Here is a 72,089-nt window from a genome sequence, read left to right as displayed (position 1 = left end):
AATACACACCAAGTGCGGTCTGACCAATGCCTTATAAAGCCTCAGCATAACCTCCCTGCTTTTGTACTCTAGTTCTCTCAACATGAATTTGTCTTTACCTTCTTCACCACAAGGTACCTACAAGGTAACCTTTAGGGAATCCTGTATGAGGACCCCCAAGCCCTGTTGCATCTCTGCATTTTGAATTTCCTCCCCATTCAGAAAATAATCTATGCCTTTATTCCTACAGCCAAAGTGTATGACCATATATTTCCCTACACCAAGTTCCATCTGTCACTGTTTTTGCCCATTCTCCCAATCTGTCAAGTCCTTCTGCAGACACCCTGTTTCCTCAACTCTACCTGCCCCCACACCTTATCTTCATATTGTCCACAAACATGGCTACAAAGCCATCAATCCCATCATCTAAATCATTAACACATAACATGAAAAGAAGCAGCCTCAACGCTGACCCCTGGGGACACTGCTAATCACTGGCAGCCAACCAGAAAAGGCCCCCTTCATTCCCACCCTTTGCCTCCAGCCACTCAGCCAGTCTTCTATCCATGCCAGACTCTCCTTTGTCTATCTTGCCTGTTACTTCCTCAAAGAATTCCAACAGAGTTGTCAGACCAGCCCCCATTGCCCAATCTTGTATCTATTTAATTACAAAGCATATGCAATATGTCATTTCATGGTGCTTTTCCCTGGATATCGTGGACCACACAGAGGTTCTGGGACATGCTCTGAGAAAGTTGCTGTAACAAGGCTTTATGTCACAGGTCACCAGATATACTTCATTAGCAGTTTGAGGAGTTTTGATCTGCCACCAAAGGGAAGGAGGGAACGTCGACTCAGACCACGAGAGGCCTGCGTCGGGCATTTTCATGCCTTACAAGGCGCAGATTGGACGTCTGTGTGGAGCGCCACTCCTCGCACAGACACTAGAGCAACGTGTGGTGAAGTGCCTTGCTCAAGGGCACAAACACGCTGCCATAGCTGAGGCTCGAACTAGCGACCTTCAGATCACTAGACGAATGCCTTAACCACTTGGCCACGTGTCACCAAGGACTCCAGCACATTTCCGCAGGTGTACGCAGGAGAACATTTTAATTGTTTATATCACTAGAAGGGCCACAGCACAGGATAAAAAAAAACTGTGGGAAGTGTAGACAGCCAGTTCCAACATGGGCACAGGCCTCCCTGCCATCGAGGAGATCTTCAAAAGGCGGTGGCTCAGGAAGATGGCATCCAGCAGGAAGGGCCCTCACCATCCAGGACATGCCGCCTTCTCATTGCTACCGTCAGACAGGAAGTACAAGCACCTGAAGACACACATTCAACATTTAGGAACAACTTCTTCTCATTTTTTGCACAGTACTGTATTTATTTTTGTATTTCTTATTGCTTTCTTCTGGACAGTGTCTTTACAAGACAGGTGACCCCAGCCATTATCAATACTCTTCAGAGATTGTCTGTCTGGCATCAGTGGCTGCACAACCAGGATATGTGATCTGCACCGGCTGCTCGTACGACCGTCCACCACCTGCTCCCATGGCTTCACGTGACCCTGATCGGGGGCTAAGCAGGTGCTACACCTTGCCCAAGGGTAACTTGCAGGCATAGCGGAGAGAAAGAGCTTCTTACACCTCCTGTGGTAAAGACGAACTTCCACCCTGCCACCCCATTTCTTGTTGTAACCTTTAGTAATTTTTTCTCTATATTTTGCACTGTACTGTTGTGCAAAGCTCCAAACTTCATGACATTTTTTAGGGATAATGAACCTGATTCTGATTGAGACCGCACCTTCCAGGAATGTTATCCTCTCTGATGTATGAAAACTGAGAGTGTGGTGCGAATGTAGAACGAGCTGCCAGAGGGCGTTGTGGATGCGGGTTCGATCAGAATAGTTAATAAAACTAAGCAAACGTACACAGATGGGAGGGGTATGGAGGGCATTGGACCAGGTGTGAGCCAATCAGTCGAGGTAGAAAAATAGTTTGGCTCAGGCTAGAAGGGTGAGAAGGCCTGTTTCAGAGCTGTAGTGCTCTATGACTTTTTGAGATGAGAATGGTTACCAGGTTTAAGGTGAACCTATATTTGCATCAAGTAGTAATGTAAAAGATTATTTCCACAGTGGCATGTTTTTTATATGACATTGGCATTGTTCCTCTATAAAATGATTTTAATTCACAAACAGGATTGTGGGGGGTGCAGTAAAATAGTGGTTGGACTAACGTCATCACAGCGCTGATGATCCGGGTTCAGTTCCGTCGCTGATTATAAGGAATTTGTACTTTCTCCCTGTGACCGTGTGCGTTTCCTCCTACGTTCCAAAAACGTACAGGTCAGTAGGTTAAGTGGGTTGTGTGGCTCATTGGTTCAGATGGTCTGTTACCAGACTGTGTCTCTAAAAATATTTTTACTTTATTTTATTTAGAGATAACAGTGCAGAACAGGCTATTCCAGCGCAATGAGCCACACTGCCCAGCACCCCGCCTATTTAAGCTCAGCCTAAATCACAGAACAATTAATCATGCCCATTTAACCTCCTAACCTGTACATCTTTGTACTTTCACAGGACAACTTGAGGAAACCGACATGGTCACGGGAAGAACGCATGGCCTCCCTACAGACAGCACCAGAATTGAACTCTGAACTCCGGAGCCCCAAACTATAATAGCATCATTCTAATCGCTATGTTGCCATGGTGTTCAATAAATAAAAAATACAGGGTTCATTCCTTAAGGCTGTTGTAGCCCGGGGTGGTAATGGGAACAAGCTCCCACTACCTATTAAATGCACCAATGGCGTGCACCTCAAATAACCTCTGACAACCAAGCAACACACATCAAAGTTGCTGGTGAACGCAACAGGCCAGGCAGCATCTCTAGGATGAGGTACAGTTGACATTTCAGGCCGAGACTCAGCCCGAAACGTCGACTGTACCTCTTCCTAGAGATGCTGCCTGGCCTGCTGCGTTCACCAGCAACTTTGATGTGTATTGCTTGAATTTCCAGCATCTGCAGAATTCCTTGTGTTTACGTCTGACAACCAAGTCCAGTTCCTGGCCTTCACATATAACTTTGGTACTAAGCCCAGCGGAACCATTTCTACTGACAGGAGATGGAGCAAAGGCAAGTTATTGGTGCCTTAAACCAGTCACTTTGGGCAGATGAGGCTCATCAGCCGTGGTTGGCAGCTCATCGAGGAGAAGGAAAACTCTGATCTCAAACCTCTGCTACCTTGCAGCTGTACCCACTCATGGGGAAGGCTTCAGGAGTAAACCATGAGGGAAAAATCTGGAGCTGGAGTCAACAAGGCAGTCCTACATTGAGTTCAATGCTGACTGGCAACTCTGGCAATGCTGTTGGTACCAAACTGTATCGGTCTCTGCCGTTCCTTTGGGTTCATCAGATGCGTGGAGAGGGGGAGCTTGCTACATGGGCAACAGCTTGCTCATACTACCCTGGCTTGCATATCTAGACAGCAAAGATGCAACATCAGTTGTCCACTGACTGATGGAGGCCTCACTCACAAATCACATAGTGGTTATAATGTGCATTGAGCTTAAACATAGAACATAAAAGTCATCTACCTACAGGAAAGATGAAACAAGGTTGAGAGTACAGAGACAGTTGGTAAGGATGTTGCTGGTTCTGGAGGATCTGAGTTATAAGGAAAGATTGAATAGACTAGGACTGTATTCTTTAGAACACAGAAAATTGATAGGAGTTATACAAAATTGTGAGGAGTATAGATAGGATAAATGTAGGCAAAGTTTTTCTCTGAGATTGGGTGGGACTACAACCTAGAGGTCATGGGTTAGGGGTGAAAGGTGAAAAGTTTAAGGGGACATGGGAGGGAAACCTCTTCACTCCGAGGGTCATAAGAGAGTGGAATTAAATGCCAGCACAAGTGGTGCATGCGAACTCAATTTCGATGCTTAAGCCAGGTTTGGATGGATACATAGATGGTAGGGGTATGAAGGGCTATGGTCTGGATGCAGATCGATGAGAGTAGGCAGTTTAAATGGTTTTGGAATGGACTAGATGGGCTGAACGTCTTGTCTCTGTGCTGTACTTTTCTATGACTCTATGACATTGTATAATAAATAAAAGAGTCTTTATAATGTGCATTGAGCTTAAGCATCGATACAGGAGTGTACAGAGCTGGAATAGGACCTTTGGCCTATGACGTTATGACAAAATAATTAAGCTAATGATTCCTAATTAAAGAAATCCATTCTGCCTGCCCATGGTGCATAAATTCCATTAACTGGATATTCAAGCAAAAAGATTTTTGCACATTCTTGCTGGGAGATTCATTCATGGCGTCCCATCTGTTCCTTATGCGCATTGTAAGCACTCGAGATTGAATCAATCATTGTTCAGTGCATATTTCATGCCTGTCCAGCTAAATTCTTTTACTCCATCATAATTAATGCACAAGGCATCAACATAAAGAAGCCACGTATACCTATGGTAATTAAAAGCAATGCCAATCACTTGCAGGTTTGTTGAGCATTCTATCAAAGGCGGTTCACTGCATCAGAAATATGAGCTGCAGAACAACAGGTGATATTTCTAGTCATTTGTAAGGTGAAGATGTTGCTAGTATGGTCCCATTGAGCCTAAGGTTGGTTGAACAGGTGGAGAAGGAATACGATCACGATAGTTCGCATTGTTCAGATTGCACTTTAAAGGTTCAAGGGTCAAATTTAATGTCAGAGAAATGTATACAATATACATCACAGATGGAGGGGAGAAGAAGATGGCGACGCGACACAGCGCGCGCGGCCGCTCCGAAATGATATTGTATTTGTGAAGTAGGTACCGTGCACAATCCTGATTTGATGGAGGCAGCTGTGAGAAGCATGGAGGAACATCTGGAGAAACTTCTGAAATGCCAACTTCGCTGCCGCTGCTACTGTGCAATCAAGAATCTCCGGAGGGGAAGGCCCCAAATCCTCTGTTTTGCCTATTACCTGTTGCCGGGGCCGGGGTCAAAGCGCTCGGCAGAGATGGTGCTTGGTGCTCAGCGTCGGAGGGCTGGTCGGAAGTTCGAAGTTTTCGGATGGACTCAAGAGTCGCCTGTGGTTGGGTGCTTCCAGGATGCTGCATTGGCAAGTTTGCAGTGCTGGAAGCTCATGGCAGGAAGAGTTTTTCTTCCTTCTACTGTCTGCGTGAGATGATGCGACTTTCGAGAGACTGAGACTTTTTTTTACCGTGCCCATGGTCTGTTCTTTATCAAATTACGGTATTGCTTTGCACTGTTGTAACTATATGTTATAATTATGTGGTTTTTGTCAGTTTTTCAGTCTTGGTTTGTCTTGTGTTTCTGTGATATCATACTGGAGGAACATTGTATCATTTCTTAATGCATGCATTACTAAATGACAATGAAAGAGGACTGTGTGTCCTCATAATCTAATCTAATCCTGAAATGCTTTTTCTTCGCAGCCATCCATGAAAACAGAGAAGTGCCCCAAAGAATGAATGACAGTTAAACGTGAGAACCCAGAAGTCCCTCCCCAGTTCCCCCCTCCTGCATGTAAGCGGCGGCAAGTAATGATGCCCCTCCCCCCACCGGCAAAAAGAAGCGCATCAGTACCGTCATCGAGCCCAAGTATGAGCAAAGCAATAGCAAAGGTACAGACCAAATTTACCCCAAATGCTTCGCAATTCATCTGACATTCGACAAACCACAGGCTCTCTCTCTCCCTAATAAGGGAGAGGGAGGTGTCCCCCATTTCCACAGCGAGCAGGAGACATAACCACAACCCGTTGGTTTACAATGTTAAAAGTCCGTTCCATCGCTTTTTTCGAGCTCTGTGTCTGAAGATCGCCAAGACCTCGGGTCTTTGGGCTCACAGCGAAAGATTTTCCAGCCTCCCCAACGACACACGAGTCTCCTGCTGTGAGACCAACCCTCGATCTTCGATCTGCCCGTCTCCAGATCCCCGAGATCTTAGGCTTCCAAACACAAGCAAGACTCTCATGCCAAACACTTGGCATGTCTAGATGCACATAATACTTGGAATATTATGAGCAGTTTTGATGCGCTGGAATTGGAATAGGTCTAGGGGAGGTTCATGAGATTGATCCCGGGAATGGAAGGGTTAACGCATGAGGAAAGTTTACAGGCTGTGGGCCTGAACTCGCTGGAGTTTAGAAGAATGCGGTTGGTGGGATCTCAATGAAACCTATTGAATATTGAAAGGCCTCAATAGAGTAAACATGGAGAGAATGTTTCCTATAGTGAGGGAGACTAGGACCAGAGGGCACAGCCTCAGAATAGAAGGTTGTCCCTTTAGAACAGGGATGTGGAAGAATTTTTTTTAGCCAGAGGGTGGTGAATTGGAATTCATTGCCACAGACGGCTGTGGAGGCCAAGTCATTGGGTACATTTAAAGTGGAGGCTGATAGTTTCTTGATTTGTAAGGGCATCAAAGGCTATGGGGAGAGGGCAAGAGAATGGGGTTGAGAGGAATAATATATCAGCCATGTTGAATGGCAGAGCCAACTGATGGGCCATATGGCTTAACTCTGCTCCTATGTCTTATGGTCTTATTGAAGGAGGAGAAAGACCTTGGGCAAGAAAACTTGTTTCTTGAGAATCTTTCAGGAGCATGCTCCTTTCTGCATCTATCTGAGGGGCACTACACAGTGAAACTGAGATTTTCTATTACAGAGCCTTGGGTGTTTCTTTAAGTCAAATTCCAGCAACACAGCTGTACCTTGTCCAACCTGCCAGTGGAATGGAAGGTCACTGTCACCTCTTAGCCTCTCAATCATTTGAGATGATGATATTTGGCATGTGTCATGCTTTTGAACTTAATACTGGAGAATTCAGAACTATGGACTCTATAACTCATGTTCTCAATGTGGCCTGCTGCGTTCCACCAGCATTTTGTGTGTATTGCTTGAATTTCTAGCATCTGCAGATTTTCTCGTGTTTGCATTCTTAATATTTATTACCTATTTATTATTATTTAGTTTTTTTCATTTTTGTATTTACACAATTTGTTGTCTTTTGCACATTGGTTGTTTGTTTCGTGCAAATACTTCATTGATCTTATTGTGTTTCTTTCCAATTACTGTGAATGCCCACAAGAACATGAATCTCAGGGTGGTGTATGGTGACATATACTGTATATGGTGGTTGTCCATCAGGTCTGACAATGACAGGCGAGTTTTTAAAGTGGAAGAGCTGCTGCACTGGGGCAGTTCCAACTCAGAAGTCCAGGTCCAGTGGTACAAACATGCATCACAAACTGGAGTCTTCCTGGGTTGCAGTGGATGATCATGACATCTTCCGTGCCTTGTCGTGGCCCTTGCTTTCCATGGAGTGTTGCAGTAACACCTCCCTGACCATTGGATTTCACTCTAAGTCTCATCCACCCAGTCTGCTGGAGTTGACTTCACCTGCTAGGACAGGTACGTCCCTATATCACTGGAGTGTGAGGCTGCCGGCTACCCTCACCTGTCCAAGTGCTGTAGCAGGGTAAGGCAGCTATCACATGCAAACAGCGACTTGGAGCCACAGGTGAGAGCCGACTATCCATTTAAGAGAAGTTTGGATAACTAAATGGATAGTAGGGGTATGGAAGGCGATGGTCCTGATGCAGGTCTGTGGTAAACCATGTATATATGTTGTAACTCGGTTACCTGTCTGGACACACCCCTCTGCTGACTGCCCCTGTGGCTCCTCCCACAGAGTCCTGTATAAAGGTGTTCGCCTTGCCCCTCCCCCTCAGTCCAGGGGCAGACACTCACTGTGGAGGTCGTATTGTACAACGAATAAAAGCCTTTCAGTATTTTACCAAACCTCAGTCTTTTGGAGTAATTGAAGGTGCTTCAAGGTCATTAGAGGTAAGCAATTTAAGTGGTTCGGCACAGACCAGATAGGCCAAAGATGCCTGCTTCTGTGCTGTAGTGTTCTATGACTCTATGACACTATGACTGAAGGTGATTACTCGGTGGCATTGAAGAATCCCAAGAGGAGATGATCCCTCTGGTTAAATTCCAAGTAACTTCAGCAATACAGCCCTGGCGGGAAGAGAAGATGGCAGCGCGACGCAGCGCGCTCAGCTCACCAGTGAAATGATAGCGTATCTGTCAAATAGGGGCTGTGGACAATTCTGATTTGATGAAGACAGACATAAGAAGCAGAGGAACATCTGGAGAAATTTCTGGAATGCCTGGTTTGCTGCTGTTGTTAATGTGCGATCAAGAATCTCCGAAGGGTAGGACCCAAAATCCCCGGCTTTGCCTGCTGCTGGCGACCGAGGCTGAGGTCGAAATGTTCGGATAGAGATGGTGCTTGGTACTCGGTGTCGGAGGGCTGATCAGAACTCGAAGTTTTCGGATGACTCAGAGTCGGACTGTGGTCGGGCATGGCAGGGAGAGTTTTCTTCCTTCTCCTGTCTGCGTGAGATGTGGGACTTCCGAGAAACTTTTGAACTTTTTTACTGTGCCATGGCCTGTTCTTCATCAAGTTATGGTATTGTTGCACTGTTGTAACTATATGTTATAATTATGTGGTTTTGTTAGTTTTTCAGTCTTGGTCTGTCCTGTGTTTTTGTGATATCACACTAAAGGAATATTATATCATTTCTTAATGCATGCATTACTAAATGACAATAAAAGGGGACTGCATGTCCTCATAATCTATATGTGATTTGATTTCTGAGTTGGTTTAAGTCCGTCTGCATGTCCTGGACTTACTGACAAAGAAAATATTAATATGCTCCCTGGGCAACATGTTATTGCAGTGGTTAACATAATACTCTTACAGCGGCAGTTTCCCCCATGTGCTCCATTTCCTTCCACTGTCCAAAGACCCTAGGTTAGTAGATTAATTAGTAACATGGGTTTAAATGGGTGGTGTGGGCTCGATGGCCAGAAAGGCCATACCTTCAAATCAGGTGTTCCTAACTTTTTTTACGCCATCAACCAATACTATTAACCTGCCCTAAAAAACCAGTAAACAAACAAACAAATAGATAAACAGACAGACAGACGGATTGGTGTTCACGTTTGAACACCACTAGTTTCTTTTGGAGATGGTCAGCCCGTAGAATTAGTCACTAGTAGTCAACTGAAGGCACTTTTACTTGCTATCGTACTGTGATTGTCCCATTTACTGCTATCTAACAAATAGTCACTCTAAAGACAACATATTTCCTCAGGGATTTAATCAGCTCTTTGAGAAGTATACACTGGGGCCTGATGGCATCAGCAAATTTACAGCCAACACTGCAGCATCAATAGTGTCCCCATAGATTTCTCCCCACTCACATCCAGCGAGAACAACAACCATTTGATGCTAATTTCCTTTTGTGATCTATGAGCAAAATATCCAGTGTCAGATTGGAATTTGGGTCAATAAAATTTCTCTGCCCTTTTAGCAAGTTGCAATATTCAGCAGCTTGGCCAATTAAAAAAAGTGAAGTGCGTCAAATACACAATTACTTGCTCTGTCTACTTATTCCGGAATGCCTTGGGAATATCCACTCTGATAAGGGATGGCTACTTGCATAGATAATTGGAGGAAATTGAAATGGCTGCTAAGATCAGTCACCTCAGCCTCTGAGTTGTACTGAGGATCTCCTTAGGACAATGCCCTAGACACGGCCATTTCCTCAGCCCCTGGTTATACCGAGGATCTCCTGGGGTTTTCATGCAGAGTTTACAGAGAATGGTGCAAGAAACAAAGCCAACATCCAGCAACACACATAAAAATTGCTGGTGGAACGTAGCAGGCCAGGCAGCATCTATAGGAAGAGGTACAGTCGAAGTTTCGGGCCAAGACCCTTCATCAGGACGAACTGAAAGAAGAGCTAGTAAGAAATTTGGAAGTGGGAGAGGGAGGGGGAGATCCGAAATGATAGGAGAAGACAGGAAGGGGAGGGATGGAGCCACGAGCTGGACAGGTGATTGGCAAAAGGGATATGAGAGGATCATGGGACAGGAGGCCTAGGGAGAAAGAAAGGGGGAGGGGGGAAGCCTAGAGGATGGGCAAGGAGTATAGTGAGAGGGACAGAGGGGTGGAGGGTGAAAAAGGAGAGAGAGAGAAAAAAAAATAATAATAATAATAAATAAATAACAAATGGGGTACGAAGGGGAGGTGGGGCATTAAAGGAAGTTAGAGAAGTCAATGTTCATGCCATCAGGTTGGAGGCTACCCAGACGGAATATAAGGTGTTGTTCCTCCAACCTGAGTGTGGCTTCAACTAGACCGTACAGGAGGACGTGGATAGCCATATCAGAAGCAAACATCCAGCGAGCGGCAGTTCTGTGCGTGAAAAAGCCTTGTTAATGAGAGAGATCAGAGGAGAATGGCCAGATGGGTTCAAGCTGACAGGAAAGCAACAGTAACTCAAATAACCACACGTTACAATAGTGGCGTACAGAAGATCCACCTTTGTACAGACAACACATTGAACCTTGATGTAGATGGGCTGCAGCAGCAGAAGACCAGGACATTAACAGAGTGGCCACCTTATTAGGTACAGGACATACTTTTATGACTTTTTATGTGTAATTTTATGACTTAAAAACAGGAACCTCCTTCCTTTTTCCCAAGTGTCCTTTTAGACTTCTTGTGATGTAGGAAGCCCATAGGAGTTGTACCTTTCAATGTTTAAATGTTATCTTAAATGTGTCATAACTTTTATTCTCTCTGAACTAACACAACTTCATCAGTAATTACCATATTTTTGTTCCTTGAAACAATTAGTTGTTTTGCTGCTGATAGAACTATTAATTTCTCCTGTTATTTCTGGTCGATCAGACTAGCTGTTTCCATTAATTTTTACTTAACTTCTATGCTAATAGTACACGCGTCTGTTCTGGGTGTTGACTATTTCATTCATTCTCCCCCCTTCCTTTCCAGACTTGGTGAAGGGTGTCAGCCCGAAACATCTGCTGTTTATTCCCCTCCATAAAAGCTGTCTGGCTCACTGAGTTCCTCCAGTATTTTGTGTGTATTGCTCAATTTATTTTGATGGCTTCTAGCGTGCTTGATCAAAATTCACTTTTACCTGAGACCTGCCTGACCTCCCGAGTTTCTGCAGCTCTTTGTGTGTGCTGCTCTGGATTTCCAGCATCTCATGTTTATAGGTTGAATCGAAAGCACCTAACATGTGGTATGTTAGGGTGAAGTTCAAAACAATAAAAATACTTTAAATAGAAAACCTGTTTCTCTGAACAAAAAAAACGTTGAACTCAGGGGATCGAGGAACCACCTGGCCGATGATGTATCTTCTTGGGTTGATAGAGGAGCAGTCCAAACAGAACTGTGTGACCTGCATCCCAATGAAAAGATATCAGGAATTCAGTGTACTTCCAGACCACTTTCGTGTTTCCTCAACCCAGCTTATCGATTTTTCAGCTTACAATGGCTTACTGTTGCATTGTGAAGCATGCCTGGCTTTGCCTGCACTTGTAAATTTCAGTTTTTCTCTCAAAGAATTTATATACATATAAAAAAATCACAGCAGGTTATAGATCGTCACACTAGGGTGTTTGAAATGGCACTGAGCTCAACCAATCCGATAACAAAGAACATTAACTCTCAGTGGTCACTGCTTAAATATCACAAATCTTAGAGTCATGGTAAAGTACAGCACAGAAACAGGCCGTTCAGCCCATCTAGTCTGTGCTGAACCATTTAAAATGCTTACTCCCATCGACTTGCACCGGGACCATAGCCCTCCATACCCTTACCATCCATGTACCTATCCAAACTTTTCTTAAATGTTGAAATTCAGTTCGCATGCATCACTTGTGCTGGCAGCTCACTCCACACTCTCACAACCCTCTGAGTGAAGAAGTTTCCCCTCATGTTCCCCTTAAACTTATCACCTTTCATCCTTAAACTATGACTTTTGGTCGTAGTCCCATCATGCCTTGGTGGAAAAAGTCTCCTTGCATTTTCCCTGTCTGTATCCCTCATGGTTTTGTGTACCTCTATCAAATCTCCCCTCAGTCTTCCCTCAAGGAGGAAGGAGGAGAAGATGGCGGCTCGACGCAGCACGCGCGGCCGCTCCGAATGAATATCATATGTGTAACTAGGAGCCGTGCACAATCCTGATTTGATGGAGACAGCCGTGAGAAGCACAGAGGAACAACTGGAGAAACTTCTGAAATGCCCGCTTTGCTGTCGCTGTCACTGTGCGATCGAGAATCTCTGGAGGGGAAGGCCCCAAATCCTCGGTTTTGCCTATTGACTGTTGCTGGGGCCGGGGTCGAAGCGCTTGGCAGAGATGGTGCTCGGTGCTCGGTGTTGGAGGGCTGGTCGGAAGCTCGAAGTTTTCGGACGGACTCGGAGTCGGACTGTGGTCGGATGCTTCCAGGATGCTGCATCGGCAAGTTTGCGGTGCTGGAGGTTCACCGTCTGTGTGAGATGATGGGACTTTCAAGAGACTTTGAGACTTCTTACCGTGCCCATGGTCTGTTCTTATCAAATTACGGTATTGCTTTGCACTGTTGTAACTATATGTTATAATTATGTGGTTTTTGTCAGTTTTTCAGTCGGTTTGTCATGCGTTTCTGTGATATCATTCTGGAGAAACATTGCATCATTTCTTAATGCATGTATTATTAAATGACAATAAAAGAGGACTGTGTGTCCTCATAATCTAATCTAATCTAATCTTCGATGTTCAAGGAATAAAATCCTAAATCTTCTGAATTATCGTTTGCTGTGAACCATTATAAGATTAAAAAGTATCGTGTGGTGTAGAAGGAAGTGGATTCTAAATGCTTGAAACTGATCTTGAAAAGTCAGTGGCTCAACTTCCCTTGGCCCTTTGAAAGAAAGCCCCAGGTTGAGACTGATGCCTTAAGGTTCATGACTTGACTATAAACATCATGAGCACTGCATCGAGGATATCTTCAAAGCGCGATGCCTCAGAGAGGCGGCATCCATCATTGAAGACCCTCATCACCCAGGGCGTGCCCTCTTCTCATTAGTTCCATCAGAGAGGAGGTAAAAAAAAGCCTGAAGGCACACACTCAATATTTAAGAAACAGCTTCTTCCACTCCACCATCAGATTTCTGAACGGAAAATAAGCTCAATGCTTAAAAGACAAACATCAAAATGGTGAAGAAATGTGATCTAAGTGACTTGGTTTGGTGGTGCCAGATAGGGTGGCTTGAGTATCTCTGAAACTGCTGTTTTGGGATATTCATACACAACAGTCTCCAGAATTTACAGAGAATAGTATGATTCACAAACACATCCACTGAGAGGCAGTTCTGTGGGTGAAAATGCATTGTTAATGAGAGAGGTTGGAGGAGAATGGCCAGACTGGTTCAAACTGACAGGAAGGTGACAGTAACTCAAATTATAAAATGAAAGATCCCACCCACCCTGCTTGTAGGCTGTTTGTCCCACTCCCATCAGGAAGGAGGTAACATAACATTAACACCAGGATCAACAGTCTCAAAAACAATTACATGCCACAACCAAGAAGGCTGAATAGCATCTCTACCCACCTACCACACAACAACACATCCCTCCACCACCACTACTTTATCATTTCCTGTCAGAGTCACCTTATGTACAGACACTCCTGTAACTAGATAGAGAGATAGATACTTTATTGATTGCAAAGGAAATTACGGTGTCACAGTAGCGTTACAAATGCACAGATATAAATATTAGAAGAGAAGTAAGAAAGAATAAAAAATATGTTACCTCGATCAGTCTAACAGGAGGGGGTCATCACTCCTGGCTATAGGTTGACTCATTATAGAGCCTAATGGCCGAGGTTAAGAGTGACCTCACATTGCGCTCTTTGGAGCAGTGCAATTGCCTTAGTCTATCACTAAAGGTGTTCCTCTGTTCAGCCAAGGTGGAATGCAGAGGGTGAGAAACATTGTCCAGAATTGCCAGGATTTTCTGGAGGGTCCTTTGTTCTACCACAGCCTCCAGTGTGTCCAGTTTGACTCTTATTACAGAGGTTGCTTTTCTAATCAATTTATTGAGCCCATTGGTATAACGTCTTGATGCCTTTGCCCCAGCACACCACCACATAGAAGACTATACTTGTGACAACAGTCTGGTAGAACATGTGAAGGAGAGGCCTGCATTCTCCAAAGGACCTCAGTCTCCTCAGGAAGTAGAGGCAACTCTGGTCCTTTTTGTACACAACCTCTGTGTAGGTGCTGCATCAAGTCTGTTATCCAGGTGCACCCCCAAATACTGGTAGATCCTCACCACATCCATGTCCTCACCATCAATAGTAACAGAGAGCAGTGCAGGCTTAGTCTTCCTAAAGTCCATCACCATCTCCTTTGCCTTACTGATGTTGAGCTACAGGTTGCACCATTTGACAAAGTCCTCCATCAGGGCTTTGTATTCATCCTCCCATCCTCCCTTAATACACCCAACTATTGCTAAGTTACCAGAGAATTTCTGCTGATGACATGACTCAGTATGGTATATTATGTCCAAAGTATGCAGGGTAAACAGGAAGGGAGTCAATGTAGTCTCCTTTGGAGCCCCAGTGCTGCTTAGAGCCATGTCTGACACACAGCACTGAAACTGCACAAACTGTGGTCTGCCAGTCAGGTAGTCCATTATCCAGGATACAGTGGCAGTGCCAACCTGCATTGAACGGAGCTTTTCCCCCAGCAATGAGGGCTCTATGGTGTTGAAAGCGCTTGAGAAATCAAAAAAACATGAAACTCACAGTGCTGCCTAGACTAGTGGCACTTTATGGGCATACAATTAATCTACTGTATGTACATAAGCTATCTTGTGTATCTAAATTTATTGTGTTATTACTATGATTCTGTTCTTTATGTTTTGTATTTTTTGTGTTGCATCGGATCTGGAGCAACAGTTGTTTTGTTCTGCTTTACACTTGTGCTGGAAATGACATTAAACAGTTTTGAAACTTTAAAACCTTGAAACCTTGTTACAGCACTGGTGTACAGAACAGCATCTCTGAACGCACAACACGTCAAACCTTGACATAGATGGACTACAGCAACAGAAGACCACGAACATATACTCAGTGGCTACTTTACCAGGTTCAGAATTTATATACAGTACTGTGCAAGAGTCTTTGCCACAAGGGTTCCTAAGACTTTTGGACAGTACTGTATTTATCAATGTTGAGTGGCAAGCGAGTTTATAAATATGATGGGACTGAAGGATGTTGGGAATAGTGAGGGTGGAGTGCCATGAGGGTGGGGGGGGGTGGTGTGGGACAGGTGGCAGAGAAGTAGTGCAGGGGTGGGCGGTTGTGGTGGGGGTGCAGACACACCCAGCCCTGAGACGCCAGGTAAGGTCATTTGATTGCAAACAAAACGTTTATTGATCATTACAGAATGTCTCTCTGGTGCTTCCCTCTCCCTTCCCCTTTTCCCAACCATGATTCCCCTCTCCCTGGCCCCTTCCCACTCTCAGTCCACAATAGAGGCCCATATCAGAATCAGGTTTATCATCACTCACATGTGTCATGAAATTTGTTATTTTTGCAGCAGTATAGTTCAACACATAAAATCACTATAGTACTGCGCAAAATATCTTAGGCTTCCTAGCTATGCACAGTGCCTATAAAAAATATTCACCCCCTTGGAAGTATTCATGTTTTGTTTTACAACATTGAATCACAGTGGATTTAATTTGGCTTTTTTGACACCAATTGACAGAAAAAGACTCTTTTGTGTCAAAGTGAAAACAGATGGCTACAAAGTGATCTGAATTAATTACAAATATAAAACACAAAATAAATGATTGCATCGGTATTCAACCCCTTTAATATGACGCACCAAATCATCACTGCTGCAGCCAATTGCTTTAGAAGTCACATAATTAGTTAAATGGAGATCACTTGTGTGCAATCAAAGTGTTTCAATTGATTGTAGTAAAAATACACCTGTAGCTAGAAGATCCAACTGCTTATGGTGAAATTTACAAGACTTAGGTTGGGGCATTGTGGGCTAAACTATTATTTAAAGATAATAGGAAAACATCCTACTGGATTTTGTGACTGTGGTTGTCCAGAGACAGTCCAGCATGTTTTGCTGAGCTGTAATTGATACAGAATTGAAAGAAGCATGTCGTTCAAGAGGCTATCTGGCTTAAATTTATTTTGGTTTTCTATTCAATCTTTGGCCATCAAGAGAATCAATATCTGATTGAAGAATCTATTATTCAGTTTATACATGAGACTAGGTTGTATTCGAGAATTTGAGTTCCTTGAAGTTCTATAGTTAATTATACATCCTGCGGAGGGCTGTAATATGCCTAGATACGTCTAAACTGCTGGAAATAGAAGAAGAAGAAGAAGAAGAAGGTCCAACTGCTGGTGAGTCAATATCCTGGCAAAAACTACACTATGAAGACAAAAAGAGCACTCCAAACAACTCTGCAAAACGGCTTTTGAAAAGCACAAGTCAGGAGGTGGATACAAGTCACTGAATATCCCTTGGTGTACAGTTAAGTCAATCATCAAGAAATGGAAAGAATATGGCACAGCTGTAAATCTCCTTAGAACAGGCCGTCCTCAGAAACTGTGCAAGAAGGGGATTAGTGAGGGAGGCCACCAAGAGACCTGTGACAACTCTGGAGGAGTTACAAGCTTCAGTGGCTGAGATGGGAGAGACTGTGCATACAACAACTGTTGGCCAGTTGCTTCACCAGCTTTATGGGAGAGTGGCAAAGAGAAAGCCAATGTTGAAAAAAAACACACATGGAATCTCAGTTAGAGTTTGCAAGAAGGCATGTGGGAGGCTCTGAAGTCAGCTGGATGAAGGTTCTATGGTCTGAAGAAACCAAAATTGAGCTTTTTGGCTATTAGATTAAATGCTATGTTTGATGTAAGCTAAAAACCACACATCATCAAAAACACACCATCCCTACCATGAAGCATGGTGGTAGCTGCATCATGCTGTGGGGATGCTTCACTGCAGCAGGCCCCGGAAGACTTGTGAAGGTAGAGGGTAAAATGAATGTGGCAAAATACTGGGAAATCTGGAGGGAAAACCTGGTGCAGTCTGCAAGAGAACTGCAACTTGGGAGAAGATTTGTTTTCCAGCAAGACTCCAACCATAAAGCCAAAGCTACACAGCAATGGCTTAAAAACAACAAAATTAATGTGGAGTGGCTAAGCCAGAGTCCAGACCTCAGTCCGACTGAAAATTTGTAGCTTGCCTTGGAAAGGGCTGTTCACTTATGAACCCCATGCAATCTGACAGAGCTTGAGCAATTTTGTAAAGAATAATAAGGAAAAAAATTGCAGTGTCTAGATGTGCAAAGCTGATAGAGACCTATCCACACAGACTCAATGCTGTAATTGCTGCTAAAGGTGCATCTACTAAATACTGAATTGAAAGTGAACATTTATGCAATTACTCTGTGTTTTATATTTGTAATTAATTTAGATCACTTTGTAGATATGTTTTCATTCTGACATGAAAAAGCCTTTTTCTGTTGATTAGTGTCCAAAAAAAAGCCAAATTAAATTAACAGTGATTTATTGGTGTAAAAAAGAACAATAAAACATGTGTGTTGTTTGAATTTCCAGCATCTGCAGAATTCCTCGTGTTTGTGTTTTTAAATTCACTACTGCGAAGCTTCTTCCAATAAAACAAGAGCACTTCCAAGAGGGATGAATACTTTTTACAGGCACTGTATATCGCACATTGGTTTGCTATAAATTCTATTTTATTTCTTTTACTGTAAATGCCTGCCAGAAAATGAATCTCAAGGTAGTATATGGTAACATACACTTTAATAATATTTTAGTTTGACTTGTTAGGTAGTTAGACATGACCTTCTTCCTGTCACAAACAGTAGACAGAAGTAATAATGCACCTTGCCTCTCTCCAATCCAATAAGACTGAAACCCTTCCCTTATTTTATTTCCTTATTTTAATTCCACATCCCATTCCCATTCTGATATGTCTATCCACGGCCTCCTCTACTGTAAAGATGAAGCCACACTCAGGTTGGAGGAACAACACCTTATATTCCGTCTGGGTAGCCTCCAACCTGATGGCATGAACATTGACTTCTCTAACTTCTGCTAACGCCCCACCTCCCCCTCGTACCCCATCCGTTATTTATTTATATACACACATTCTTTCTCTCTCTCTCTCCTTTTTCTCCCTCTGTCCCTCTGACTATACCCCTTGCCCATCCTCTGGGTTTTTCCCCCCTCCCCCTTTTCTTTCTCCCTGGGCCTCCTGTCCCATGATCCTCTCATATCCCCTTTGCCAATCACCTGTCCAGCTCTTGGCTCCATCCCTCCCCTCCTGTCTTTTCCTATCATTTTGTATCTCGCCCTCCCCCTCCCACTTCCAAATCTCTTACTAGCTCTTCCTTTAGTTAGTCCTGATGAAGGGTCTCGGCCTGAAACGTCGACTGTACCTCTTCCTAGAGATGCTGCCAGGCCTGCTGCGTTCACCAGCAACTTTGATGTGCGTTGCTTGAATTTCCAGCATCTGCAGAATTCCTCGTGTTTACCCTTCCCTTATTCCTCATCAAAGGAATGATCTACTGCAGTTCAAAGCCACTCTAGTTCTCATATCGTCCTGATGGATATAATGTGCATAGAAAGATCGTAACTCTCTTTGAGATAAAATGGTCCTCAGGGGGCAGGTAAAGTTGTTAATATTGATGGCCACTTAAAACTGACTGAAATGAATGGCTGTTAATGATCTGAACATTAAAGTGAAGGATGGCTTTTTCTAGTGTAAAGGTAACAGCTGTCAGAAAGTGTTTCAGGTGGAAAGGACAATAATTAGAAGTTTAAATTCTGGACATAATAAGAAAAATTTGTTTGAGGTGCATCAATTTGACTGACTGTTTTATACAGTTTCCCTCTGGCATTAAACCAGCTTGCAACATCAAACTGTAGAAAAATGTATTATGCAAAGTTTCTGTTGAACTAATTTGCAACGGGTGAAACAATAACTTCAGAGGGTGATGTATTGAGCTGCTTGTAAAATGGCTGCAATATATTTCAAAGGCTGCATGTTGGGTTGGCTCGGAATCGAGGTGCTTTATCATGCAAACGTTTCGTCGCAGTGATCCAAAGATCGCAGTGAGATTCGGTTTTAATTCAATTATTGACTTTATTTTGGGGAAGTTGACTAGCTCCATCTGTGAAGCATTAAACTCCGGTGGAAGGGGTTGTAAGTTCGGATCGCCACCCTGCTTTGACTGCCATTTGATGTCACTCTGAGGAAGTTTCGCCTTTCCTCAACCTGATTCCTTTTCATGTTATAGTATCGTCTACCCCAAGGGAATAACTACTTTCCTTTTTATTTTGGACCCACTGTATTTTTATGATCCTCTGAGCAATTTATAACTGTTTCAGCAGTCTTGTGCATCTTCTACATTGAATGAGGAAGAATTAGAGCATGCACTTTGTATGGAGTGCACCAACCCTTTCTGTGAATGTATAAGTCCCCGGGTGTCTGGCTAACTTCCACATCCCCCCTCCCAAAAAAACTGCTCGATGCTAGTTATGTTCTTTGTATTATTTATTTATTAATTTTTTTTTGTATTTCTGCATTTTATTGTCTTTTGCACATTGTTTATTTTGTCTTTGTGTGCAGCTTGTCATTGATTCTATTGTATGTCTCTGTTCTTCTGTCAATACTTGCAAGAAAATGAATCTCATACTTCGATAATAAATTTATTTTGGCCTTTGAACTTTGAACACTATGAGTTTCCCCTAGTGGGTGGGAGAGACTAGGTTACAAGGAAATACCTTCTGTTAGAGGTCATGATGTTGATGTCATCTTGTAAGTGTTCGATTACTAGCCATGCTTCTATAATGTCATTGTGGCATCCCTGTAAATCGTCATTTGATTGTAACCTTTGATCCGTTTCTCATTCTCTGAATTTTAAAAGGTTTCCTCTCTCATCATTGCCCCAACTCCTTTGCTCCACCCCCAGCCCCGTCTCTTTCATATGAGTCTTCAAAGCAACTGGGGCCAAAGCAAACGTTAAACATCTGATATATGAAGACAAGGACTGAAAGAAACTGGGCAGCTAGTTCCTCAACATTTTCTGTCAAACATGTGGAAACAGGGTTGGTAGGAACATGATGAGTTCCCTGAACAGTTCTTTCATCTTGCCTGATCTCCCTTTCCCAGACATGTGGAGTGGGTTGATGGAACATCTGTATCTGCAAATTGGAACAAAGAGGTCAGACTATGTCACGAGAAGTAAAAGCAAGAAAAAAAAGTACAAATTCAAAGTATATGTATATCACCATCTTGAGATTTGTTTCTTTGCAGGCATTTACTTGAGACTAAAGAGTGGCACGATAGCATGGTGGTTAGCACACCACTTCACAGTACAGGCAACCCCCGTTCAATTCCCACTGCTGTCTGTAAGGAGTTTGTACGTTCTCCCTGTGACCACGTAGGTTTCTTCCAGGTGCTTCGGTTTTTACTTGCTTTTACTTCCCACAGTCCAAAGACGTACTTGTGGGAAGGTCAAACAATCATTGTAAATTGTCCCCGTGATTAGGCCCTGATTAAATTGGGTGATTGCTGGGTGGTGTGGCTCGAAGGGCCGGAAGGGCCTATTTGTGCTGTGTCTCAATAACATAAAATACAACAAAACTTATGAAGAGCTACACATAACGAAGACTTACAAACAAACCGATGAGGGTGCCAGCTGTTTATTCATTTCCACAGCATTTCATAGATGCTCTGTGAGCAAAGTGTGTGTTGGTGAGTGTGTGTGTGTGTGAGAGAGACCCTGACAAGAACCAATGACTTCCTCCAGTACTGGGTGTGCACGAGGTTGGGGTGTTCCGGAGTTTGGGGTTCAATTCCAGTGCACTCTGTAAGGAGTTTGTATGTTCTCTCCATGGGATGCATGAGGTTTTCTCCGGGTGCTCTGGTTTCCTCCCACCTGTAGGTTAATTGGTCATTGTTATTTGACCTGTGATTAAGTTAGGGGTCATCGGGTTTGCCAGGTGTTGCTAGGGTGGTGTGGCTCAATGATGGTCTGCTCCATGCTGTGTCGTGAAATAACTAAATAAACCAACAAGACATTATCATGACCTTGTATGACCATATTCTGTGAGATGTTACATGATCACCAACAAGGAAAATGTTTAATAGAGTCTATGTAAAGCAGAGACATACCCCCCTCACACTTCATCTAAACTGATACATAGAAATTGTTCACATCACACAGACCTGGCAATTACTGTCCAATTCCAATCTATTCCAAGCATCAGCTGTAATGGAAAAATAATTAAGAGCCTGAGAATTAGTTTTCACATGAAATAGTTTCAGTGACTAGACACAATTGTATTTGGCAGCTGGTTCTAGTTTGGCTTTCGGATAACAAAGATGGTTAATTACCTCCCAAGGTGTGTTTTGAGTGCTTATATTGGCTGTATCAAAGGAAAGGAACCTCTGGTACCAAAACTTATCATGACATGCAGGATGCCACAGGTAACCACAATATTTATTTATTTACAAATGGAGGACCAGGTCATTCTAACCCAATGAACCCTGCTGCCTAGCAACCAATTTATTTAACCAGCCTAATCATGGGACAATTTATAATAACCAATTAATCTCCTAACCGGTACACCTGTGGGAGGAAACCACAGAACCCAGAGGATACCCATGTGGTCATGGGAAGGATGTGCAAACTTTCTTATAGAGGGCTTCGCTGAACATCAACACTACCAAGCTTTACGTGACCCGCTTGTCACCTCAAAATGTCCTCATAGACAGTAGCAGAATTGAACCTAGAATGAGCACACTCACATGCCACACCCAAAACAGAGGCCTAAATGGGGATTGAACCTGCGACCTTGGAGTAATAAGCACTGCGCTTTAACCAACTGAGCTAACCAGCACCTCTCTTGCAATTTGCATGGTATTTGTATTACAGTACACCTGTAGTTAAAAGCAATGAGATCTGAAGCCAGGTCCTAAATTCAACAAATGCCTCATTAGTACTTAATGACTGCTGAGTACGGTTGCATTTTCGTTAATTGAGTTGTTTCACAGAAACAGTGCAGACTGTAACAAATGGACGCAGCACATTTCTTAAAAAAAACAAACACAGGAGATTCCGCAGATGCTGAAAATCTGCAGAAAGAGATGCTGCAGACTCTGGAGTTGCCAGTCCTGATGAAGGGTCTCATTCTGAAACATTGGCTCTTTATTCCCTCCCCCCCATAGATGCTACCTGACCTGCTGAGCACCTCCAGCATTTTCTGTTTTTCTTCTGAAACCATTCTTCTTTAAAATTAGTTAACCACTTCACCAGAATTTCGAGAGAAAAAAAATCCCGAGAGTGCAAAGCTGCCTCTTGGGACTAAATTTGCACCTTGATTCAATAACATAAATGCCGACATTCAGTGGCCACTATATCCTGTTCCTAAAAAAGTAGCCAATGAAGGTATACTCATGGACTTCTGTTACAGTCTCTCTCGTGCCCCTTGAAGATGTCTGTCGATGCTGGGGAGGGTTGTTCCCGTGATGGAGGTGGCTGAGGCTCCGGTCCTTTGTAGCCTCTTTCAAGCCTACGCATTGACACCTCAAAGTTCAAAGTACATTTATTACGTGGGAGGAGAGAGAAAGCAGCACACCACCCTCCGGTGAAAATGATATCATATCCGTTAAATAGGAGCCGTGGACAATTCTGATTTGGTGGAGTCGGATGTGAAAGCACAGAGGAACATCTGGAGAAATTTCTGAAACGCAGGTTTGCTGCTGTTGTTACTGCACGGTGGGGAATCTTCCAGAGGGAAGGCCTCAAAATCCCCGGCTTTGCCTGCTGTTGGCGACCGAGATTGAGGTCGAATCGTTCGGATAGAGATGGTGCTTGGTACTCGGTGTTGGAGAGCTGATCGGAGGCTCGAAGTTTTCGGACGACTCAGAGTCGGACCGTGGTCGGGTATGGCAGGGACAGTTTTTCTTCCTTCTCCCGTCTGCATGAGATGTGGGACATTTGAGAGACTTTGAACTTTTTACTGTGCCATGGCCTGTTCTTCATCGGGTTATGGTATTGTTGCACTGTTGTAACTATTTGTTACAATTATGTGGTTTTGTTAGTTTTTCAGTCTTGGTCTGTCCTGTGTTTTGTGATATCACGCCGGAGGAAATATTGTATCATTTCTTCATGCATGCATTACTAAATGACAATAAAAGAGGACTGTGTGTCTTCATAATCTAAAAAAATATCAAACTATGTATTCATTATACAACCTTGAGATTTGTCCCCTAACAGGCAGCCATGAACCAAAGAAACGCAAAAGAACCCATAAAAGAAGAAAACCGGCGAACACCCCAACGTGCAGAGAGAAAAAAAAACAAATCATGTAAACAGTGACTGTAAGCAGAGAGCGTTATGAACTGAAATCCAGCACAGAGTCTGGGGAACATAGCTCAGCACAGAGATAAGTAAACGTTGCAGAGCTGCGAGCTGAACTGGCCCGTCCCTCACCTTGGGCCCTGACAATCTGGCCCTGCGCCTAAATTGACTTCAGTCACCTCGGTGGAGAGTCAATGCTCCCCACTGCACATCTACACAAATTTGCAAAAGTATTCAGTGACATACCAAATCTCCCCCAACTCATATTGAAGCACAGCTGCTGGCATGGTGTACAGCGGCTATGGATCATGGTGTTGGTGAAGGATACTGCTGTCTCACCTATGCTTTCCTGGATGATCTCAGATGATCTACTCTAGGCCCGATTTAGTTACTATTTTCATTGCTCTGTGTCACCAGTGACAACTCAGAACACAGCAATAACGCTGGGGTAAAAATAATGTTCAATATCCAATGTGATTGAATATTGGAATATCCTGTTTCACTGTCACCATTGTATAAAATGAAATTTAAAATGAAATTTAAATTCAATTTCCTCTAAGGAAAAAAAGTCCTGCCAAGCAACATTTTTCCTTGACTTTCAATAGCCTCAGGGAATTCTACTTCCTTGCAAAGTCCAGGTCTTTGATGTTTTCCATTCACAAACTTTAATATTAGACATTGTTTTTTGACAATTATATTAACTGAAATAAAGCAGAATTGAAATGAAAACTCAAGACCAAAGATATCTAAAATTAAATATTTTAGCTGCCATTTCTTTGTCTTTTTTCTGCTTAAAATACTCTTCCTATATTAAATCACAGACTGGTGCAGATCCGGCAATAAAAGGGGATAACTACACTCACTTGCCCCAATATTGAAATGTTCCCACAACCAATGATCTCACTTTAAGTACTCTTTATCTTATTATCCCATGTTCTCATTATTTATTGCTATTTATTTATATTTGCATTTACACAGTTTGTTGACTTCTGCTCTCTGGTTGATCTTAGACCATAAGACCGTAAGATATAGGAGCAGAAGTAGGCCATTCGGCCCATCGAGTCTGCTCCGCCATTCTGTCATGGGCTGATCCAATTCTTCCAGTCATCCCCACTCCCCTGCCTTCTCCCCATACCCTTTGATGCCCTGGCTAATCAAGAACCTATCTATTTCTGCCTTAAATACACCCAATGACTTGGCCTCCACAGCCACTTGTGGCAACAAAATTCCACAAATTTACCACCCTCTGACTAAAGTAATTTCTCTGCATCTCTGTTTTAAATGGACATCCTTCAATCCTAAAATTGTGCCCTCTTGTCCTAGAATCCCCTACTAGAGGTAACAGGAGGTTGCCTCTCTTACCGGAGGCCTGTGACTAGTGGCGTGCCTGCAGGGATGGGTGCTGGGTCCTTTGTTCTTTGTCATCTATATCAATGATCTAGATAATAATGTGGTTAACTGGATCAGCAGATTTATGGATGACACCAAGATTCGGCGTGCAGTGGACAATGAGGAAGGCTATCATGGCTTGCAGAGGGATCTACATCAGCTGAAAAATGGGCTGAAAGATGGCAGGTGGAATTTAATACAGAAAAGTGTGAGGTTTTGCACTTTGGTAGAACCAGCCAGGTTAGGTATTACACAGGGAATGGTAGGGCACTGAAGAGTGTGGTAGAATAAAAGGATCTGGAAATACAAGTGCATAATTCATTGAAAGTGGTGACACAGGTAGATGGGTTCATAAAGTTAGTTTTTGACACATTGGCCTTCATAAATCAATGTCTAGAGTACAGAAGATGGAATGTTATGTTGAGATTGGATAAGATGTTGGTGAGGCTAATTTGGAGTATTGTGTGCAGTTTTGGTTACCTATCCACAGGAAAGATGTAAACAAGATTCAAAGAGTGTGGAGAAAATTTACAAGGATGTTGCCGGAACTGAGTTATAAGGAAAGATTGACTAAGTTAGGACTGTATTCTTTCAAACGGAGAAGATTGAGAGGAGATATGATAGAGGTATACAGGACAACATTATGAGAAGTATAGGTAGGGTAAATGCAGGAAGCCTTTTTCTACTGAGGTTGGATGGGATGACAACCAACGGTTAAGGGTGAAAGGTGAAAAGTTTAAGGGGAACATGAGGGGAAACTTCTTCACTCAGCCAGTCATGAGAGTGTGGATTGAGCTACCAGTACATGTGGTCCATGCGACCTCGATTTCAATGTTTAAGAGAAGTTTGGGTAGATACATAGATAGTGGAGGGTCAATGAGAGTAGGCAGTTTAAATGGTCTCAGCATGGACTAGAAGGGCCAAAGGGCCTGTTTCTGTGCTGTACTTCTCTATGACTCTATGGGAAATAACTTTGCCATATCTAATCTGTTCAGGTCTTGTAACATTCAGAATGCGTCTATGAGGTTCCCCCCTCCTTCTCCTGAACTCCAGGGAATACAGCCCAAGAGCTGCCAGACGTTCCTCATACGGTAACCCTTTCATTCCTGGAATCATTCTTGTGACTTTTCTCTGAACCCTCTCCAATGTCAGTGTATCCTTTCTAAAATAAGGAGCCCAGAACTGCACACAAAACTCCAAGCGTGGTCTCACAAGTGCCTTATAGAGCCTCAACATTACATCCTTCCTTTTATATTCTGTACCTCCAGAAAGCATTCGCCTTCTTCACAACTGACTCAACCTGGAGGTTAAACTTCAGGGTATCTTACACAAGGACTCCCAAGTCCCTTTGCATCTCTGCATTTTAAATTCTCTCCCCATTTAAATAATAGACTGCCAGTTTATTTCTTCCACCAAAGTGCATGGCAATACACTTTCCAACATTGTATATCACTTGTCACTTCTTTGCCCATTCCCCTGAACTATCTAAGTCTCTCTGTTTCCTCATCACTACTCGCTCCTCCACCTATCTTTGTATCATCGGCAAATTTAGCCACAAATCCATTAATATCGTAGTCCAAATCATGATATACATCGTAAAAAGCAGCATCCCAACACCGACTCCTGTGGAACGCTACTGGTAACCAGCAGCCAGCCAGAATAGGATCCCTTTATTCCCACTCTCTGTTTTCTGCTGATCAGCCAATGCTCCACCCACGTTAGTAACTCCTCTGCTAGTAACTCCCCTGTAATTCCGTGGCCTCTTATCTTGCTAAGCAGCCTCATGGGCAGCACCTTGTCAAAGGCCTTCTGAAAATCCAAGTACACCATGTCTACTGCATCTTCTTTGTTTACCCTGCTTGTAATTTCCTCAAAGAATTGCAGTAGGTTTGCCAAGCAGGATTTTCCTTTCAGGAAATCATGCTGGCTTTGGCCTATCTTGTCATGTGCCTCCAGGTACTCCGTAATCTCATCCCTAACAATCTTTTCCAGCAACTTCCCAACCACTGATGTCAGGTTAACAGGTCTATAGTTTCCTTTCTGCTGCCTCCCACCCTTCTTAAATAGCGGAGAAACATTTGCAATTTTCCAATCATCCTGTACAATGACAGAATCTATCGATTCTTGAAAGATCATTGTTAATGCCTCCGCAATCTCTCCAGCTACTTTCTTCCAAGGGTGCATTTCATCAGGTCCAGGAGATTTATCCACCCTCAGACCATTAAGCTCCCTGAGCACCTTCTCAGTCGTAATTTTCACTGCACAAACTTCACTTCCCTGTCACTCTTGAGTATCCAGTATACTGCAGATGTCTTCCACTGTGAAGACTGATAGAAAATATGCATTCAGTTCCACTGCCATCTCTGCATCTCTCATTATAATAACTCCAGTGTCATTTTGTATTGGTCCTATATCTACCCTCGACTCTTTCACCCTTTATATACTTAGAAAAGCTTACATTGAACCTGTTATAGTTATTATTCTTTGATAATAAAATTCACTTTGAACTTTAAACTTTGAAATTCATTAGGAATGGAAGAATGTAAGATGTAGAAATGAGGTGATTTACACCAGTTTGGTGTGGTAACAATGACTCGTACAAATTTCTATAGCTGTACAGTGGAAGGGACAGGATTGGAAGGGACTGCAGGTGGTTGTGGATACAGCCAACTCTATCATAGGCACAACCCTCCCCACCATCAAGCACAGCTTCAAGAGGCACAAGAGAGACTGGAGATAGACACTGAAAATCTTGAGAAACACAGCAGGTCAGACAGCACCTGCGAAGGGGAATGAACAGCTGACATTTTGGGCTAAGTTCCTTCATCACTGCTGAGTTGATCCAACATTTTCTCCGTGATCTTCAAAAGATGGTACCTTAAGGTGTCTTCCATTATTAAAGATTGGACATGCCCTTTCCTCATTGCATCTCTTTGGGAAGGGGGGTACGGGAGCCCAGCAACCCATACTCGATGTTTTAAGAACTGCTTCTTCCCTTCCACCATTAGATTTCTGCGCTGTCCCATGAACACTACCTCATGATTTATCTTTTGCACTACTTATTCAGCTTGTAACCTACAGTAATTGGGCAGCATGGTAACGTAATGCTATTGTAACTCCAGAGACCTGGGCTCAGTTTCTGCCACTGCCCGTAAGGAGCGTGTACGTGCTCTCTGTACCCCGCCTGGACTTCCTCTGGGCCCTCTGCTTTCCTCCTGCATTCCAAAGGCATATAGGTTAGAAGGTTAAATGGTCACATGGATGTAATCATACGGCGTGGGCTCGTTGGGCTGGAAGGGACAGTCACTATGCAGTGTCTCTAGAAATGAAGAAGTAAAATAATTTCCATGACTTCCTATACTACTGCTATGAAACTACATATTTCACAGCATTGTCAGCGATAATAAAGCTGATTCTGAGAAGCAGATCAGACCACACACACGCCTGTTCACCTTTCAATGAGATAATTGCTAATCCACAAATCTACTTTGCAAACTAATTCCTCCTCACCTCTGATCACCATTTTCCCTGCTTAGCACTTAAACAGTGGATTTCCGCATTGATCTCCCAAGGAACCATTAAAAATCTTAACAAAACCCTAAAATGAAATAATTGCCTTGGGACTCCTCTAACATGAAATTGCTTGCAGTACGTTTTTTATTGGTATATCGGAGACTGTGTGTGAATTGCTCGACGCGTAGTTAAAATTTCAACATGCTCTGAATTACATCTCTGGATTCCACGTTTTCAGGGCTTTTACGAGATTTTAAGCTGCCTGCCACCTTCATGTATCCACAGGCCCTGGGGATTAAAATCAGAGAGGCACCAAGCACTGTGAGTTCTGTCCAGAAATCATTTTATCCTTCAGCCTCTCAGTCTGTACCTTTTCTACTGGGTGGTCAGATTATGTTGCAAACTGCTGTCTCAATGGAAGCTTTAAAAAAGGAACTAAACTAACCCAGGTCATCAGTAAACGAGGAAAGAGACCAGCTTGGGAAATGTACAGTGTACTCATAAGGAACACAAAGATGATACTGTATAAAGCGCTTGATTCAATTTATATCAAGGTAAATACATATTTATCATAAAAATGAAGAGGTTTCTGCAACTTTTGTAGAATATAAAATACTTCTTTTGCAAGAAGCGGAATGCCTAAAGTTGTAAAAATTTGGCAGTAGAACTCTGCATTTGACCAACTGCCCGATAACTCCCCTTAAACACATGGTGCACAATTAATTTTTGTCTCTGTGCCTTTTTAGAAGTAGGAATGAAATTACTGAATATTCATTATAGATTCAACATGAATAATCAGGAAATGAGGCTGTTTTATCCTTACTTAGAAATGAACATTGACATTTGCAGAAAAAAAACTTCTCTACTGAGCTTTGTATTCTGGAATAAATATCTTATTTTGAGATGTCAATGCAAAAAAAATGTTATGTGCAGAAGATGATAGGAGGCATGGGATAAGTAAACAGCTAGAGACTTTATCCCAGGGTGGAAATGACTAATACAAGTAGGCATAATTTAAAGGTAATCAGAAGAGAAGTACAAAACTGTATGGAAGTGTATACAGCTCGGGTGCCTAAGAGTTTTGCACAGTACCGTAGTAATTTTATGTATTGCACTGTACTGCTACTTGCAAAAAAAAAGCAAATTTCATGCCATATGTGAGTGATGATAAACCTGATTCTAATATGGGTTTTTGTTGTGGACTGAGAGTGGGAAGGGGGCAGGGGAAGGGGAATCATGGTTGGGAAAAGGGAAAGGGAGAGGGGAGGGAGAGGGGAAGCACCAGAGAGACATTCTGTAATGATCAATAAACCAATTAAACCAATTGATTCCAAACCAATTGTTTGTAATCAAATGACCTTGCCTGGTGTCTTAGGGTTGAAGGTGGCTGCACCTGCATCTCCCTCTGCCCCTGATACCCCTGGTCCTCCTGTCCCACACCCCTCTCGCGGTGCTCCACCTCGCCATTCCCAACATCCTTTGCTCCTGCCAGATTTACAAACTTGCTCTCCACTCCACATTGGCAAATATATCACCGTGCAAAAGTCTAGTTACTACTATGTGCCAAAGACTTTTGCACAATGCCATAAAGGGTGAATCTCAGAGATAAGCTTTTTGCAGATGGGTGCTTGGAATGTACTCCCAGAGAAATTAGGACAGGCAGATACATTAGGCACAGTTAAGAAACTGTTACGTAAGCACATGATTGATAGAAAAATGGAGTGCTATGTAGGAGAGAAGGGTTAAATTGATCTTAGAGTGGGTTAAAACATCATGTTCTGAAGAGTTTGTACTGTGCTGTATTCTGCTATGTTGCATGTTAACAGAAATTCATTTGAATCAGTTCTTTGATATTTACTTGGAATTGGAAAGTGGCATTTAGTGTCATTAATTAGGACAGACTACTTCAAAGCAGTGGAGGTAGAGTACTTTGGCAGTAACTTAGAGAAACAGAACAGAGCCTGATAGCCTTTGCAGAAACCCTCCTGTGAGAAGTATTTTATTGAGTGTAATAAAGGCACATATTCAATATTGTCAGTGGTGTTGTTATGTCACAGCAACAACCTGGCACTAAAGAGCTGATTGTGGACTTCAGAAAGGGTAAGGTGAAGGAACACAAACAATTCCTCATAGAGGGATCAGAAGTAGAAAGACTGAGCTGTTTTGAGTGAGCAGTTTCGAGTGAGCAACTTCGAGCTTCTGGGAGTCAATACTTCTATAAAGAAAGCACGAGAAGGGCTATCTTTAATTTAGTGTTTGAGAAGATTTCGTATGTCACATAAAACATGAAAAATTCTACAGATGTACTGTGGAGAGCATTCTGATTGGCTGCATCACCATTCCACATGGAGGGGAGAGGCTACTGCGCAGGACAGAAATAAGCTGCAGAAAATTGTAAACTTAGTCAGCTCCATCATTGGCACTTGCCTCCAGGACATCTTCAAGGAGCAATGCTTCAAAAAGGCGGTGTCCATCATTAAGGACCCCCACCACCCAGGGTACCATCAAGGAAGAGGTACAGAAGCCTGAAGGCACACACTTAATTATTCGGGAACAGCTTCTTCCCCTCTGCCATCTGATTTCTGAATGGACATTGAACCCTTGGACACTACCTCACTACTTTTTTATTTCTATTTTTGTACTACTTATTTATTCTAACTATTTAAAAAATATATATATACTTACTATATTTCAGTTTTTTCCTCTACTATTATGTGTGGCATTGTTCTGCTGCCACAAATTAAATGAATTTTACAACATATGCCGGTGATATTAAACCTGATTCTGATGAACCCTTTTCTACCTCTGTAACACTAGAGCATAAAATTTTAAGAACAAGCATTGGAGTATTTACAGTATAAGGAAAACATTGTTAAAATTTTTTTTCAACCATAGCAACACACACAAGATGCTGGAGGAACTCGGCAGGTCAGGCAGCATCTATGGAAATGCATAAACAGTCAACATTTCAGGCTGAAACCCCTCATCAGGACTGGAAAGGAAGGGGAGAAAACAGAATGAAAAGGTGGGTAGAGGAAGGAAGTTAGCTGGAAGGTGATGGGTGAAACTATGGGGGTGGGAAAGGTAAAGGGCTGGAGAGGAAGGTATCTGATTGGAGAGGAGAGTGGAACATGGGAGAAAGGGAAGGAGGAGGGGGCCCAGCGAGAATTATAGGCAGGTAAGAATGGGGCATAGAGAAACGGGAGTGAAATTTGTCCACTGGAAGGAGAAACCAGATTTCATGCCATCAGGTTGGAGGCTACCCAGATAGAATATAAAGTGTTTCTCCCTCACCTAAGGGTGGCCTCATCTTGGCACAAAAAGAGGCGACATATTGGAATGGGAATGAACTAAAATGTTTGGCCACTGGAAATTCCTACTTATGGCCGTAGTAAATTACAACAAGTGGGCACCTTATTAGGTACACCTGCCCATTAATGCAAATATCATGTGGCAGCAACTCACTGCATGATCCAGAGATTCCCTTACCTTCCCCACCTTCTTATTCTGACCTGATCTTTTTTACCAGTCCTGAAGAAGGGTCTCGGCCTGAAGCGTGGACTGTACTCTTTTTCACAGATGCTGCCTGGCCTGCTGAGTTCCTCCACACTTTGTGCGTGTTGCTTCAATTTCCAGCATCTGCAGATTTTCTTGTGTTTGAGGTTCAGGTGTTATTCAGCCCAAACATCAGAAAGGGAAGAAATGTAATTTAAGTGACTTTGATCATAGAATGATTGTTGGTGCCAGACAGGGTGGTTTGAGTATCTCAGAAACTGCTGATCGCCTGGTAGTTTTATGCACAACACTCTCTGGAGTTCTTACAGAGAATGGTGTGAAAAAGAAAAAGAGTGGTAGTTCTGTGGATGGGAATGGCTTGTTAATGAGAGAGGTCAGAGGAGAATGACCAGACTGGTTTAAGCTAATAGGAAGGTGACAGTAACTCAGATAACCACACAATACAACAGTGGTGTGCAGGAGAGCTCACATTAAACCTTAAAGTGGATGGGCTACAGCAACAGATGAACACACTAGGTTTCACCCCATACCTAATAAAGTGGCCATTGAGTGAATGTTGCGTAAAACTTTGATAAAAAGCTCCAGACTTGTCTCCATGTTTAGTCACTTTGGTTAATGTGAGGTGGGTGAGCCAATATACTTTCTGTTTTTAATGAAATAACCTCAAGCAGAAACAACAGCAAAGAGCCAACTTTAACACATTTGATCATTAAATTCTGCAGATGGGCTCCAAGAGGGCAGAAATAGCACATGAGAAAGAGACCGAACTGGGAAGCAATCCAGTTTCAGTAATAATTAATTTGGGGGTCTGCATCAATAATTATGTAAATGTGTTGCCTGGTGTGCTGCAAATGACTAGACAGTCAGGCCCTCCGGTTGTTCTGCAGACTGTGTTAAACTTGCCAATCTCAACTTGGGTGAGGATAGGAACTCTGCAATTGGTTCCAATGTTAATGTGGTCTGGAGAAAGCGAAAATAAACCAAGGTTCCCATTTTGTATTCAAGATTCAAGATTAAATTCAATTCAATTCAGGTATAGTTATCATTCAACCATACATGAATACAGACAAGAAAAAACTGTGTTACTCGGGAGCCAAGGTGCAAAATGCAGTACCAACAGTCGCACAGTACAAAGCACATGTACCACATACAAGATAGCAAGCACATAAAGATATCAGTAAGTTACAGCCATGCAATATAAAGTCGACCACAATACCACTTGCCTTCTACCAAGTGAACACTGGGGCAGCACTGACTCCAGCCTGGATGCTGTGCCACACTGCCCCCCGGTGGAGCTTACTGGCTTACTGGCTCTGACACCTCTGTCCTGGCAGCAGTAAGCAGGTGATACTGCAGCTTGAGGCCTAGTCCTTGCACATATAAGATCAGCAAAATACAACCACACACATAAAAAGTACTTTACTTTCCAGACCCTGAGTCCATGAATGCTGCAGATTGTTTAATGTCATTTCCAGTACACAAATGTAAAGAGAACAAAATAATTATTACTACAGCACCAAAAAACACAAAAAAAACACAATAATAATTTTAAAAACACAATAAATATGAATATATAATATCATCATGATCAGGATGCTGAGGATGTTCTACGAGTCTGTGGTGGCCAGTGCTATCATGTTTGCTGTTGTGTGCTGAGGCAGCAGGCTGAGGGTAGCAGACACCAACAGAATCAACAAACTCATTCGTAAGGCCAGTGATGTTGTGGGGATGGAACTGGACTTTCTGACAGTGGTGTCTGAAAAGAGGATGCTGTCCAAGTTGCATGCCATCTTGGACAATGTCTCCCATCCATTACATAATGTACTGGGTGGGCACAGGAGTACATTCAGCCAGAGACTCATTCCACCAAGATGCAACACAGAGCGTCATAGGAAGTCATTCCTGCCTATGGCCATCAAACTTTACAACTCCTCCCTTGGAGGGTCAGACACCCTGAGGCAATAGGCTGGTCCTGGACTTATTTCCTGGCATAATTTACATATTACTATTTAATTATTTAAGGTTTTATTGCTATTTAATTATTTATGGTGCCACTGTAACGAAAACCAATTTCCCCCGGGATCAATAAAGTATGACTATGACTATGACTAAGTTAGCTTATATATGTAGATTGACTGTCTATCCATAAAGTGAAACCAGGCACTGGAGTGACTCTGACAGGAAGTGATAAGGTAGTGGTGGTTGGGGGTGAGGAGGGGTGGGTTAGTGGGTGGAGGTGCTGATTGGAAAGTAACTTGTTTTGAGTTTGGTGATTCTGCTGTGGATGCTACATAGCCTCCTCCTTGATGGAAAAGGGATAGACAGTCCACGATCATGATGAGTTCATGATGATATTAGCCTTTTTCTGGCACCTTTCTGTATATATGTCCTTGATGGATGTAGGCTGGTGCCGGGGATGCATTGGGGAGTTTTGACTATCCGTTGCAGAGCCTTCCTGTCCACTGCAGTGCGGTCTCCGTACCAAGCAGTGCTGCAGCTTGTTAGGATGCTCTCCACTGCACATCTATAGAATGACCTGAGTATGGATGTGCAAAGTCCAGCTCTCTTCAGCCTCCTCAGCAACTAGAGGCATTTGTGAGCTCTCCCCACTGTGTAGCAATCTTCTTGTAAACATACCTGTGGGTGAGAATTGGATCGAATAAAACTGTGAGATCCCTTGATGGATGAACCTATCAACATGACTGTGGTTCACAAATGGAAAAATAAATACCTGTGCAGAATTCAGATAATTTTTTACAGGATGTACTCTGCTGAATTGCTCTACAGTTTCTAAATGTGGCTGTACACTTAGCATTGTCTCACAGTTGACCTTAGTGGCTACATTTTGTCAGTTTAAACTGCAATTTATATGCAGCCTGGGGGAAAAGACTTTAGTGTGAACTTTCTTTGATTTAATATAATGAAACATCCTGAATAATATCATGCATGGAAGTGAAAAACTCACCTACTAATTCTATCACTGGAATAGAATTTCACAGTATTACATATATTTAAAATATATTGGCGTATAATTGACCTCATGGCAGAGGTCAATTATACAAATATAATCCCACTGTTTTCTGCCGTGAGGTCAATTATACATCAACATATGCAAATATAATGATGCATAATATACCTCATAGCAAAGAATAGAGGGATTAATATTAGTCTCACGGCTACTTATATGTATTTAGATATGCTGATTCTAAATAAATCGCAATGCACATGGAAGACCAACTGGAGAGTTAATTTTTAAAAATTTATTGACATGCAACGTGGAACAGGCCTTTCCAGGCCTTCGAGCCACGCCGCCCAACAATCCCCTGGTTATTAACCCTGGCCTAATCACGGAACAATTTACAATGATCAATTAACCTAACAACCAGTATGCCTTTGGAATGCAAGAGGAAACTGGAGCACCCGGAGGAAACCCACGTGGTCATGGGGAGAGCGTACAAACTCCTTGCAGGCGGCAGTGGGAATCGAACCCAGTCGTTGGTACTATAAAGCCATGTGCTAACCACTATGCTAAGACCATAAGACCATTAGAATTAGGCCATTCAGCCCATTGATTTCAGCTCCACCATTTGATCATGGCTGATACATTTTCCTTCTCAACCCCAATCTCTTCCCTTCTACTCCTAACCTTTGACACTCTTACTAATCAAGAACCTAAAAACTTCTGCTTTAAATATACTCAATAACTCCCACAGCTAAACGTGGCAATGAATTCCACAGATTCACCACCTCTGGCTAAAGAAATTCCTGTTTATCTCTGTTCCAAATGGACGCTCCTCTATTCTGAGTTGTGTCCCCTGGTCCTAGACTTCCCCACTATAGGAAATATCCTCTGCATGTCCACTCTATCTAGGCCTTTCAATATTCAGGAGATAGATAGATAGATAGATAAACTTTATTAATCCCGAGGGAAATTTGTTTTCGTTAAAATATATCTATCTATCTATCTCCTGGATATTGAAAGGCCTAGATAGAGTGGACATGCAGAGGCCTTTCAATATTCAAGAGATAGATAGACAGATGGATATACTTTAATGAAACCAGATTTCAGTGAGATTAAGGAGAACAACCTATAATTAAAAGTGATAAAACAATAGCCATCAATACAAGTTATAAAAAAACTTCAAATTATTTTGAATGTACTGACATAGAGGTATGTTTTGAAATTATTAGGAAAGCTGTATCAACAAAATAGCACTTATAAGTTTATAGAGTAACATTTATTTGTCACTGTTAGATACGTGGATTCAATGGATCCATTTAATATCAGAGATTGTAAACAGTATACAACTTTTTTTTTTTGCAGACATCCATGAAAAGCCCCAAAGAGTGAATGACAGAAAACATTAGAAACCCAAAGCCCCCCTTCCCTGTCCCACGCACAAACAGCAACAAAGGCATCGATCCTCCCCTTCCACCCCCCCCTTTATTTCAGCAAAAGCATCAGCCTCCACCAGCCACCATACAAGCAAAGCCCCTGGAGACGCCGATCAAAAGTCCGTCAAAAAAACCCACTGTCCATCCAAACACTTTGACATCCCTCAGGCTCTCTCTCTCTCTCTCACTGGCGAGGGAGAAAGAGATATGGCTCCTGCCGTAATGAGAGAGGAGGCCTCCAGCTCGCTGTTTCGCTGCTGCAGTCCTCAGCGCCGCTCATTTTAACAGCAATGAACACTGTTGTTCCGAACTTTCACGACACTTCAGTCAGCACCACCGGCCAGGAATCGGGTTGTCCTCAGGGCTGCAAGGTCAAACCCCGAAGGTTCACATCTTCCAGGCTGCTCCTGAAGATATCGAAAATGCTAGGCTGCTCGGTAAGCTCCAGGAGAGGGAACCCTCTGCCGTGGAAAACTTTGGGTTGAGTGCAGCTGTAGATCACAGACCCCAACAGGACCCCAGACACCTTGAAAAGGACAGAATAGATAATAAATTAAACTGTTTCGCGAATGTACTGGAGGAAGTCACCCTCTGCTGCCATCTTTAGCTCCTTCGTTTATGACCAAAGAAGAAAGAGTTTGGAGACGCTTAGCACTTTAGTGGAGGGGTGTTTATTAAGTGCATTAAAAATGAAACTTACAAAAAGTAACGAAAATTGTGAACAGAAAACTGCAAATATTTACCAAAGATATCTACTAGACAACACAGATATTAGGTCCGTACTATTTTTGTCCAGTAAAAACTCCTGGCAGCCCCTATCTTCCAGAAATAGTAGGGGACAGAGGGTCCAGTGAGATGGAGGAACTGAGCAAAATACTTGTTAGTGGGGAAGTGGTGTTAGGTAAATTGAAGGGATTGAAGGCAGATAAATCCCCAGGGCCGGATGGTCTGCATCCTAGAGTGCTTAAGGAAGTAGCCCAAGAAATAGTGGATGCATTAGTGATAATTTTTCAAAACTCGTTAGATTCTGGACTAGTTCCTGAGGATTGGAGGGTGGCTAATGTAACTCCACTTTTTAAAAAAGGAGGGAGAGAGAAACCGGGGAATTATAGACCGGTTAGCCTAACGTCGGTGGTGGGGAAACTGCTGGAGTCAGTTATCAAAGGTGTGATAACAGCACATTTGGAAAGCGGTGAAATCATCAGACAAAGTCAGCATGGATTTGTGAAAGGAAAATCATGTCTGACGAATCTCATAGAATTTTTTGAGGATGTAACTAGTAGAGTGGATAGGGGAGAACCAGTGGATGTGGTATATTTGGATTTTCAAAAGGCTTTTGACAAGGTCCCACACAGGAGATTAGTGTACAAACTTAAAGCACACGGTATTGGGGGTAAGGTATTGATGTGGATGGAGAATTGGTTAGCAGACAGGAAGCAAAGAGTGGGAATAAACGGGACCTTTTCAGAATGGCAGGCGGTGACTAGTGGGGTACCGCAAGGCTCAGTGCTGGGACCCCAGTTGTTTACAATATATATTAATGACTTGGATGAGGGAATTAAATGCAGCATCTCCAAGTTTGTGGATGACACGAAGCTGGGTGGCAGTGTTAGCTGTGAGGAGGATGCTAAGAGGATGCAGAGTGACTTGGATAGGTTGGGTGAGTGGACAAATTCATGGCAGATGCAATTTAATGTGGATAAATGTGAAGTTATCCACTTTGGTGGCAAAAATAGGAAAACAGATTATTATCTGAATGGTGGCCAATTAGGAAAAGGGGAGGTGCAACGAGACCTGGGTGTCATTATACACCAGTCATTGAAAATGGGCATGCAGGTACAGCAGGCGGTGAAAAAGGCGAATGGTATGCTGGCATTTATAGTGAGAGGATTCGAGTACAGGAGCAGGGAGGTACTACTGCAGTTGTACAAGGCCTTGGTGAGACCACACCTGGAGTATTGTGTGTAGTTTTGGTCCCCTAATCTGAGGAAAGACATCCTTGCCATAGAGGGAGTACAAAGAAGGTTCACCAGATTGATTCCTGGGATGGCAGGACTTTCATATGAAGAAAGACTGGATGAACTGGGCTTGTACTCGTTGGAATTTAGAAGATTGAGGGGGGATCTGATTGAAATGTATAAAATCCTAAAGGGATTGGACAGGCTAGATGCAGGAAGATTGTTCCCAATGTTGGGGAAGTCCAGAACAAGGGGTCACAGTTTGAGGATAAAGGGGATACCTTTTAGGACCGAGATTAGGAAAAACTTCTTCACACAGAGAGTGGTGAATCTGTGGAATTCTCTGCCACAGGAAACAGTTGAGGCCAGTTCATTGGCTATATTTAAGAGGAAGTTAGATATGGCCCTTGTGGCTATGTGGATCATGGGGTATGGAGGGAAGGCTGGGGCGGGGTTCTGAGTTGGATGATCAGCCATGATCATAATAAATGGCGGTGCAGGCTCGAAGGGCTGAATGGCCTACTCCTGCACCTATTTTCTATGTTTCTATGTTTCTATCGTTCTCTCCCACTGAGGCTGAAGGACTCCTTTTTATTTGGCACTAGGACATATCATCTTTAATTATCATCAAATTAACTTAAGATTACACATGAATCATAATCCGATGCACCCCACAATGTAGCTAAAATCATATGATGATTATGAGGACACGCAGTCCTCTTTTATTGTCATTTAGTAATGCATGCATTAAGAAATGATACAATATTTCCTCCGGTGTGATATCACAAAACACAGGACAAACCAAGACTGGAAAAACTGACAAAACCACATAATTATACATATAGTTACAACAGTGCACAATACCATAACTTGATGAAGAAGTCAGTGAGCACAGTAAAGTTCAAAGTCTCTCAAATGTCCCACATCTCACGCAAATGGGAGAAGGAAGAAAAACTCTCCCTGCCATGCCGACCACAATCCGACTCTGAGTCATCCGAAAACTTCGAGCTCTGATCGGCTCTCCGACACTGAGTACTGAGCGCCATCTCTGTCCGAACGATTCGACCTCCTTCTCGGTCGCCAAAAGCAGGCAAGGCCGGGGATTTTGAGGCCTACCCTCTGAAAGATTCCCAACCACACAGCAACAACAGCAGCGAACGGGCATTTCAGAAATTTCTCCAGATGTTCCTCTGCTTCTTATGTCTGTCTTCATCAAATCAGAATTGTCCATGGCCCCTATTTAACAGATGCGATATCATTTTTCACTGAAGGGCTGCGCACGCACGGCGTGCTGCCATCTTCTCCTCCATGTGCATGATACACATGAATCATAATCTGATGCACCCCACAATGTTTTTATAATCATATGACACAATAAACAGAGGTATCTACCTTAAAGAGAGTATGCAAACAATATATACACATTTACACATCCCTATTACTAAAAAATGGAATATTACACCGCCTATGATGGGAAAGGCACCATAAAGCAAACCTGAGAGTGCCAGCACAGTTGAGGACCCTTTATGAGGATATACTGGGGAAGACATTGAAGTGAGTACACTCAGCACAACGACAGCAGAACGAAAAGGCAATGTTTGTGTGCATGTATGGATTGTGTTTACAGAGTGCTCTTCATCACCATCACATGGACACTAAAATATGCAGCGAAATGCATCGTTGTGTCAAATCAAATCAGCGAGGATTGCCATGAGTGTCGCCATGCCTCCAGTGCCATCAGAGCATGCCCAATACTCACTATCCCTAACAGTATACCTTAGGGATGAGGGAGCCTAATGGAGCACCTTGAAGAAACTCACAAGTTCGCAGGGAGAACACATAGACTCCAAACAGACAGCTGTGGGAATTGAACTCAGATCTTACGTCTAGTGCTGCTATAATGTTACACTAGCCACTACAACACTGTGCTAGATTTAGGAGAAGCACCTATAATGAAAAGTGATGAGGTAATAGTCATTAACACAAGTGACAAAGAGACTTCAAATTATTTCAAATGTAACCTACACTGTAATAAGTTATGAAATTATAAGAAAAGTTGTGCAAACAAATAGCAATGCCCGTGAAGAGAGCGGAGTATCAGCTCACACCTGCATGCCACTTAAGAGATATGGTTTGGAAACTGATACATTCTCATATGCATTGATCAAATTAACAGACACTAAGGCCGTATTAATCGGCCTTTATCAAACCCAAGCATCAGACCTTTGGCACCACTTGTGACAAAGGTCCATAAAGGTTCCAAGCCTTCTCTTCTGTCCCTTGCCCTTAGCGCATCAACCATGTCTTTGGAAGTCAGACTCTTCCATAGATGGGGAAGGTATGTTGTTGGTGTGTCCCTGCTACCATTTCTGACATGCTCCTGTGCACTCCCCTCCACTCTGAACGTCCGTGTGCCAGAGATTCCCAGGAATCAATGAAAGAATTGCAACTTCCCTCTGAGGTTGGGTGAGACGAGAACTATAGGTTACTGGTTAAGGGTGAAAGATGAAATGTTTTGGGGAACCTGAGGGGGATCTTCTTCACTCAGGGTGATGAGAGTGTGGAATGAGCTGCCAATGGAAGTGGTGGATATCAGACTCAGGTTTAATATCATCGGGATATGTCATGAAATTTTATGTTAGGACATTACAATACATACCTGAATTACAGTAAGTATATATAGATTATAGAGTTAAGTTAAATAAGTAGTACAAAATTAAAAATAAAAAAGCAGTGAGGTGGTGTTCATGGGTTCATTGTCCAATTAGAAATCTGGTAGCAGAGGGGAAGAAGCTGTTCCTGAATCTTTGAGTGTGTGCCTTCAGGCTTCTGTACTTCCTCCCCGATGGCAGCAGTGAGAACAAGTCATGTCCTGGGTGATGGGGGTCCTTAATGATGGATGCTGTCTTTTTGAGGCATTCTTCCTTGAAGATGTCCTGGATACTATGGAGGCCAGTGCCAATGATGGAGCTGACTGACTTTACATCTCTCTGCAGCTTGTTTCGATCCTGTGCAGTGCGCCCCCATAGCAGACAGAGATGCAATCAGTTAGAAAGCTCTCCACGGTACATCTATAGAAATTTGTAAGTGTCTTTGATGACATACCAAATCTCCTCAAATTCCTGATGAAGTGTGGCCACTGTTGTGTCTTCTTTGTGGCTGCATTGATATGTTGGATTCAGGATGGATCTCAGAGGTATTGGCAACAAGGCATTTTAAGTTGTTTACTGGTTCGATTTCAACATTTAAGAGAAATTTGGATAGATATGTGTATTTGGGGTATTTTTGTTTCTCAGTGCAGTGGTAAAAGTAACCTGCTTTGAGCGTCTAAATTGCCAACAGAGCTGTTTAAATATTCAGGGCAGCACACACTAAATGCTGGGGGAGCTCAGCAGGTCGGGCAGCATCTACAGAGAGGAATAAACAGCTGGCATTTTGGCCAATGCTCTTTATCAGGACAGGAAAGGAAGAGGTAAGAAGCCAGAATAAAAAGGTTGGGGCCCAAGCTGGGAAGTGACAGGTGAGACCAGGACAGGGGGAAGGTGGGAAGCTGGAAGGTGCTAGGTGGAAGAGGTAAAGGGCCGAAGAGGAAGGAATCTGATTGGAGAAGAAAGTGAGCCATGGAAAAAAGAGGAAAAGCAGAGCACCAGAGGAAGATAAGGAGAAGAATTCATGTGAGAGGGGAAGCAGAATGGAGAAAGGAAAAAAAAAAGAAGGGGGAGGGGTGAGACATTGGCAGGTTAGAGAAATCGATGTTCATGCTTCAGGGTGGAGGCTACCCTGATGGAATATGTGTTGCTCCTCCAACTTGAGAGTGGCTTCATCCCAGATATCCTTGTCAACTGAGATGTGCTCGCACTGTAAGCATGCACTTCTGTCGAACCAGATATCTCCATCTGTAAATGCTGAGATCAATTATGCAACAGTAACTATCGAACAGTATCGCTGCTGATACAGTACTGGGTAAAAGTCTCAGGCACACATATATAAAGGTAGGGTGCCTAAGACCTTTGTCAACATGGAGCAGAGAGTGAGCTAGTAAATCTGGAACGAACAAAGGATGTTGGAAATGGCGAGGATGGAGCACCATGGGAGGGGTGTGGGATGGGTCACAGAGAAGGAGTGCTGTGGGCAGGGGGCATGGCACAGGTGCAGATACACCCAGCCCTGAGACACCAGGCAAGGTCATTTAATTTCAAACAGTTGGTCATTACAAAATGTCTCTCTGCTGCTTCCCGCTCCCTCCCCTCTCCCTTCCCCTTTTCCCAGCCATGATTCCCCTCGCCCTGCCCCCTTCCCACTCTTGGTCCACAATAGAGACCCATATCGGAATCAGGTCTATCATCACTCACATAGGTCATGATTATTTTCAGCAGCAGCAGTACAGTGTAATACATAAAATTACAAACAATAGAAAATCGACAGATCCTGGAAATCCAAACAGCACACACAAAATGCTGGAGGAACTCAGCAAGCCAGGCAGCATCTGTGGAAATGAGTACAGTCAACTGTCACGAACCCCGTGATGGGAATAAAGAACCAGCAGAAATGGGAAACACTTTGGAGTCCAGTATTGCTATTAACTAATATTGTTTATTAGTAACTACACAATACAGTAATATAAAATCAGATATATAAAACAGGTTAACAATGATTATATATAAGTAAGTAAATCAGTAAGTGTGGAAATATATATGAAAAACCAAGCTTCTTCAAGTCTAGGGGTGAATAGATAGTCTTACGATGATGAGTAAAGTTCAGGTCAGTTTGTGGTTTTGAGTTGAGTAGTGATGGAGAGAGAGAGAGAGAGAGATTTGAGCCTTCAGGTGAGTTGACACCGTTGATCTTCCCGTTGTCCTCCGAAATCCTTTAAAGGTCACCGACTATGACTTCAACAAAGGGGACTGTTTTTCTGTGGTGGAATCATCAACCCAGACGAGGGTTGGCCACACAAACAACTCCCCACTGGTCACTCCCTTTTCACACTGTAAGAGCCACTGATCGATCCTCTAAAAACCCACTTTTTCTGTGGGCACAACAAAGCTCATTCAGTGTCCAAAAACATGTGTCTGAGGTTTATCATCTGACCTCACCGTCCATGCAATCAGGTTGGAGGCTATTATTTATCTCACCGTGCTGGGTACCAACTGTCATTCAAATAACTCCTCCCATCTCTTTGTCTGTGTAAGAGTGTACTAGCAGGCAATGTCCTTGGAGAAAGTATAAACATACTCCAGAGAAACTATAACATTGATTGTCCATCAAATAACGCCGCCCTCGGGCACCATAGTGATTTACGAGCTGCTCGGTGCCCTCTCTCTCCAACTCAGCAGAAACCTAAAAGTTATTCTCAGTTCCTCCTCGTGCCTTAAAGTGACAGTTTAAAAGTTAGTCTTCGTTTCTCTCTCTCTTTTCAAAACAACATGTCAGTGTTAAATAACTCTCCCCCTCTCTCTCTCTCTTTCAAAAGCACAGTTCATAAGGGTAATCGAGCACAGTTCATAGGGGTAATTTAGGACGCCGTCACATAACATTTCGAGTCAAGACCCTACAGCAGGACTGGAGGAGAAAAGATGAGGAGAAGATTTAAAAGGTGGAGTGAGGGGAGGGAGAAACACAAGGTAATAGGTGAAACCGGGAGGGGAAGGGATGAAGTAAAGAATTGGGAAGTTGATTGGTGAAAGAGATACAGGACTGGAGAAGTAGTGTCTGACAGGAGACTACGGAAGGCCATGGAAGAAAAAGAGGCTGGGGGCGATGTGCACCAGAGGGAGGTGATGGGCAGGCAAGGAGATAAGGTGAGAGAGGGGAAAGGGGATGGGGAATGGTGAAGGTGGGGGGAGACATTACCAGTAGTTTGAGAAAGTGATATTCATGCCATCAGGGTGGAGGATACCCAGATGGAATAGAAGGTGTTGTTCCTCCAACCTGAGTGTGGCCTCATCGCGACATTAGAGGAGGCCGTGGATAGACATATCAGAATGGGAAAGGGAAGTGGAATTAAAATGGGTGGCCACTGGGAGATCCTGCTTCTTCTGGTGGATGGAGCATAGGTGCGTGGCAAAGCGGTCTCCCAATCTACTTCGAGTCACTGATACACAGGAGTCCACACCGGGAGATTCTCCGGAACTTCCTCCATCTCCAATGGGATCCCACCACCAAGCACCTCTTTCCCACCACCCCCCAACTTTCTGCTTTCTGTAGGGATCGCTCCTCAGTCGACTCCCTTGTCCATTTGTCCCTCCCCACTGATCTCCCTCCTGGCACTTATCCTTGCAAGCAGAACATGTCTTACACCTGCCCCTACATCTCCTCCCTCATTCTGACATGTCAGTCCATGGCCTCCTCTACTGTCGCAATAAGGCCACGCTCAGGCTGGAGGAACAACATCTTATATTCCATCTGGGTAGCCTCCAACCTGATCGCATGGACATCGATTTCTCAAACTTCCAGTAATACCTCCCCTCTCCTTCACTATTCCCCATCCCCTTTTCCCTCTCTCACCTTATCACCTTGCTTGCCCATCACCTCCCTCTGGTGCTCTTTCTCCCTTTTCTTCCCCCTTCTAGAGCCATATCTCTTTCACCAATCAAATTCCCAGCTCTTTGCTTCATCTCTCCCTCTCCGGATTTCACCTAACACCTTGAGATTCTCTCTCCCCTCCACCCACCTTTTAAATCTACTCCTCAGCATTTTTTCTCCAGTCCTGCTGAAGAGTCTTGGCCCAAAATGTTGACTGTACTTTTTTTTCATAGATGCTGCCTGGCCTATATACCTAAGACTTTTGTGCAGTGCTGTACTATTGTGCTAATAGAGTATATAAAACTTGATGCACCTTGCATTCAAAAGATCCTTCAGCGAGATTCTACTAAAAGGTGTCCCTGTAACTCTGAATGAAGACCCATTAGATCTAGAGCTTGATCTCTGTGCAGTTTATTCAATGTCACGACATCAGGTCATGAAGGAATTAGATCTACTGGTGGTATTCAGGAATTGGCATTACAATCACCAACATCTGTTGGAGTCTTTGGTGACATATTAAGTCTTCTCAAACTCCTATTGAGGTGTAGCTGCTGACGTGCCTTCTCCTGTGTTAGATCCTCTGAGATGTTGATGCCCAAGAACTTGAAGCTGTTCACTCTTTCCCCCATTGACCACTCCTGGTGGCTTGCTCTGATATTGGCACAGGCAATTTGCTGAAAGTCCTCTTTCTTCTTTTCTGTGAATTAAAACAATTTTACAAGATCAATAAAGTATTAAGGAATTCTTAGTGTAATCGAAAATATCCCCTCAGCAAAACTGACCCATCTTTAACGTGATCATGATTGAAGGGATTATGGGAATTGTGTTCAGTGGAAACAGTGAGGGGTTATTTTGATGTTCTCACAGCATACTATTGCATGATTGACGGGAAAATATAAGGAGGGAATTTCTTTGATTTTTCATATATAAAAGTTAACGAGAAAACATATTTATAACAATCATAGGAGTTTTCATTTCTCTGTTAATCTAATTAATAGCTCTCATAAATTAAGACATATAATGATTCTTTAGAAACAATTATAAATCTAATAACCAGACAAGAGAATTCAGATACTATTGAACTCTCAACAACGTTCACAGTTTTCTGTTGCACTGCAGACCGAATGCTTTGTGGAATTGTAGAGTTTTATGAGGGGCAATACTGTCAAGGTTATCTGTCTTTCATTTCAAAGGCTTGTCTCAAGAGGAAATGAAGTCAGGTTTTGCTGGCTTTTCATTTAATAGAGTTTTAGGTTATTAATTTATTGCCCTTTATTTTCTGCCTGAAATTTTAATTTTCAAAAAGGTGATGGTTATTTATCTGATATAACAAAACATCAGTAGTTCACACTTGTGCTAAGAAATTTTCCTTTGGGAAATATGTAAAATTCTACATGGAAATGTGACAGAGTTTTCTTTTAAAAATGAATAGCGTTGCACAGAAACATCTTATCATGATGAGTGCCCAGAGCAGTAAATATCTGCATTACCTGGTGTTATGGTCACACTTTTACATTCTATGAAGTTAAGATCACAATATTCCTGTTTGATCATATCAGAATAGAACAATCACTGCGTAGAACTCCTCTGTTTGTTCATAACTTTGCTGATCCCCTTTATTTTAATTGAGCTTTACACTCGGTGGCTACGTTATTAGGTACATTTGTACTCCTGCTTGTTAATGGAAATATCTAATCAGCCAATCAAGTGGCAGCAACTCAATGCATAAGAGCATGCAGACATGGTCAAAGGGTTGAATTGTTGTTCAGACCAAACATCAGAATGGAAAGAAGTGTGATCTAACTGACTTTGACCGTGGAATGATAGATGGTGTCAGATGGGGTGGTTTGCGTAACTCAGAAACTGCTAATCTCCTGTGATTTTAATGCACAACAGACTGATGTGAAAAACAAAAAAAAAATCCAGTAAATAGCAGTTCTGTGGATGAAAACACCTCGTGATTGAGGGTGACCAGAGGAGAATGGCTAGACTGGTTCAAGCTGACAGGAATGTAACAGTAACTCAGATAACCACACATTACAAGAATGATGTGTGAAAGAGCACTTCTGAATGCACAACTTGTCGAATCATGAAGTGGACGGGCTACAGCAGCAGCAGACCACGAATGTACACTTGGTGACAACTTTATTGGGCACAGGAAGGATCTTATAAAGTAGCCACAGAGTGTATCCCTTCAGTAATTTTAATTGTGCTTCAAGTAGGCTCCGTGCTAGTGTATGAAAGAGGGGAACTGGAGGACAATGATGGGCAGGTGAGAATAGAAGGGGAAAGAGGGGAACCAGGGAGGAAAGGAGGAGGAAAGGAAGAGGAATTGCTGAGAGTTACAGAAATCGAAGTCAGAGGCTGCACAGATGGAATATGATGTGTTGATCCTCCAACTTCAGCGGCAGCAGAGGCGACATGTCAGAACGGGAATGTGGAGTTGAACTGAAGTGGGTAGTCACTGGGATATTCTGCCTTTTCTAGCGGATTGAGTGAAGGTGCTCGATGAACCAGTCCCCCAATCTGTGACAGAACTCTCCGATGTAGAGGAGGCCACACCAGGAGCACCAGATGTAGTAGATGACTCCCACAGGCTCGCAGGTGAAACGTCACCTTACCCGGAAGGACTGTTTAAAGGATTATATGCTGAAAACTACAATAAATTAAAAAAGAGCAAACTGCTTAAGGACTTCATATTCCAGCAGCCTAACCATAACTACTTGTATGTGCTTAAGCCTTTTGCAAGGCATTGTACTCCTCGGAAATTCATTTAGCTGCAGGCATTCACTGTAGAACAAAGGATTACAACACAATCAATAAAAAAAACTGCCCAAGAACAAAGACTGGCAAACAATCAATGTGCAAAAGACAACAAACTATACAAATGTAAAAATAATAATAAATAACACTGAGAACATGACATTGACCGTGTGACCATGGGTAGTGAAATCAGTTCATTACTGACCAAAGTGTTGCGCTGACCTTTTAGCCTTTTAGGTAATAATTTATTTATTTTATTTTATTTGGAGATACAACATGGACAGACCCTTCCAGCCCAACAAGCTGCACTGTGCAGCAGCCAACCTATTTAACCCCAGTGCAATCACAGGACAATTTACTAACTAACCTGTTAACCTGTTACTAACTAACCTGTTAACTGGTGCATCGTGGACTGTGGGAGGAAAGCAGAGCACCCAGTGGAAACCCGCACTCTCATGGGAAGGACATATGAACATAGAGTCATGCAGTCATAGAAGTGTACAGCACAGAAACAGGCCCTTTGGCCCATCTAGTCCATGCTGCGCCATTTAAACATCTGACTGAGTACGCCAGAATTGAAATCCAAACTCCGACAGCCCAAGCTGTAACGGCAGCATGCAAACTGCTATGCTGTCATGGTGCCCCTCTGAAATAAAATCTTTCAAAATGTTCTGATTGACACCTGTAAAGAGGGGCAACAGTTATGTTGATTAATATGGCTGACAAAAGGTTGATCACAGAAAATAAGCACTCTATTCAATATCTAATCAAGCATCAGCAAATAAGCTGATTTTGATGAACTGAAAATTACTTCAAAAATTGCTCAGAACAATTTGTTAGTTATATTGCAAAGTAGTTGTAAGTTTCTCGATTTTAAAAGGTGCCACAGGGTGCCCTTGTGCCATAGAAAATCAGCATGAATCTATACAGTCTCCTCAAGGCCTATAAATATGCAGGATTAGTTGAAATGGCAAACAGCGATTAGCTTGATCTGGGAGCATGTACTGTTTGGGTGTTTTGATAGCTATTTCTAAAATAGTTCTGAAATCGTTAGTTAAGTGCCATGTCTTATGACGTGGGCAATCATGGTCTTTCCAAGACTATGATTATTCTTGGCAAATTTTTCTACAGAAGTAGTTTGTCATTGCCTTCTTCTGGGCAGTGTCTTTTCAAGACAGGTGACCCCAGCCATAATCAATACTCTTCAGGGATTGTCTGCCTGGCATCAGTGGTCGCTTCAGGAGAAAGAGAGATAGGGGAAACAATGGAGCAGCATTTGGAGATGTTAATGAAGGGACAGGAGAGTTTAACGGAAGGAGAGCTGTCAAGATCAGCTCCCCCTTTGAACCCCGAACTGTTTGAAGTGATGGACAGGTGATACCCCAGCAGGGGGATAAAAAGGGACAGGTTCGCTAAGGCAGGACACACACAACTCCCCGAGGTAACGAGACCCTGGAAGCGGTGCGTCTCCCACAAGTCGGTGGGAAGTTTTGGAAGGCTGGTCGCGGGACCAAGCCATAGACGCACAGGGTGGAAAGGCACGATCAGTGGGAACCTGGTGTGTGTCCGCCCTTGCCTGGGTGCCAGGTTCACCACAGAGAAACGATCGTATCTGGAAACGGAGGGGTCACGGTCGGTGACCTCAGAAGACATCACAAAGGGCTCGCCCGAAAGCTGACTGCGAAGAATATCCAAGGTCTGTGTGGAAGCCGTTTGAATATTCATTCGTTTTGCTCTCTCTCTCCTTCCCCCCACTCTCCATCTCCCATGGCAGTGATTACTGAGAACTGAACTGAATTCAATTGAACTGAACTTTGCGTCACTTTGAAACTGGTCATTTACCCCTAGACGACGATAGAGCTTGATTGATCCTGTTATCCTAATTCTGTGTCCATGTGTGTTTATCATTGCTGAACTGTTGCATTTATTATCCTTTTGATTAGAGTACTGTGTTGTTTGCTTCTTTAATAAAACTTTCTTAGTTCTAGTAATCCAGACTCCAACTGAGTGATCCATTTCTGCTGGTTTGGCAACCCAGTTACGGGGTACGTAACATAAGTGGGGTTCTCGTCCGTGATTTTGAACGCTAAATTTGGGATGGAGTAAATTGATTGGGTTAAAATTCCCGAAAGAAAGAAAAGACAAACAGCAGAAATGGAGGTTGAGGAATTTATAAAGGTGCCAACCTTGGAGGCATTAGAGGATGCCAGGAAAGCGGAATTGGTAGCTGTGGCCAAACGGTTGAATCTTGCTAAGGGGAAGTCGACAATGAGGAGAGAGGAAATACACAGAGCTATCGTAGAGCACTATGTATCTAAAGGTGTGTTTCTCCAAGGGGAGCTGGAGGTGGTGTCTATTGAAAAACCTGCTGGAGACGTGGTACAGGTGCAGCTTGAAAAACTGAGACTCGAGCACGAGTTCCGGGTACGGCAGTTAGAACACGAAGAGAAGCAGTTAGAAAAGCAGGAGAGAGAGTTAGAAAGGTGGGAGAAAGAGAAACAGTTAGAAAGGCAGGAGAAAGAGAAAGAGTTAGAAAGGCGGGAGAAAGAGAAACAGTTAGAAAGGCAGGAGAAAGAGAAAGAGTTAGAAAGGCAGGAGAGAGAGAGAGAGACAGTTGGAGCGAGAGGAGAAACAGAGGGAAAGGGAATTCGAGCTGGAGAAGTTAAAGATAAGGGCAGAGCAGGGGCTCGTGCCGAACCAAGGTGGAGGGTTCCGGGCGACCCAGGAGGTTAGGCTGGTTCCCCCATTTGACGATACTGACGTGGATCGGTACTCTCTCCATTTCGAAAAAGTTGCTACCAGTCAGGACTGGCTGAGGGATAAGTGGGCTGTTTTGCTTCAGAGTGTACTGAAAGGGAAAGCCCAACAAGCTTACTCAGCTTTGTCCGCAGAAGATGCCCAGAGGTATGAGATGGTGAAAGAGGCCATCCTCAGGATTTATGAGTTGGTCCCGGAGGCATACCGGCAGAGGTTCCGGAATGCGAGGAAGCAGTGGGACCGCACGTATTTAAAGGTTGCCCGTGAGATGCAGACATATTGTGAGCGTTGGTGCACCTCGAAGGGGGTAGAGGGGGATTATGACAGACTGCTACAGCTGATCCTGATTGAGCAGTTTAAAGGTTGTGTCCCTGAAGGTATGAGACCCTACCTAGATAAGAAAGAGGCAGCCACGTTAGCCGCAACTGCTAAGTTGGCGGATGAGTACGCGTTGACGCATAAAATGAAGTTTGCCCCGAGTAAAGGCTACCAGAAGGGTCGTCAGGACAGCGGGGAGAGTCCGCCAGAAAAGTCAGTAAGTAAGCCGGGGACTCGTGAGAAGGATAAGATAGACCGGGAGCAGTCTGGTAGGAAGTCTCCTGGGGTCGTCTGTTATAATTGTGGGAAAGTCGGACACTTTGCGTCCAGGTGCTTTGCCCCAAAGAAGGAGACGGGAAAAGGAAAAACGGGGGTTCCGACTGGCTGTATTGAGCCGGCAAACCAACCTCCAGGAGAGGGGAGGTTGGATAAAGTTCAGGAAGGGCGCGAGAGGTTTATCTCGGCCGGATTGGTGTCGGTGAAGGAGGGGTTAAACCCAGTTCCAGTACGGATCTGGAGAGACACGGGAGCTTGTCAGTCACTGATCTTGAGGAGTGTTTTAGACTTTAGTTCAGAGACCGAGACTGGGGAGGTCAGTGTGATCAAAGGCATTGGAAAAGGGACTGAAGCCGTGCCTTTGCACCAGATACACCTACAAAGCAATTTGGTCTCTGGACTAGTCACGATCAGGGTGAGACCCGAATTACCGATGAAAGGCGTGGAAGTCTTGTTCGGTAATGACCTCGCCGGGGGAATCGTGTTCCCAGCCGTGAGATTGAGAAGTCAGCCTGCCAGCATTGAGCATTGCCCATGGACTCACAGGTTTATCCCGTTTGCGCAGTAACTTGACGGACGTCGAGGAAGGCTGCAGAGGCTGATATACAGCTAGCTGAGACGTTTCTGCCAGCCTTGTACGAGGAGGGGGTAGAAAGTGAAAAGGAGGAGCGTGGTGGAACAAGAGGAGGTGAGGGGGCTGAGGCAGACTTAGCATTAGCCAGGAAGGACTTTATACAGGCACAAGAGCGAGACGAGGAGCTGATGGATTTGGCGGAGACAGCTCTCTCTGAAGCAGAATTAAAAAGGGAGCCAGTGGGCTATTATGTAAGGGAGAGAGTACTAATGAGGAAATGGAGACCACCTACTGTGCCCGCAGATGAGGAGTGGGGAGTTGTACACCAGGTGGTAGTGCCGAAAATTTATAGGGGTGAGATTTTTAACCTGGCCCACAAAGTACCCCTCGGTGGACATTTTGGGGTGAGGAAGACAGTCGACAGAATTATGAAAGAGTTTTACTGGCCGAATATGTGGAAAGATATTGTTGAATATTGTAGGCGATGTCATTTATGTCAGGTGGTGGGAAAACCAAATCAGGTCCTGCCTAAGGCGCCCCTTCGACCGATACCCGCTTTCGGGGAACCTTTCTCTCGAGTAATTGTGGATTTTGTCGGTCCCCTGCCCAGAACTGCGAGTGGGCGGGAGTACGTGATGACTCTGATGTGCGCCGCCACCAGGTTTCCGGAGGCTGTGCTCCCGCACTGGTAAAGGCGCTTGTGAAATTTTTCACTACGGTGGGGCTGCTCAGGAAAATCCAGTCAGATCAGGGGAGTGTCTTCACATCTCACACATACCGACGGATGTTGGATGAGATGGGAGCAAAGCAGATTTTGGCCTCCGCGTACCACCCTGAGTCACAAGGGGCGTTGGAACGATTCCACGCCACATTAAAGACCATGATTAAAATTTACTGTCAAGAAAACGCTAGGAGCTGGGATGATGCTTTGCCCCTCCTCTTATTTGCCGTGAGGGACACGGTTCAAGAGTCATTGGGGTTCAGCCCATTCGAGCTCGTCTTTGGTCATCGGCCCAGAGGACCCCTGGCTTTACTAAAAGAGCAATGGTCCAGTCCGGACGTCCAGGTTAATGTGATTGATAACGTTTTAAAATTTCTTGAGAGGCTTGAAAGGATCTGTGACCTTGCAAAAGAAAATCTGCGACACTCACAGACTAAAATGAAAAAATGGTATGATAGACGTGCCCGCGAAAAAGTGTTCCAAGTGGGCGATCGGGTCTTAGTTCTGTCTCCAGTGGTAGCCAACCCCCTCCAGGCGAGATTCCACGGTCCGTACAAGGTAACTAAAAAGATAGACCCTTTGAATTATGTTATCGAAACGCCGGACAGGCGCAAACCCACACAGTTGGTACACATTAACATGTTAAAAGCCTACCACGATCAGAAAGAAAACCCGGTTGGTGTTATCACAGAAATTAATGAGGCTGGGGTGTCGAATGAGACGGGGATAACCCATCTCGAGAAGATGAATATGGTGCCGACCCGATTGGAGAACTCTATTGTTCTGGCTAAGTTTGCTGATAAGGTCTCTCACCTAACCCCCGAACAAAGGGGGCCATTGATAAAGCTAATTCACCGGCACGCAGATGTATGTCCCGATGCCCCGAGGCGATGCAAAGGGACGGTGCATGATGTTGTGGTCACCTCAGACCAGCCTATTAAACAACACCCCTATAGGATGAACTTGGAGAAGGGCAAGCTGGTGGAGAAAGAAATTTAACACATGCTAGCCACAGATATTATTAGGCCATCCAAGTCGGAATGGGCATCCCCCTGTGTGGTTGTCCCGAAAGCCGATGGGAGCATCCAATTCTGTACAGGTTACAGAAAGGTGAACGCTATCACGAAAACTGATGCTTATCCCATCCGAAGGGTAGACGATTGCATCGATAAAGTGGGGAGAGCTACGTACATCACCAAGATCGATTTGCTGACAGGGTACTGGTGTGTTCCTTTAACCAACCGGGCTAGAGAAATCTCGGCATTTGTCACTCCCTCCGGTTTATACGAGTATAATGTTCTACCTTTTGGCATGAAAAATGCCCCAGGGACCTTCCAGAGGATGATTAATTCAGGGAGTAAGGAACACAGAAGCGTATATTGATGATTTAGTGGTCTGGAGTGACACGTGGGAGGAGCACATTGTGGCGGTAGAGGAGCTGTTTAAACAGCTGTCCGAAGCCACCCTGACAGTGAACCTCGCAAAAAGTGAGTTCGGCCACGCGAAGGTCACTTATCTGGGATTTGTGGTAGTACAGGGGCAGCTGGTTCGATGCAGGCTAAGGTGAGGGCTATCCCGGAGGTCCCCACCCCGACAGACAAGAGAGCCCTGAGAAGGTTCTTGGGGATGGTGGGGTACTATAGGAGGTTTTGCAAAAACCTTGCGGATATTTCCCTCCCTCTCACTAAGCTTTTGCCAAAGAATGCGAAGTTTGTGTGGAACGACCTTTGCCAACAAGCCTTCGAGAGTCTGAAGGCGATTCTGTGTCACCATCCTGTGCTAAATGCGCCTGATTTTTCAAAACCCTTCTCCCTAGCAACAGATGCTAGCGACGAAGCTGCCGGGGCGGTGCTGTTGCAGACCGACAAAGAGGGGGTTGAGCACCCAGTCGCTTACTTTTCCAAGAAATTTAATACCCATCAGAGAAATTATTCCACTGTGGAAAAGGAGTTACTGGCCATCATACTAGCATTGCAACATTTTGAAGTTTATATTTGCCCTGCACGGAAACCACTGGTAATTTACACCGACCACAACCCATTAGTGTTTTTGGCCACTATGAAAGATAAAAACAAAAGATTTCTAAGTTGGAGTCTGGTGCTACAGGAATTTGATATCAAAATTACACATATAAAAGGAACAGAAAATGTGATGGCTGACTGTCTGTCAAGGTGTTGACGACGTCAAATTCACTGTGTTAGCCAAATAGCTGATAAAGATGTATATTTGTGTGTATCAAATAATGTATTCATGTTTGTAATTTTTACCCCGGTAAAAATCCTTAAAGGTGGGAGGTGTGACAAGAATACACATAGATTAAGATGTTAGCTGGCCTGTGCTGGCACCAGTGGGATCAGCAGTTGGTCTGCCACCTCCCTTCAGGAGAAAGAGAGATAAGGGAAACAATGGAGCAGCATTTGGAGATGTTAATGAAGGGACTGGAGAGTTTAACGGAAGGAGAGCTGTCAAAATCGGCTCCCCCTTTGAACCCCGAACTGTTTGAAGTGATGGACAGGCGATACCCCAGCAGGGGGATAAAAAGGGACAGGTTCGCTAAGCCAGGACACACACGACACCCCGAGGTAACGAGACCCTGGAAGCGGTGCGTCTCCCACAAGTTGGTGGGAAGTTTTGGAAGGCTGGTCATGGGACCAAGCCATAGACGCACAGGGTGGAAAGGCACGATCAGCGGGAACCTGGTGTGTGTCCGCCCTTGCCTGGGTGCCAGGTTCACCGCAGAGAAACGATCGTATCTGGAAACGGAGGGGTCATGGTCGGTGACCTCAGAAGACATCACAAAGGGCTCACCCGAAAGCTGACTGCGAAGAATATCGAAGGTCTGTGTGGAAGCCATTTGAATATTCATTCGTTTTGCTCTCTCTCTCCTTCCCTCCCCCCCCACTGTCCATCTCCCATGGCAGTGATTACTGAGAACTGAACTGAATTCAATTGAACTGAACTTTGCGTCACTTTGAAACTGGTCATTTACCCCTAGACGATGATAGAGCTTGATTGATCCTGTTATCCTAATTCTGTGTACATGTGTGTTTATCATTGCTGAACTGTTGCATTCATTATCCTTTTGATTAGAGTACTGTGTTGCTTGTTTCTTTAATAAAACTTTCTTAGTTCTAGTAATCCAGACTCCAACTGAGTGATCCATTTCTGCTGGTTTGGCAACCCAGTTACGCGGTACGTAACAAGAAGTAGTTTGTCATTGCCTTCTTCTGGGCAGTGTCTTTTCAAGACAGGTGACCCCAGCCATAATCAATACTCTTCAGAGATTGTCTGCCTGGCGTCAGTGGTCGCATAACCAGGACTTGTGATATGCACCGGCGGCCTATACGACCATCTATCGCCTGCTCTTGTGGCTTCACGTGGCTCTGACTGTGGGGCTAAGCAAGTGCTACACTTTGCCCAAGGGCGACTGGCTGGCTGGAGGAGGGAAGTTACGCCTTGCACCTCCTTTGGTAGAGATGTAACACAAAAGAAAGCTGATTTGATCTGTATGTGGATTGCTATTGCTGACTCCAGACAAAAAACAATCTAGGGGAAAAGCTGTACTTTTTGAGTTTTGAGGCACTGTTAAGAACAGAGCAGCTGTCAATATATGTGTTTATTTGATTTTATTTATTTGGAGATGCAGCAGGGTAACAGGCCCTACTGTCCCAGTGAGGTGCCACTGCTCAAATACAACCACGTGATCAACTAACCTACTAATCTGTGTGGGGGATGTGCTGGGAACAGCTGGGAAGTGTCGCCATACACCCCGCGTCCACGTAGCATGCCCTCAATTAAACTTCATTGATTCTTAGTTATTATTCCATAGATTCGTTGTGTATGCCCACAAGAAAATGAATCTCGGGGTTGTATTTGATGACATATATCTATTTTATTAATAAAATTTACTTTGAACTTTGAACTCACTAACCTTCATATGCACGTCTTTGGAATGAGGGAGGCAACCAGAGCATCCGGAATACTCCCATTCGATCAGAGGGGCCATGTAATAATAATAATGGCTCCCTCTGTCTAAGTAGACACTGGATGACCTGGGCGATGAATATGGAGACCCTGGGCTGCCCAGACATCAAGATCCCCCTCTCGGCCTCGCGGATGTGGTCCAAAGGAATGTGAAGCAGTACATTTGGCATCAGCTTGGCTGCAGGAGCTGCCGGGAGGTGATGTGATACGTCATCCAACCACCTTAGAGGCTCCACTCCGGAATTGTGTAGGGTTTACTCCTTAGCTTTCTCTTCTCCTGAAGATACCCACAAGGCAGTGGGATCCGTAACCCTGGATAGGAGCTCATACCGGGTACTGTCAGCCAGAGCCACCTAAGCCCGGGACTCGTGTAAGGCAGGGTCGTCACGCCCTGTAGTAGTGACATATGGAGCTACTACCCACTACCTACAGGGGTTATGTACAAGCTCCTTAAAGGCAGCAATGGTAATGGCAATGAACTCAGATCTCTGGCGCTTCCATAACATTATGCTAACTTTTGATGTTCTGTGCCCCTCCCACCTGATGGTAATTCTCAATACTCATTATTGCTTTAATAACAGCCTTGCATTATATTCATTTAGTTGACTATCTCACAATTTTTTCTATTTTTGTATTACTTAATTTAATGTATATATTTCACATTTACAATTGTAATAGGGGACTTCAATGTGCAAGGGGATTGGGAAAATCAGGTTGGTGTCAGATCGCAAGAGAGGGAATTTGTTGAATGCCTAGGAGATGGCCGTTTAGATCAGCATGTGCTTGAGCCTACTTGGGGAAAGGCTACCTTAGATTGGGTGTTATGTAATAACCCAGAACTTATTGGGGAGCTTAACGTAAAGGAACCTTGGAGGCAGTGAGCATATGATTAAATTCATACTGCAATTTGGGATGTATCAGTATTGCAATGGGATAAAGGGAATTACAGGGGATGAGAGAGGAGCTTGTCCTGGTGGATTGGAGGAGGACACTGGTGGGGATGATGGCAGAGCAGTGATGGCTGAAGTTTCTGGAAATAGTTCACAAGGTGCAGGATAGATATGTCCCACACAGGAAGAAGTTCTCAAATGGCAGGGGTAGGCAACCATGGCTGACAAAGGAAGTTAAGGACTCCATTAAAGCCAAGGAAAAGGCATATAATGTAGCAAAAGTAAGTGGGAAGTGAGTGGGAAGATCCAATAAAAGGCTGCTAAAAAAGCTATAAGAAGGGAAAAGATGAAATATGAAGGCAGACTAGCCAATAAAATAGAGCAGGATACCAGAAGTTTTTTCAGTTATATAAAGAGTAAAAGGGGATTTGGAGTTGATATTGGACCAATGGAAAATGATGTGGGTGTGGTAGCAATGGGGACAAAGAAATCACAGATGAATGTAATGGGTACTTTGCATCTGTCTTCACTGTGGAAGACACTAACATTCTGCCAGAGGTCCGTGAGTGTCAGAGAGCAGGAGTGAGTGCCATTGCTATTACAAAGGAAAAAGTGCGAGGTAAACTCAAAGGTCTTAAGGTGGATAAGCCACCTGGACCAGATGAACTTCATCCCAGAGTCCTGAGAGAGGTTGCTGAAAAGATAACGGATGCATTGGTCATGATCTTTCAAGAATCCCTTGATTCTGCCATGGTCCCAGAGGAATGAAATGTTGCAAATGTCACTCCACTCTTTAAGAAGGGCAGAAGGCAAAAGAAAGGAAATTATAGATAGGCCAGTTAGTCTAACCTCAGTGGTTAGGAAAGTGTTGGAGTCTATTATTAAGGATGAGGTTTCGAGGTACTTCGAGACTAATGATGAAATAAGACAAAGTCAGCAGTCAGTTTCTGTAAAGGGAAATCTTGACTGAGAAATTTGCCAGAGTTCTTTGAGGAAGTAACAAGCAGGTGGACAAAGGAGAGGCAGTGGATGTCATTTGTTTGGATTTTCCAAAGGCATTTGATAAGGTGCCACACATGAGGCTGCTTAACAATATGAAATCCTGTGGCATTACAGGAAAGATACTGGCATGGATAGTGGAATGACTGACAGTCAGGAGGCAGCGAGTGGGAATAAAAGTGGCCTTTTCTGGTTTGCTGCCAGTGACTAGTGGTGTTCCTCAGGGGTCAGTATTGGAACCACTACTTTTCACATTGTTTGTCAATGATTTAGGTAATGGAATTGATGGCTTTGTGGTAAAGTTTGTGGATGATACGAAGATAGGTGGAGGGGGAGGGAGTGCTGAGGAAGCAATGGGATTGCAGCAGGACCTAGACATATTGGAAGAAAGGTAAAAAAGTGTCAGATGGAATACAGTGATGGGAAATATATGATAATGCATTTTGATAAAAGGAACAACAGTGGAGACTATTATCTAAGTGGGGAGAACATTCAAACTTTAGAGGCACAGAGGGATTTAGGAGTCCTCATGCAAGACTCCCAGAAGTTTAATTTACAGGTTGAATCTGTGGTGAAGGAGGCAAATGAAATATTGGCATTTATTTCAAGGAGAATAGAATATGAAAGCAAGGATCTAATGCTGATCCTTTATAAGACACTAGTTAGGCAGCACTTGGAGTATTGTCAATGGTTTTGGGCCCTATATCTCAAAAAAGATGTGTTGTCCTTGGAGAAAGTCCAGAGGAGGTTCACAAGGATGATTCTGGTAATGTAGGGGTTAACATATGAAGAGCATTTGGCAGCTTTGGGTATGTACTCACTGGAATTTAGAAGAATACGGGGCACCAAATTGAAACTTACCAATTGTTGGAAGGACTAGATAGGGTGGATGTGGAGAGGGTGTTTCCTGTGGTGGGGTATCCAGAACTAGAGAGCGCAGCCTCAAAATTGAGGGCTGACCTTTTAGAACAGAGATACGAGGAAATTTTTTTTTGGCAGAGAATAGTGAATCTGTGGAATGCTCTGCAAGAGACTGTGGTGGAGGCCAGGTCCATGGGTACATTTAAGGTGGAAGTTGATCGTTCCCTGATCAGTCAGGGCATCAGAGGATATGGTGAGAAGGCATGTGTATGGGGTTGAGTGGGAACAGGGATCAGCCATGGTGAAATGGCAGAGCAGACTGGACGGCCTGAATGGCCTAATTCTATCTTAAGATTTTATGGTCTCATTGTAATTTATAGTTTTTTTTATTATTATGTATTGCAATGTACTATTGCCACAAAACATCAAATTTCATGACATATGCCAGTAACATTAAACCAGATTCAATTCTGACTGCAGAAGCATGAAGTCTGGCTTATGACTTTAAGGCAGGCCAGCAAAAATCCAGGAACAGTTAGAGGGAATGAAATTATTGAGCTCTTAAAACCAAGAATGCCTGCTTATTTCAGCAACTGTCTGCTGACGAGTCGTCGCCCTGTGTGGGACGTGGTGGAGGTAAATGGCTATTTCTCAACTGCCAGGGTATCAGGTGAAGAAGAGATAATGCCTTTTTCACATCTATCATAGCTTTGAGAGGTTGGTTCAAGATAAATGGAAATTCTATACAAGTAAAGCACTTTATTGTCCACAGGGCTGCCTGTAAATGAAAACTAAATTCTAGTTTTTCCCCGCAGTGCCTAACAGTTCGGATAACAGACACTGCCATGATCTCACCCTTCAGTTCACTAAGTTAGAATTTATTATATTTTCAATTACTTGAAATAGTCAAATTCAGATACTGGTAATTTATTCTAGTGTAAATAGATCCCAGATGTAACTAACTCTTTATTATGTCTCTATTAGCTCTGGGTTTAGTCAAAGCTGTCACACAGGGATAACATATCCATTTCTGACAGAGGGACAAAATGAAATGGTCATTAGATTTCCACATTTTAATTTCCTCTTCACTACGTTTTCACATAAGACCATAAGATATAATAGCAGAATTAGGCCATTTGGCCCATCAAATCTGCTCCACAATTTCATCATGGCTGATCCAATTTTCATCTCAGCCCCAGTCTCCTTCCTTTCTCCCGGGTATCCCTTCATGCCCTGACCAGTCAAGAACCTATCTATCTTTTCCTTAAATATACACAAAGACTTGGCCTCCACAGCTGCCTGTGGCAATGAATTCCACAGATTCTCCTCTCTCTGGCTAAAGAAATTCCCTCACATCTCCATTCCAAAAGGATGCCCCTCTATTCTGAGGCTGTGTCCTCTGGTCTTAAACTCTCCCACCAAGGGAAACATCTTCTCCACATCCATTCCACCAAGGCTTTTCACCCTTCATAGGTTTCAGTGAGGTTTCTCACTCATCTAAATTCCAGTGAGTACAGTCCCAGAGTTATCAAGTGCTCCTCATATGACAAGCCATTCAATCCTGGAATCATTTTCATGAATCTCCTTTGAACCCTCTTCAGTTTCAGCTCATCCTTTCTAAGATAAGAGGCCTAAAACTATTCACAATACTCTAAGTGAGGCCTCAACAGTGCTTTATAAAGTCTCAACATTACATTTAAGTTTAAGTTATTATGATAAATATGGTATAAATTTTCCTCTTCCTTGAAGTACCATAACTTCCTGCACTTTTGAATACTTCTATTATATTCCCCCTTAATGTTCTCTATATGAAGGAGAATCCTTTCAGATTTTCATCAACTGAAGCTCCTCATCCCAGGTCTCAGGTATCATGCTGATGAACCCCTTTATGATGTCTCCAAGAAAGACATATACAAAATTAAGACTATAAGATCAATAGACATAGGAGCAGAATTAGGCCATTCAGCCCATCAAGTCTGCTCGGCCATTCTATCATGCTGATTTATTATCTCTCTCAAACCCATTCTCCTGCCTTCTCCCCATAACCTTTGTAGCCCCCCTGGCCAACCTCAGGGTCGCACGGCTCGCTGTCGTCTAGGGAAACAGCCCTCAGCCCCGCTGAACTGGGTAATTAGTTTGTGTGGATGCTGTGTGATGTACTCCACCCCGCCCAAATAACAGACAATACACCAGATACGATTAAATGATTAACAGTTTATAGATATTACTGGAACTATATAATTAATAGAGAATAAAATATGAAAGGAAAATAAAAGGCGCCACACTTATCCAATGCCCTTACTAATCAAGAAACTATCAACCTCCACTTTAAATGACTTGGCCTCCACAGCCATCCTTAACAACGGATTCCACGGACTCGCTATCCTCTAGCTAAAGAAATTCCTCCTATTTTTGTTCTGAAGCATGGGTTCCCAACCTGGGGTTCACAGTCCACTTGGTTGATGGTTAAGGGTCCATGGTAGGGAGCCCCTGTTTAAAGGGACATCCTTGAATTAAATTAAATAACTTGTGTAAAAAGAGAACAAAGATAGTGAGGAGGTGTTCAGGGTTGGCCTACAAAGTCGTATTTTTCTTCTGAAATTAACCTCCAGTTTACTCACTTTGAAAAGCTAATGAAGAGTTAACTGCCATTTGAATTCAAGAGTAAACATGCTAAAAGCAGATTTCTAATTAATTCAAGTGAGTAAGCAAATTTTGCCAGGAGCATTGCAATGATCAGCCTGACTCCTGTCTCCCATTTCACAGGAGGTAGTGTAGGCATCTCAACGGAAGTTACGCAATGTAGGCGATCAGTTTGGATAGGAAAAGTGATGGCCCTGTACTGGAGCAGGATTTTTATTGGTTCAAATTGGCAAAAAGAGCATACACAAAGAAAACATGAATAATATTGAGCACGTTATCAATTTGTGCAGATCTCTCAAATCACGATCAATAGCTTTGATTAAGTAGTTTAATTGAAAATTCCTTTCCAATGTATTCGGGATCTTAGGGATTCTAGATATTTAGATTAAGATGACCTCTTTTGCATTCACAATTAAGGAAAACAATTAACTGAGTAATTAAAACATGGAACAACTTTGCACACCAGAGAAGACATCAATCTCAACCGATCCTCAAAAACAGTGAAACTGTGTAAGTAATCTAACCATGATCAAACTACACTTCTGCATGCTTGTTAAAAGTGGTTGTTGTACTTTGTGTGAAATGTTCAACAGGCAATGACGACTCGATTCCCTGGAGTGTAAGAGAGTGAAAGGTCCCTGAGCAGACCGTCCAGTTCATCTGGCAAAATGCCTCATCGCCAGACCTCACCAACAGGCACCAAGACCTCGCCTGGCTGGCGGTGAGAGGGGCCCTCCCAGTCAGATCCCTCCTGTACGCCCGGAACAGTTCCTCCACACCCCACTGTCCACGGGAGGACTGTGATGGGGTGGAGTCAGTGGCTCACCTCTTTGCACACTGTGGGTTCGCAAAGAAGGTGTGGAAGAGAATGGAAGGGACAGTACTAAGATTCATGCCCAGCAGCTGCGTTACCGAGGACTCCGTGATCTACGGGCTGTTCCCGGGGACGCACACGGAGACCAACATCCGGTGCTGCTGGCAGATCATCAATTCGGTGAAAGACGCTCTTTGGTCGGCCCGAAACTTGATGGTCTGCCAGCTGACGGAGATGTCCGTGACTGAATGCTGCCGACTGGCACACTGTCGTCTGCAGGAGTACGTTCTGAGGGATGCACTCAAACTTGGTGCAGCCACCGCGAAGGCCCGGTGGGGCAGGACCACAGTTTAACGTTCATCACCCGTAGGAGGGGGAGAGGTTGGGTGGGGAGGAGACCTACCCTCATCAGCGGTGTGGACAGATAATCAACATGGTGCCCAAGGAGTGGGTGGAATTGTTAATTTGGGAAAGTATTAGAGCCATTGCCTGCCTTTATTGTTGAAAATTTTGATTGTTAATAAGTCTTAACACTTGACCAAGAGTTGAGAGTAAACGCATGATTTACTGTAAACATCTTTCATTTGTAAATGAACAGAGTCAACGCAAAATTTTATTGTTAATAACTGTATTGAATAAGGACTCACAGTCAACGAATGGTTTTTTTTTTCTGTATGTAATTATTTTTATTTTGTAATATTTCTGAATAAAGTATTTTTTGAAAAAAAAAGTAAGAGAGTGAAAGGAGATTTGATGGAGGTATACAAAATTACAAAATTTAGATCCTTAATGAGAACATTAAATGAGAAGAAACTTAAGTTCCTGGGCCATGTCATCAGAAAGGGAGAAATAGAATGCCTTACATTATAAGGATGGGAAACGTGGAAGAGGAAGACAAAGAAGAAAATATATGGACACTGTGAAAGAACTAACAGATCTAAGTGTGCAAGATATCATTGACGCTGCATGGGATCATTCCATGCGGAGAGCCATGATCGCCCAAGCTTGTAGCACGCAAGGCACAAGAAGAAGAAGATACAAAATTATGGGGGATATAGATAGGGTTAATGCAAGCAGGCCTTTTCCACAGAGGTTGTATGAGACTAGAATTAGAGCAAAGGATCAAAGGTTCAAAGGTTCATTTATTATTAAAGTATTTATCCATATACAACTCTGAGATTTGTCTTCTCCAGATAGCCACAAAGAAAAAACATAAAAATCATTCAGAGAAAAACATCAAAACCACCCCTGCACAGAACGGAAATTCCACCCCCCCCCGTACAAAATGGAACAAGAATATCAACCTTCAAACCCCCCCTCCCCCTACACAAAACAGGACAAGAAAATCAACCCCAAATCTCCACCCCTCTCACAACAAAACAGGAAGAGATCGGTGAAAAACACAGTATATAAAATCTAAAATTCAGAGAAGGTCCACAGCCCATAAAAGCAATAGCCCGATCCAAAATGCAGAACCATGGTAACATCTTCCTTTGCCAATGAAGAGAGAGTCACTACATGAGCACAGAGTCCTACCCGCCAACAACAGCGAGCTATACAGCGATAAGCCAATGACAGACTCTTTCTCAGCGGCAATCAAAAGGAAGGCAGAAGGTGGTTCAGTCGTATGTGTTGCTCCCTTGTAACTCCACGAGCCCAGTTTCAATCTTGATCTTGAGTGCTTTCTGCATGTTCTTCCTCTGGCTATGTTGCTTTCCCTCTGGGAGCTCTGCTTTCTTTTCAAAACTATGCAAGTAGATTAGAATCAAAATCAGAATCAGATTTAATATCACTTACATATGTCATGAAAATTGTTGTTATATATACCACTAAAAGTATTTGCATAGTTACAGAGCAACAACATACCAGTAACTGAACCAACCGAGACAGCAACAGAGCAGTACAGGAAGAGTATATGGGAAAAAGAAGCATCACACAACGCCAGTGCCCTGTGGCTGAAAGACCTACTAGCGAGCCTCTGCAATCTCCCAGAGGAAGACCCTGTCACCATCACAGCAGCAGATGTCCAGCAACGGGTAGCAAGTATGAAGAACTGGACATCACCAGGGCCTGACATGATCCACACCTGTTGGCTGAAGAAACGAACAGCATTACATACACGCTGGCAGCTCAAATGAATCCGCCGCTTGAAGCAGGCTCTCGCCCCGAGTGGTTAACTCAAGGAAGGACAGTACTCATAATAAAGGATCCTCACAAGGGAACAACGCCGTCAGAGTACCCGCCTGTAAGCCACCTGTCAACAATATTGAAGCTCCTATCAGGTATCATAGCCACAAAGCTGAAGGAACATGTGTGTAAGTTCCAGAGCCCTGTTCAAAGGGGGATTGGTAATGGAACCGTGTGCTCCAAGCACCAACTACTGGTAGACAAAGCAGTCATGTGAGACTCCAAGATCAGACAAACCAACCTAAGCACAGCCTGGATCAACTACCAGAAAGCATACAACTCAATGCCCCACACATGGATCCTGGAGTGCCAGCCTCTGTACAAGGTCAACAAGACGCTAAGAACCTTCATCAAGAACAATGTCAGAAGTTAACTCAAAGTCAATAGCACAAGTGACTATCCCATCAGATGTGGAATATAGCAGGATTATGCACTATCCCCACTGCTGTCCTGCATAGGCTTGAACCCCCTCAGCCAGATCATGTCAAAGAGTGGATATGGGTACAGCACAGAGGCACTGTTCATGGAGGCACAAGATCCGGAGTTGAGCACAAGAGCAGTAGAAGCAGGGGTCTATCACAGCAGACAAGACCCAAGATGTAGACTGTGCAAGGGATCCGCTGAAAGCATCCAGCACATAGTAGCAGGGTGCAAGATGCAGGCAGGGACGCCTTACAGCACAACCAAGTTGCAGGAACTGTGTACAGGAACATTTGTGCTGAGTATGGATTGGACACTCCCAAGTCCAAATGGGAATCACCCAAAAAGGTCCTGTGGGGCTTCCAAATACAGACTGATAAGCAGGTACCAGCCAAACAACTAGACATAATAATACTGGACAAAGAACAGAAGAAAAAGGCAATAGTAACATATATGGCAATGCTGAATAACAGAAACATCAGGAAGAAAGAATATGAGAAGCTGGAGAAATGCCAGGGCTTGAAAGAGCAGATAAAAAGCCTGTGGAAGCTTAAAGCCAGAATAATCCTGAACTGGGAGAGTGGCTCCAACAAAACGTAGGAACAATATCTGAGATCTCAGACCAGAAGAGTGCACTAGGAACAGCAAGGATACTGTGGCAAACCCTCAAGCTCCCAACCTCTGGTAGAGGACCCAAGATTGAGGGAAAAATATACATACGGGGTGAGAAAAATATATACATTAATAAAATAAAATTAAATAAATAGTGCAAAAAGGATGATAGAAGTAATAAGGTAGCGTTCATGGGTTCATTGTCCATTCAGAAATCTGATGGCAGAGGGGAAGAATTTGTTCCCGAATCATTGAGTGTGTGCCTTCAGGCTCCTGTACCTTCTCCCTGATGGTAGCAACGAGAAGAGGGCATGACCTGGTTGATGGTGTCCTTAATGATGGATGCCACCATTTTGAGGTATCGCTCCTTGAAGATGTCTTAGATGCTACAAAGGCTTGTGCCCACGATGGAGCTGACCAATTTTACAACATCCTGCAGCTTATTTCAATCCTGTGTGATGCACCCTCCCCCATACCAGACGGTGTTGCAGCCAGTTAGAATGCCTTCTGTAGAAATTTGCGAGTGACGCACCAAATCTCCTCACACTCCGATTGAAATATAGCCAATGTCATGTCTTCTTTGTAGCTGAATCGATATGAAATTGCTAACTCTGTCTACTTCTGACCCCTGGATGAGGATGTGGCATGGTAATGCAGTGGTCAGTGTGACGCTATTACAATATAGTGCCAGTGACCCGTCTTCGATTCCTGCTGCAGTCTGTAAGGAGTTTGTATGACCTCCCCGTGGGGACATGGGTTCCACCATATGCTCCTGTTTCCTCCCACTTTCCAAAGACATAGGTGTTACAAGGTTAATTGGTCACATGTGTGTAATTGGGTGGCATGGGCTGCATCTATAAATAAACTAACAAGCCAGGTTGAAAGAGTACAGAGAAAACTTGCAAGGATGTTGCTGGGTCTGGAGGGCTTGAGTTATAAGGAAAGATTGAATAGGTCAGAACTTTATTCCTTGAAATGTAGAAGATTGAGGGGAGATTTGATAGAAGTGTACAAAATTATGAGGTGTGTAAATAAGGTTAATGCAAGCAGGCTTTTTCCACTGAAGCTGGGTGGAGACTACAACCAAAGGTTATGGGTTAAGGGTGTGTAACCTCCTTACCGAACTTGTATGCAGCTAGGCTCGTTCGCGGCCTCTGCTAACAGCCATGTGACCCAGCGGTGGGAAGGTCACCTTTCATAAACAATATACGTCTTGGGTTGGAATGATTTGGATTCAAGCAAACAGAACAGTTGATAATGTTTCAATTAACGGAATCTCGATTTGAGCGAATGCTGAGTAGATACTGCCCATATACAATTATCAATCGGCAAGAAATAGCAGATCGTACACCACATACAATCACAAAGAAAGTGAATTTACTAATTTCAGCTTATAATGAGAAAAAAAAGGGAAAGAAAGAAAGAAAAGGGCCCATTACAGCTAAACTAGTCTAAATTTGCACATGCGTTGGAGCTCGTATTGTCCAATCACTGGGTATGACCATTACTCAATCACCATTTGGACTTGTCATCTTGGACTCCTGCATCTCGCGAAGCGCTCCTTGCAATACCGTCTCCCTGTCGGACCGAATCCTACGGTCATTTCTCCCGATCTTCTCTTCTCTGCATCTCCCACCAAAAGACCACGAACCCAAATCTCTCTCCACCCAGCTCTCTCTAGAACCTTCTCCCAATTCCACCATCCTGATTGGCCGACACAACATTCCGAAGTTGAACATTGTTGCCCTTTATCTTTAGCCGAAACAACACATTCTACCAGCAGGACACACTGCTTTTACAGAAAACAACTAAATGAACTACCTTACAGCACTAAGGTAAAATCTCAATCAGGGCATTACAACTGAAGGGTGAAAAGTTTAAGGGGAATATGAGGGGAAATTTCTTCACTCCGAGGATTGTGGGAGTGTGGAATGAGCTGCCAGCACAAGTGGTGCATACCAGCTCGATTTCAATGTTTAAGAAAAGTACGTGGATAGTAGTGATATGGAAGGCTATGGTCCAGGTGCAGGTCAATGGGAGTAGACAGTTTAAATGGTTTTGGCATGAACTAGATGGGCCAAAAGGCTTGTTTCTATGCAGTAGTTCTCTATCTCTGTTGGAGAATCATTTGACCTCAGATGGCACAATTTGTGATGCACATAAAATGTGTGAGAAGTTTAGCAGGTCAAGCAGCATCTATGGAGGGAAATAAAGTGTCCAAAATGCTGACTGTTCATTTCCCTCCATAGAGGCTGCCTGACTTACTGAGTTCCTCCAGCATTTTGTGTGTGTTGTCCAGGATTTCCACCACCTGCAGAATCTCTTGTGTAGATAGTCATAGAGTCCTGGAACACTACAGAACAGAAACAGGCCCTTCAGCCCATCATGTCCATGCCAGACTGTTATTCTGCCTAGTTCCATCAATTTATACCAAGACCAGAACCCTCCATACCCCTTCCCCATCCATGTACCTATCCAAATTTTTCTTAAATGTTGAAACCAAACCTGGATCCACCACTTCTGCTGGCATCTCATTCCACACTCTCACCAGCCTCTGAGTGAAGAAGTTCCCCTTTCACCTTTAACCCATGGCCTTGTGTTCTAGTCAGACCCAACCTTTTGCTATAACTCATGGTATTGTGTTCTGTTGCAGTCTTCGACAGAAGGAAAATCCAAAGCTGAAGTTTTGTCTTCTGTCAAAGATAAATGACACATATTAGGTATACCTTGATATCTGAGAAATATAAAAAATAAGCATTTTTATTATAAAAGTAATTAAGAATATTAAGTTAATTAAAACATGTAAAATAATCAAAATAAGTAGCCTAAGTAATTAAAGCATCTCTCCCCGTCGTCCCCTAATCTGCAAGCCTTGAATCCCCATTGAAAAAAATTGACTTCAGACCTTGTGCCAGGTCATTTTGGTCTCCTCAATGTGAAGGAATTGCAATGAGTCTGGATTACATCTCTAGTATCCATGTGGGCTGCCACAATGAGGCACACTGACAGATGCTACACCATCTGTTGCTCAGTAGGTCCCAGTCTCACAGCACAAAGGGTTTAGTCCAGTTCTTAATTTGTTGGAACGGCTAAAAGTTGGCAATTCCTTTGGAAATGTGAATACTATACACCAAGCTTGGATTGATTGTGATTGGCATGATGGCAGACTGCAGGATTATTTTAAAATTTTTGTCCCTGGTAATGAGAGTGTGTTGAATGTTTGCCTGTTCTGAGCAGGTTGGGAACCAGGATAACACACAAAATGCTGGAGGAACTCAGCAGGCTGTGCATCATCTATAGAAATGAATAAACAGTTGATGTTTCAGCCGAGACCCTTCTTTACAACTGAAATAGAAGGGGGAAGATGTCAGAATAAAAAAAAGTGGAGGGAGGGAAGTGTGGACGATAAGAGATAGGGAAAGAAGAGGGGAGACAAGGCAAAGTTTTAGGGGAAAGAGGTAAAAGGCCAAAGTGGAGAATAGAAGAAAAGAGGAGGGGGAAGGAATTTTTTTTTTTACTGGAAGGAGAAATCAATATTCATGCCAGCAGTTTGGAGACTACCCAAACAGAATATAATGAATGCAGCAGAACAGAGGGATCTAGGAATAATGGTGCATAGTTCCCTGAAGGTGGAATATCATGTGGATTGGGTGGTGAAGAAAGCTTTTGGTATGCTGGCCTTTATAAATCAGAGCATTGAGTATAGGAGTTGGGATGTAATGTTGAAATTGTATAAGGCATTGGTAAGGCCAAATTTGGAGTATTGTGTACAGTTCTGGTCACTGAATTATAGGAAAGATGTCAATAAAATTGAGAGAGTACAGAGGAGATTTACTAAAATGTTGACTGGGTTTCATCACCTAAGATACAGAGAAAGGTTGAACAAGTTGGGTCTTTATTCTTTGGAGTGTAGAAGGTTGAGGGGGGACTTGATAGAGGTGTTTAAAATTATGAGGGGATAGATAGAGTTGATGTGGATAGGCTTTTTCCATTGAGAGTAGGGGAGATTCAAACAAGAGGACATGAGTTGAGGGTTAAAGGGCAGAAGTTTAGGGGTAACATGAGGGGGAACTTCTTTACTCAGAGAGTGGTAGCTGTGTGGAACGAGCTTCCAGCAGAAGTGGTTGAGGCAGGTTCGATATTGACATTTAAAGTCAAATTGGATAGATATATGGACAGGAAAGGAATGGAGAGTTATGGGCTGAGTGCAGGTCGGTGGGACTAGGTGAGAGTAAGAGTTCGGCTCGGACTAGAAGGGCTGAGATGGCCTGTTTCCATGCTGTAATTGTTATATGGTTGTATGGTTCTCTACCTTGAGGGTGGCTTCACCTTGGCACATGTTGGAATGGAGCGGGAATCAGAATTGAAATGTTTGGTCACTGGGAGTTTCTGCTTTCGGTGGATGGACTGGAGGTGTTCTACGAAGCAGTCCTCCAATTTACAACAGAAATTGGACAGCCTCAAGAGGCTGCATCGGGAGCACTGGACACAAAAGACGATTAAGCAACCAAGAAGTTGTTTCATCCTTCACCAGTTACCAAGGGACTCGTGTTTCTGTGACTTCCTCTGATTCGAAGTAAGAGCAAAGCACAGATGACGCAATGCTGACTATTCATTCCATCATTAGGTAGAAAGTAATAAGCATAGCAAAAAACAAGTACAATTTAGGTATCCTCAATTAAATGCTTATGGGGTCATTAAGCTCATCACTTGCGTCTTCAGGATCCTCTCTAACTTCTAGAGATGTGCAATAGAAACAGATTGCATTTCAGCCTGGTATGGCAACCCCTCTTCCTGGACCATCAGTACCTGCAAATACTGCCTAGTCCATCATAGGCTCATCACATCCTTCCATCCAGTCCATCTTCACCATCAGGAAGGCTGAAGGTATTGCCTGCCACTTGGCCAAAGGGGTGTAAGATGTTCCTTCCCTCTGCTAGCCTGCAGGTCACCCCTGGGTAAGGTCTGGCAGCTGCTTAGTCCTCCCGATTAGGGTCACATGAAGGTGGTGGATGGTTGTATGAGCAGCTGGTGCATATCACAAGTCCTGGTTGTGTGACCACTGACGTCTCAGGTATTTCCTTAGTCCTGGGTCCACCACTGTGCCCCTCCACCTCTGCTCACTTCGCCTGGGTCCTGCTGCATTGAATCACCTCTCAAGTCTGCTCCAACAATGGATAAACATTGACTTATTCCCCACTGTATGCCTGCCCCACCGCCTCGACTCGTACACTCCAAGCCTCAAGCATCCTGCACCTTCGAGACTTCAGTTCACACTGTGAAAGTGCCAGGTCGTACAGGTGGTTCAACAACTCAGGTCAGAAAGGGAAGTTATAGGCAGTGATGGTTTACCAGAAGAAGTGTAACTAATAAAGTAGTTTTGTCGTGGGAATTTAACCATTGTAAAGCATTATGCAAACCGCTACACCACCATGTCACCCTTATTGATACTATGTACAGCATTTGTTCTGCTAGCTTCACACAAGCAAGCAAAATTTAATGCACCCTGCTGTATTTTACAATAAACTAATCCCAATCTCTTGAAAGTAATAGCATTACACCTCTGGAATCAGAAACACCAGGCTCTTTCAAACACTTTTAATTTGTCCCTCAGGTTTACCCGCAGGTATTCAAGCATGGTTGAGCATCAAGGCTACTAACTTAAAAAGTTTATGCAGATTTGGCATGTCATCTAAAACTTTGACAAACTTCTATAGGTGCACAGTGGAGATCATTCAGACTGATTGCATCATGGCCAAAGCACATGAACAGAAAAGCCTACAAAATGTGTTGGATACAGCACAGTCCTTCACAGAAAGTGCCCTCTCCTCCATTGAGAACATCCAATAGTGTTCTGTCACAAGAAAGCAGCATTCACCATCGAAGATCCCAACCATCCGGCCCATGCTCTTTTGTTGCTGCTGCTATCGGGCAGGAGGTACAGGAGCCTTAGGTCCCACACCACCAGGTGCAGGAACAGTTATTACCCTACAACCATCAGACTCCTGAACCAGTGAGGATAACTTCACTCACCTCAACACTGAACTGATTCCAAAACCTACAGACTTGCTTTCAAGGACTCCCAACTCATGTTCTCAGTAATTATTTATTTGTTTATTTATTTATCTTTTTATTTGCCCTGTGTGCTTTCCTTTGCAGGTTTGTTGTTTGTCCATCTTTGTGAGTAGTTTTTCATTGATTGTATTGTATTTTTCTGTTCTACAGTGAATGCCTGCAAGAAAATGAATCTCGAGGTCGTAAAATGGTGACAAAAATATATATATTTTGATAAAAAATTTAATTTGAACTTGGAAGTTTGATAACAATCATTTGCCTGAAAATTCCATGACTGCATCCTTGTAGAACATAGAACAATACAGCAAGTGCAGGTCCTTTGGCCACAATGTTTTGCTGACCTTTTAATCCACTCTGATCTACTCTTCCATGGACAGTTCCAAGCTCGGCTGTGAAAGGAGGATAGCTGAGCATGGGGCTAGCAACACGATCCTGTAAAAACCCAGAAATGAGAATAAAAGCTCCAAAGGTCTCTTGTCCCTGGGAGATGAAGGATCTTCGCGTGGAAGATGTATAGATGGGCTGCACCTGGACTTGAGAGACGGGCCCAGGGCAGGAATACATGGCTCCTCTCTAGAGAGAGCTAAGTGTGCCAAG

Source organism: Mobula birostris, chromosome 2 (genome assembly GCF_030028105.1).
Source record: "Mobula birostris isolate sMobBir1 chromosome 2, sMobBir1.hap1, whole genome shotgun sequence".
NCBI lineage: Eukaryota > Metazoa > Chordata > Chondrichthyes > Myliobatiformes > Myliobatidae > Mobula > Mobula birostris.
This window is presented reverse-complemented; position numbering follows the sequence as displayed.